This window comes from Semicossyphus pulcher, unplaced genomic scaffold (genome assembly GCF_022749685.1).
Source record: "Semicossyphus pulcher isolate SPU_LCO1_2020_fin unplaced genomic scaffold, fSemPul1.0.p SCAF_20, whole genome shotgun sequence".
NCBI lineage: Eukaryota > Metazoa > Chordata > Actinopteri > Labriformes > Labridae > Semicossyphus > Semicossyphus pulcher.
In genome coordinates, this window is record NW_027211694.1 from 10,886,304 (window position 1) to 10,957,458 (window position 71,155).

The following is a 71,155-nucleotide window of genomic DNA, read 5'->3' on the forward strand; positions in this document are numbered from 1 at the left end:
TAGAAGGGACTTGATCAGTTCAGGGTAGCGGCTTTTAATTGTTCCTGACACATTTTTAGAACCTTTTTACTTACCTGTGTAAGATAAATGCAGTGATGTAAGAGATATTATATTTGCAGCTAAAATGTACCTTGTTGCTTAAACCTTACCTTCTTGTGTTTTTATTTGTATTTTTATGAGAATGTCAAATTGTGGTTCTACAGTATCTTTAAAAATATAATAAAACAAACACAACCACTCACAGAAATAAATCCTCCATGAAACATTTGAAGTTGCTTTTAATGGCGGAGACAAAACCTCTGCACGTTTGTAGAAAGAATGTGTTTAAATTAAGTTTCATGTAAAGTGTAACATAATAATAATTTAAATAAATTAAATTAAATTGTGGACAAGATCAACTCATACAGAGCATAAAATAACAAGTCAGAACATGTGACCTTTTACCTCTCACATTTCAAACATGATAAACAAGTGCAAAGACAGAAGAATCAACAAGTGAGGCATAAATTAAGACAAAAAATGTACGCTGTGGTTACAGGAATAGAGACCTTGCGTGTTTCTTTTTGCTTGTGCTTAAAATCACTTGTTTAAGTTCAAGTATAAAATAATAATTACAAGTACAAACATTGTTTTCTGGAGGAGCAGAGCTTTTCACATGACTCATTTTTGAGATTCCTTGACGTCCCTCGAGCCCTGAGCTTCCTGGTTTAAGAGTCATGGCTCTGTCGCTGATAATCACAAAGACACTCTGGTGGAGGGATGAAAACACACTCTCATCAACACACACACACACACACACACACACACACACACAGTACTATCCTGCGTCTATGAAGAAAGTAAAAGTTTTTGAACAGGCTCTCTGCTGTAATCTGTAATCGACTGCTCACCACAGCCGTTAATTTAACACAATTGTGCCTGTTTCTTCTCTCCTGGATGTTCCTCTGGTAATCTGCAGCTGCTGGGTCCTCTGGATTTCACTCTATGATAATGGACAGTTTCAGGTCTCTAGATAACACAAAGTAAATCAAAGCATGTTAGCGGTCTCACTCATTCCATAAATGATTTCTACATGAATTACAGTTGAGACGCTCACCCTGTTAATAGATATTACTTTGACATTACAAGAGATACTCTAAGAAAGTTACATGAAATACCTCTCACAAGCTAGTATGCTAACAATCTGGTTAAATCCAGCAGCAGGTTAGCTTAGCCTAGCATAAAAACGAGGAAAAAGCCCAGAAAAAGTGTAGCACTATGACACCACAAACAAACCCACCAATCAGCGTCTCCACAGCTCACTGATAAACATTATAGATCTTGTTTCCAGCTTTTTTTTTCTACTGAACTTTTCTCTTAAATTTCAAGGGAATGAAAACTTCTAATCAGACCAATAGGGTAAGTAAATCTTCCTCGCTAACTGGTTAGCACAAGCATTATTATCCAGTTGATTCATTTCTTACCTATTACATCGGCTGTGTCGTCAGCAAGGGGGTCATTGTTTGTTACATATTTGCTACCGAATATCTGCACCAGCTGGTCAAAGAACTTGCACTCCTGTTTCTCTCCTCTGAAACAGAACGATCAGCGCTTGTTATAAGACAGGAAGTTATGTCACAACAGGAGTGAATCAAATGTCATGAGGCGGGCTTACTTTCTGCCTTCCAGGAAGTGTCTGAAGTTGGCCCTCAGCCTCTTGATCCTGGTCTGACACTGTTCAGGAGTGCGTATGTAGCCCTGGCTGGCCATGACCTCAGAGATCTGGATGAAGATGTGTTTGTTTTTGGTGCAGCCCTTCAAGTTCTCCTGGATCTCCCCGCTCCCCCATATGTCCAGGAGGGCCTCGGTCTCCCCGTCACTCCAGGGAAGCTTTGAGCTTTCAGCCATCCACGGGTTACCTGAGGGGACTAACAGGTAGATCTTTATTAGTGTTACTGACAGTTTGAAAAAAATATGAGTTATCTGGACGACACTGTAATGTTCAGAGAAAAGCAAAAAAAGGAGGTAGAAAATAAACCATGACAATCAAAGTTTTTTTAAATTTAAGGATCTATTTTTTTTGACATCTTTTTGGTCTGAAACTTATTTTTAAACTAACAAAACTAAATAAATGAAGTAAAGCTGGACTCTTTTGCTGCAATGGCACTCAAATAAGAGAATTAATTACTCATTATTAGGGGTGTAACGGTATGTTTATTCGTACTGCATGCAGTCATACAAAGAATACGAGTGGGGAAAAACTGCATCCATGGCAGTATCCACACGCAAATCAAGGTGCCGGTAAAAACTCTTTGCCAACCACCATTAAACAAAAAAATGCAAAAGAAGAAGAAGACGCAACCAAACACAACTCTTCCAGATTATCACTTTAAATCAGCTGTGTGGGGAAATTCGGGTTCCCAGTGGACTACAACAGCGATGGAGTGCAAGTGGCAGATCGGTCGAGGACGGTGTGTTAGCTTTGTTCAACAGTTGTGCGGTAATTCAGCGAAAACACGTTGTCGAACATGCTCATGCATATTAGACGGCATCACCCAGATGTGCCAATCACCTGAGCTCAGCAAAAGAAAACTGGTGCCCAACAACTTCTCTCCACTGTTTTTAAAAGCCTCGCGATGTAAAAGCAGACAGGGCCAAAGACGTTACCGAAGCTGTTGGCACAGTATCTTTAAGAGGCTCATAATGACCTCACAGACCCACAAGTTAATCCTATAGCACAGTTTTTATTTAGTCTTTTATTAAAAGTTTCACCTTTCTTCTGACTAGAAACTGGTTCGTAGTCATCCGGCTCATCTTGGACTGAAGTATCTGGGACTGAGCTGTCCACTTTCAGCTCCTTTCTAAAGATTTCATCCATCTCGCTGAAGAATTTAAATTCCTCCCTGAATAAAAAAAAAAGAGACAAAAAGTTACCACCGGCTGTAATAAGCCAGCAACACTTATCCCATCTATATAACTAATACATAACACAGAGAGCTGTTTTAACAAGAAAACCAGACAAGAACTGAATTAAAAATGTGTTGAGAAGGACACAAAATTAATGTTTTGTCATCACTGACTTTTCATGTAGGAAGCCGTGTTTAAGGCGCTTGATGCGGGTGTAGCACTGCTCCGAAGTCCGTATGAATCCTTGCTCACTCATCTTATCTGAGATGTACACAAACACGTGGCGGTTCTTCTGGCAGCCCCTCAGGGTGAGCTGGACCGCGTCCTCACCCCAGATCTCCAGCAGGGTGCGGGTCTCCATGTCCGACCAGGGCGTCTTTCTGCTCAGGTCGCTCAGGAGGTGGCTGGCCGAGGGCTGATCGTCTGAGTGGAGGAGAAGCACATTTATTTGAATGAGTTTCAATCTTAGAATCTGACGTAGTATCTGCATAAGAAGAGTGAGAAGTTGTCTGAACATGTTTAAACCTACACACGTCAGGATCATTGTCCATGAAGGGTTGTAAGGTGGAGTCAGCAGCAGTGCTGTCCACATCAGCGTAAACAGAGTCATCGCCGAGCACCGGAGCAAGGAGGTGGAAATATCGAAACGCAGTCGGCCGCCCGCTTCTGGAAATCATTTGCTTTTAAAACATCTTTATAAGATAAAATTACCTCAAAATATATATCACTTTTTATCATCTCTTTACCTCCGGCTGTTGCAGAAACGCCTGTACGCCTTCTTCAATCGTTTGATCCGGGAGTGGCACTGCTCAGACGTCCTGGGGTATCCCGAGGAGGTCATCTTCTCAGCTATGTCGGCGAATATGTGCCCGTTTCGGACGCATGTTTTCAGGCTGTGCTGCACGTCATCCGCAGCCCACACCTCAACCAGAGCGACCGTCTCCTGCTCCGTCCACGCCGTGTTCAAACCATCTGCACCTATTTCACCTTTCATCAGTTAGAAAGATTGATTAGACTCGTATCTATTCGAGCATTTATCCTACTGCTGTGAGAACATGACTGTACCTGGCTCCTGCTCTGCTTGTTCGTCTCTTTCGTCATACTCATCCATAGAAACCGCCTCCTGTCCGAGTATTTGCTCCAGCTGGTTGTAAAATCTATAATCCACTCTTCTTCCACATCTATGTAAAGACACAAGTATGATCGTTTGTGTTTGCTAACAGATAAAAAAGACAAACTGAGGGAACATTAATCTCACTTCTTCCTGTCGTAGCACTGTCTGAAGTTGTTCCTCAGAGACTTGACCTTCCAGCGGCACTGCTCCGAGGTCTTCAGGTAGCCCAGGTCCTGCATCCTCTCTGAAATCTCGGCGTAAACGTGTCCGTTGTGGACGTAATCCCTCAGCGCCCTCTGTACGTCTTCTACGCCCCAGATCTCCATGAGCGCCAGAGTCTCCTCATCGGACCACGAGCTCGGTGCCGGTTTCTCTGTCGACATGATTTCTCCATCTGACAGGATAAACACAGCACGTTTCTCAACTGGTTTGTGATTCATTTGATGAATTAAGCACGACTATATACTTTAATTCAAGAAGAAAGGACATATTCCCCCTCCTACAAAATAAAAGTTGAATTGATTCAGTCCCACCCCCCCTTGGTTACTGTTACTACGTCTGTCAAGCTTTCGCAATGAAATATTATGCCGTTTTCAACTGTAACAGAGAAATGCTCAAAGGAAAGTAATAGCAAATTTCTAGAAAAATAGTTCCCAAATATCAGAGAGAAGTTGACAGAAAGGACAACATCACACATTTGAAAGCTACATCCAGAATATAATCTGTCAGCGGAGTGTTGAGAACGAAGAGGACATAAAAATCGAGGCAAAAGCTTGCCCCGGTCCCGATGCAAGTTTCTGGCACCCCACGTCTTTCAATTCATGTTAAAGAAAATCATGCCGGACAATGTTCTTGCACAGCAGGTCAATATATTGTTTAATTATGACTCCCTATAACTTTCATTATCTCATATGTTTTAGCCCATTGCTAGCTAAACTTAATGATCCCACTTTTTCACTTTGTTTAAAGCGTATCAGGACTGGATCTGGATTCACTTATACTTAATATTCAACCATCTTTGTTTGCTAACATGCTAACCTAGCCAAGTTAGTTAGCGTCTTAACTTGGAGCATAAACAGAGGAGTTTTTGTTGATCTTTGATGGATTAAACTGCGAGTGTGGTCTTCCACAATTTATAATCCATGTCCGACATCTCTCCTCTTCAGCTTTTGGCTAAGCGAAAAAGTGAAAAATATGACACCCCCCTCTAAACTTTAAAATTTGATTAGATCGTTTCAGCTAGCTTAAATTGCGGTCGTACTGGGAGTTGCTATGGTAACGCTGTAGTTGCCCTGTGTCTCGTCATGTTGCTTGTTGACCTTGTCTGTTGACGTTGATGTAAAAGTTGATAGGTGTATCACCACCTTTAGCCTTTTTAATGGCCTGACAGCATCAGTAAATATGCAGAATCGCACTCTGCTCGCTATTTCATAGGAACCAAAACAAAACACTACAAATGTCTAACACTGAAGTAAAGTAAGTAAAGCTGCCTGATATGTAACGAGCCAATGAGGGGAGGTTTTACCCGCTTCATTCACTGATTCAGCGTTGGAGTCTTCTGATATTTCGATGGAGTCAGTCACCACATGAGAAGACGTCGACGGCTGCTTGTCCAGGATTTGTTCCAGCAGATCGTAGAATTTAAAGTCGACTCTGTCAGTCCCAGAGGAGCTGCAGGCAGTAAAGGCAGCTGCATTAACGCACATGTAGAACCAACAGTAGATGAGGCTAAATTGTTAATATTCATGTGCAGTTTTTACCTCATGTTCTCCCGACACTGCCGATAGTTGGCTTTCAGCCGTTTGATCCTGGTGTGGCACTGATCGGCGCTGCGGGAGAAGCCGTTGGCGTTGAGTTTCTCTGATATGTCAGTGAAAATGTGACCGTTGTGTGGGTAGCGCCTCATGCTCTGCTGGAGCTGAATGTCAGGAAAGAACGTTATTTTAACAATCAGAATGATACGGATGTCATGCACATAAAGCCTTCATTGACATTGGCAACATTTCTCTTTCATTTTGAAAAACAAACAAAAAAAAGCATTCGAAACTTGGATGATGCTTTAACTGTTTAACTTCACTGTCTTCTACCTGTTGGTCTCCCCACAACTCCAGGAGGATGATGGTCTCTTTATCCGACCAGGGGACTTTCTTCCTGTCTTCCTGAACGCCCAAAGCGGACTCTGAGAATGCACAGAAAAAGGAAACTTTATTTCATGACTTTTATTCTGAAAACCCCATGTGGTTGACATAATAAATATTCAAGACATTTAAAATAATAAAGGTACACTGTACATGCCATTATTAAAGAGATAGTTTGGGTTTTTTAGCGCTTACTGTAGATAACAGTCAGCTCGGCCCTTGTTAGGAGAAACCGTACGGAGTTCCTACACGGTAGCTAAGCTCTCCCTTTAAAAGTTACCATTAAAACTGTTTTGTTTCTATAATGTTGGAACCTTTGTGCATCCATCATCTAAAATTTGATTTTTGAATTAAGTTTCTTAGAAGTTAGACAGAACTATACTGTTCTTGTTTATTGAGGTTTATTGGTTGTAACAAATTTCTAATAAATGTTGTATTTGCAAACCCCATCTCTGCTCCCAGTATCATATAATGTATCTGCAAAACATTTAACAAATACAATTGGAGAAACAGTAAGAAAAGAAGGTAATTAAAAAGTTATACTGTAGATGCAGCTTTAAAAACAACAAAAATATGAAACCTACTGTGTTTAAAAGTTTAGAGAAAGAGGCAGAAAAATATGCTTTGACTGCGTTTGACTGGAAAAACTTTCTTGCTCATTAATATCTTCTAAATATTTGGTATAGACGTATTTTACAATAACAACAGTCTTTAACCCACTACATTATGTATATTTTAGTGTTTTATATGCTTTTATTTTATTGTGTTTTTTTTTAATCTTTTACTTTTTTATATATTTATTTTAACATTTGAATTTTACTTACTTACTGTTTTTATCTGTTGTGCAGCACTTTGGTAACCTTGTTGTTTTTAAAATGTGCTATATAAATAAAGTGGATTGGATTGGATTGGACATTACTGTCTAAAGCCAGATTTTCATCAAAGTCTCCAACTGTAGCTTGGGAGTATTTCTGTGCATTTCCACAATTTTTTAATAATATGGCTGAATTATCCAGATATCAGAGACACACAGGTATCATCAATCAGCTATGGTCTGACGACGATATAGCCTCTGGGAATAATGGTGAACATGTCGGGTTTGTCGGGTTTAGCCAGCGTTTAGCGATAAACAACCTCCAGTTCAGACTTCCTTTTCCGTGGGCTGCATTGTTTACAGTCCAGTTAGCAACTTGAGAAGCAACCATGTGTTCAGATCAAAAGTGAAGCCAATTTTGTCCCCCCCAGGATATGTTACTAAAATAAACACCATAATTTCTTGGTTCATTAAATCCCCTAGAGGAGCGCCCGTTCATCTGTTTGTGGTGAGTCTCAGTTTCACTGAAAATACTAAGTTACACAGAGGGGCTGCACTCGAGCTAACTAAGAAGTTATGAACCCGAAAAAGAAATCCTTTTTCTTGTGATTTACTTTAATTCACGGGTGTCGTCTTATAAATTACAACATCATGATGCAGATTAGTAAAAAGTAAAAATGAAGCTTTGTCAGGTCTGTCCACAACAGGAGAAGAAAACTACTTTTAAAATGCTCCTTTGTTGAACGGAGGTCGGATCGATCTCATGCATTTGAGGAAGTCTGGCTTTCGCAACACAGCGTCAAGCGAATTTGTGTCAAGTTGAATTTTAGATCTAGAGCAGATTGTTAGCTGTTAGCATGCAGATGTCTGTTTATAGAGATTAATAAGAAGCTAAATCGTTGATGGGAGCCGGGATGTCGTTACAGCGGATTATGTTCCACCTGCTTTTGCTCCACATGGACTGTTTTCCTGCATACACCTGCTGATAGGTGACTGGTCAATACTACTTGGACTACAAACGTACCACAAATGGAAATCAGAACACTTCCCGTACTAAAATCGTATTGTGTTAAAAAACATCTCTGCTGTTACACTCCTCCCCTCCTACACCTCTCACGGTCAGTACGGAACATTTAAGCTTACCGATATCCTGTTGGGAGAAGGAGGGAAAGTTGCTGTCTTCAGGCTCTCCTGATGGCATTTCTTCCACCTGTGGCACTGAGAGGAAGTCCTTCACTAAAATTCTCCCCAGTTCATTATAAAACTTGCACTCGACCTGCTCCTGTCCTTTCATGCTACATCAAGAAGAGAGCACATAAATATGTTACATCAACAAACAACCTGAACTTTTCCATCACGTCTCCTCGCTGTAAACACACGTACTTGTTTTGGTAGCACTGCCTGAAACTTGATCTCAGCCTTTTCAGCCGTGTTTGGCACTGCTCTGGTGTCCGGGAGAAGCCCAGGGCGGCCATCTTGGTGGATATGACGGAGAAAATGTGTCCGGTTCTTTGAATTCCTTTCAGCTCCTGCTGCATCTTGTCTTCACCCCACGTGTTGATGAGGGTCAGCGTCTCCAAGTCCGTCCATGGAACGCTTCGAGTTCCTTAACAAGAAATATAAAACAGTGTTTCAAATACTGGAAATATTTTTCATTTTATTTCAACAATACAATGTGGCTTAATTCTGATTGTTTGTGCTTTGGAAGTATATACATTACTATATAGTCTAAATAACGGGAATACCTTAACATATGATCGAGTACAGTGGACAAATGTCAACAAATGTGTGGTTTGGCGAAGATTGTTTCAGAGTGAAGTTGAATTAGCAGAATTGGATTCAGACATTTTGCAGCATCGTTATAATGTTCCTCTTTATCCTGTGTAAATAAATATTACACTAAGATTAGGGATCCACAATATTATTGGCATGTCATCGGTATCTGCAGATTATGGCTTGAAAATGACGCATCGTCATTTTTCTGCCGATATTTTCCGCCGATAAATCAACACTAATTCTGCCTAAATGCTCGATGATTACCTAAAACAGAAAAGAAAATGTTACAAATAAATATGGCATTTTGTACATAACCTAAGTTTAAGAAGTTTTCTTATATTGCCCAGTGAATGTGTACATTTTAAAAAGCACTGTATCTTGTTATTTCTGCATCTGCCAGTGGGCCACTACAATAAGAGCAGGCATGATATCAATTCCACGACAGGGGAGACTTAATGTTCTCTGGAATTAGGTGGAAAAAAAAAAGTGCCTAATATATCGGTATCGAAATCTGCAAAAAGGGTTGGAAAATATCGGCACATCAAATATCGGCAAAAAATCCAATATCGTGCATCCCTAACTGTGATGTACGCATGTGTAATAGTCACATCGCAGGATGTGTGCTAGTGGAGCAAAATTGACTGAAACACCTCTATCCGCTGCTCGGTGCAACAAAAACTCGTCAGTTTCTCATTATCCATCACTAATATACAGGAAAAGTCTGTTATCATGGAAGAGCAGCTCTTCACCAGAGCACACAGAGACCTGACGCTGTGCAGCAGAGGCTGTGCGTCACCTGTAGGTCAACATGCACGCGACACTGCAGACGTTCACTTATGCCATGTGGCTTTTTAGTGAGTGAATTCCCGTGATCTGCGGCACCTCGTCCCGGTGACGTTTCACGCTGTGGCTACATAAACGGACAGTTCACGGAGCGTTTCTTTTTAGCGGCTACACTTGCAGCACACACACATCGTGTGGTTGTGTGTGTCTCAACAGGAAGTAGGAGACGGTGAGCTTTTGTTTCTAAGTTACCATCACCGAGCTGATCACGCTAAACATCAAATCAAATCAAACTTTATTTATATAGCACCTTTCATGCAAAAAGAATGCAACACAAAGTGCTTCACAGAAAAATTAAAAACATATCACTAGAATTAAAAACATATCACAATAATACAAATACTGGAAACTTGCCCCTCCCGACCCACCCGCAGAGGCACACATACACTTTATCACACACAGATACAGACAGATACAAATGTACACGTATGCACATACACACTCACAAACATACACCCACCCACACTCAGGATAAAACATGGTAGAGAGACATGGCAGGACACTGAGGAACAGGTGAGGAAATTGCCACCTATGGGAGCCATCCGCACCGGGAGGGGTCACAGTCTACGCCTGCAGGGAGTGCCACCCACAGAGACCACCCCTACCCGGAAAGACCGGGATAGACTCCGCACAAGGAGCAGAGCCCCACGGTCCTCCGGGCCTGAGGGATCTCCGAGACGACGTCCCCGTGGGCAGACCAGACACAACTCCCAGTGTGGAGGGCTCCCATGAGGAAACACTGGAGCTAAATAGTAAAAGGCTAAAAGACAATAAGATAGGCTGAGATAAATGTAAGAAATAAAATGATAAAAATAGAAAAAAATAAAAATAAAATAAAATGTATTAAACTTTGAGATAGAAAGATTTAAGAATAAATAAATAAATACAAATAAAACTGAGGCTTAGAAGATTTAATAATAATAAAGTGCAAAAAGAATTAAGAATAAATCAATAAAAATATTAGATATTAAAAATAGAATAAAATAGTTCAAAGAATAGGATAAATCAGTTAAAAGCCAAGTTGAAAATGTGAGTCTTGAGCTTCTTTTTAAAAATATCAACAGTCTCTGCGGTCCTGATGCTCTCCGGCAGGCTGTTCCACAAGTGTGGGCCACAGTAACTGAATGCTGCCTCACCGTGGGTTTTTGTTCTAACTTTAGGAATGACTAAAAGGCCGGTGCCGGAGGACCTCAGGGTCCGCGAGGGTTGATATGATAAAAGCAGTTCAGATAGATAAGATGGCGCAAGACCATTAAGACATTTAAAAACTAATAAAATAACCTTAAAATCGATCCTGAAACACACGGGGAGCCAATGCAGCGACTTTAAAACTGGTGTAACACTTTTTCATGCGGGTGTCAGAGTGGCTACACCAAGTGTGGAAGAGAATTTTGTCTTGTTAGAAGAAAACAGACTTAAAGTCCCAAATAATATAGAGTATGATTGTTAATTATTTAAATGTATATTAAAGCACACTGCGTTTATCTGGTATAATTTCCTGTATTTTTTCGCAATAAAATGCAATATCAGTTTATTCCAATGTTGTGCAGCCCTAACTAAGATGCATGATGGGTACAGGTACTCTGATTACTTTTCTTTTAAAGGGCATATTGCTATGTAAACTAGTTAAATCATGTAACATTCTTTTAACATCACCGTAAAAAATCTATAATTCCTGCTCTAAATAGAATCTTTAAAGCAAGTTTAACGTGAGCTGCAACAAATTGATTAGTCGAAAATTAGCGGGCAGACATGTTGATCATTGATTTCATTGTTTCAGTGGTTTCTCAAAAAAAAAAGCCAAACACTTCCTGTTGGCAGCTTCCCAACTGTTTCATGTAAGACGAGTACAAAAACAAACACTGTACCGATTTCCAGGCGGCTCGTTTGTCCGATAAACTGCAGTTCATCGTCGCCGTCTTGGGGCTCTTCTTCCTCGATGACCTCCTCTACATCATAGGTGACCTCTGGAACAGCTGAGGGACCCGAGGAGCCGAGCACCCGCTGGAGCTGCTCGTTAAACTTGTACTCCAGCCTGGAGTTCCCTCTGGTGTGAGATCAGGACACAGAAATAACAGGTCAGTTGGAAACACAGTCGCAATGATTGAAAAGAAAGATGAGCAGTAATGTAACTCTCACCTGTTGTTCTGGCGGAAACACTTCTTCAGGCGTTTGATCCTGGTCTGACACTGCTCCACTGATCTCATGTAGCCTCTCTCTGCCATCCTCTGTGCTATCTGCGTGAATATGTGACGGTTCTTCAAGCAGCCTTTTAAAGCTCGCTGCACCGAGTCCTTCCCCCAGATGTCGAGCAGGTTGAGGGTCTCCTCGTCCGACCAGGGAACTTTTGTGTCCGTCACTAGTGGGAGAGATCCTTCCTGAGAGTCTACAATGAAATAGGAAGAGTCATTCACAGGCGTAATCGTAAGCCCCTTTCACACATGCTCTCCTGAGAATATCCAGAAACATTTTGTCCGTTAAATTTTCCAAAGGTGCCCTGGACACTGGATAAGGACGGGGAGTAGCGACGTTATTCTTCTTGGCCTTCATACACTCATAACACTGTACCTTATGCTGTTTTTAAGGTGATAGAACAAGTTAGCTGTGTTGCTTTGCGGCGCAGACACAAGTTTCATGCACTTCACCCTAAACCCGAAATACGAGCGACTTGCTCTCTTCCTGTTTTGGTGCAACAACAAGCAGCATTCAAAACACGAGTGATCGCTAGTAGCCTACGTGACACGTTTGCACCAAAGACTGTATAAAAAGATGGACGACGTGACAGCTCCCTAAAAGTGAAACCAAACCCTCTCTATCGCCCCCCTGCTGACTGGCTGCAGTATAGGTCATAAAGCCCGCCTCCTCCATGTTAACAGATGGGACATGAATCAAACCAAAAAATCAAAATACACGACAAATAAATGTTTCTCAAACATGGTTTCTGTCATTATAGTTAGTTCTTATCATGCTGATTTACATCCAAGTGTTCATTTTTGACAAGTTTATTTTTAATTAGTTGATGCTGTAAAAAGGATGATTGACAGCTCTGTTGACAAATCTGGCTCCTGCAGCCGATCTGTTCCCCATTAGCAGAGTAGAGGAGGAACGGCGAGGGGAGATGTAACTACAGCAATAACCACAGTCATTGAACGTTGCATATCTGTGAGCGTCTGCTTCAGACCAACACAAGAAGCTGCTCTGCTGTTAAACACGCCAGCGTGTGGGACCTTTGCTGTCTTTTTCCGTAAGTTAAGTGTGTGTTTTGTTTAGCGCAAGTGACTACAGCGGCTCCCTCCACCGATCTCTACTGTGCCCGTCACAGGGGGGATTTTGGCTTAAATTTTCATACAATGAGAGCAGATGGAGATGCTTCATCCATCTTTATATACAGTCACTGGTTTGCACAAACAACACTTCAAAAACGTAACAGAACTCAAGGACAGCTATGTTTTCTCTTCTCGTTTTCAACAGCTGCTGTAACTACGACAACCACAGCCGCATTAGGATGAAGTCGCCTCTCGATTGCCCCCTGGGGGAGTGGCTGTTAGTGTAGGAGGCGCTTTATTTGATATGCAGCGGAGTTTTCTATGGGCGCATTTTAAACGTCGTGTCAATCAATTATCTAAACGTGGGGAAGCCAAAATCGTGATCGGATTTGATATTCGATTAATTGTGCAGCCCTACCTCACAGTAGGAGAATTTCCTTGTGGAGGGGAGGGGGGTCTCATGACATTAAAAGTACGCTACAGTCCCCGCAACCGGCAAACAATTCCAGCATCGGCCCTCACAGCCAGAAGCTCCCTGATTCTTCTTCTTTCACCTCGGATGTCTTTAATCATCCTGTTATGTCTCGCTCCAATGGTTTGGCACCAGTCGCATGATATAACCCTGCCCTCTCGCTCGCTGCGACTGTTCCTGACTATTACCTGTAATGTTCACACATTGTCTCACCCCGATTTCTTGCGAACATTTTACCAGGAGGCTGGCAGTAAAAAGTCGGGGTGAAAAATTGCAGCCCCCTCGGACGATGTCTGGAAATTTTCAGGAGTGCAATGCATGTGTGAAAGGGGCTTGAAGACAGATATATATAACCAAGTATCCACAGATTCAGATAAGAACAGTACAAACCTGTATATTCTCCCCATATGGAGATGAGAGGAGATTCACCTGAATTCTCATCATTCACTGACGAATCTCTGTATCGGGGGAAAAACAGACATTTAATAAAACATTTTCTTCTGATCCCATCAAAGAGATTTTTGGTGCTTTGTTATTCCTAGAGGACTTTTAGTGAGAAGATTTAATTCAGCTTTAAAGCACAAGAAAACAGTAAAAAACAAGGAGTGTTCAACTTAAGCGTTTAGTCATTTATAACAAAAGTTGTGGTAAACTTACAAGAAAGCTGCCGCCTCCGTCGGCTGTTTGGCAGGAAAGTCCACACATCCACTCAGCTTCCTCTTCCTGAGAACCCGCCCTCCTCTCAAGCTTTGGCTGTTCTCACTGGCTGCTGAATCTGAGTCAGCAGGCTCATTAGACGCAGTGAGGTCTATGGTTTCATCACACGTCAGTGCACTAACTGAGCTTTGTGCTTTCCTCTCCTGAGAACTGAGGGCTCTCGTCTCCTTCAGTCTTTGTCTGGCCGTCTCAGAGCTCCTCCTGCTCGCCCTCTCCTGGCTGGGAGCGCTGAGGCGACCCTGGTGCTCTGGAGGGTTTGACTCTTTGAGGGCGGGGGAGCAGGAGGTGGTGTTTATGGCAGGTTTGGTCCCCGGAGGCAGAGAGAGGGAGGAGAGGATGCAGTCGTCCATCGGTAATAATCTGGGATCTACAGGTGAGTAAAGGAGGTTAATTAGACAGTAGTGCTGCACAATGTTGGATAAAACATGTCCACACGTACACAGGTATTTTTCAAAACGTAGATTTTTCTCTGCATTTTGTCCGCACACAAACACTGTTTTAGGTCACTGAAAACGGATCTTTTGTAAAACTCCGGCCATGGTGAAGACTTTTAGAAACTCAGTTTCCGAGGAGACGTGTAGACGGGGTAAACAGCGTTTTTGGCTCGTGATGTCAGGCTGTGCGCCGTTATCTCCATGGTGACGCGTCACTAATGAGGTGACATTCCTTGACGTGACAAAAACAGTGATTTTTGAGAAGGTACTGCAGAGGGCAACTTCTTACCCTTCCCTCTATTTAAAGAGTTTTTCCCAACTGGACCTGAACACATCTCTCCTCTCGTTTTCAGTTGTGTCATGAAGAGCGCATTGAGTGGTCGAGCAAGCACGAAAGAGAGAGAGCGATGGAGGGGAGGTACAGAAAATACAGTACATTTATTTACACATCGTATCGGGACTTCATGCAAAAGGCTAAAGCCAGCGCTCTCCAGAACTTGGCACTCTAGGAGACCGCCAGCAATGAGCGACAAGATCACGCACATAACTTTCCTGTGCTCCAGCCCTGTTGTTTTTTGGGATGCATCGACGCACGTTGTACAAATGGACTTATCTCCATAACCAATGACGTCCATTACGTCAACGAGTCGCCCCAGCCCCATCTGTTTACAGTTTACAGGCAGGTGACACACAGACTCTGCAGCTCAGCGGTCAGTTCACTCTGTGCTCTGGTGAAGAGCTGCACTAATGTGATAACAGAGGCATTTTGTTGTAGATTAGTGATGGAGAAACGAGTTTTGTATCGAGCAACAATAAAGCAGCAGCTTGATGTGTTTCAGTTAATTTGCCACGCGATCGCACTTCCTGCGATGTGACTATCGCACATGCAACGATATACTGTGCAGCCCAAAACCAAAGTACCAGAAAGCTGTCAAGTTCCGATTTTTTTTAAGTAATTATTTTTTTGTTTCTTTGGCAGTATAAACCTTTATTTTTATTTAAAGATTTTTTACAGGACAGCTGAAAAGAGAGCGGGGGATGACATACACCAAATGATCGTTGAGGACTGTGGCCTCTGTACATCGGGCATCTGCACTACCAACTGAGCTAAACCAGCACCCCTAGAAATAACCTTTAATACAAACTAGTTGCTCAAAAGTTGGAAATTAATTAATTCATCAAAACAAAAACGTTCACCTTAAACATTTTTTAGAGTTTAGCAGGCAACAAACAGACAAATTGTTCTTCTAAACAGCAGCTTTATCACTTTCTTTCTTTATTTCAGCGTTGACTAACTGTAACAATCTAACAGTGTACAATTCGAGTACCTTTCTCTTCAAAATGGCCGAGGTTTCTGTGGTGCTCGAGCACAGCCTTCATGTCCTCCGGTGGGAAAAAGGATTGTAAACAGTCGTCGAGGAATGACGGAGCGTCTCGCAGAAAAGCTCCCAACTGAGAGGAGAGATCGAGTTACTGACCGAGCAGATGCTGCATTTGTTTATTCTTACACAGTCAAATGGACCACAGGGAGTCCACACAAACAAGGTAATCCCCACAAGGAATAATGTGTGAAACTAGAGCTGCTTGGAGAAACTTTGTAGTTTTTATTTCATAGTAAGTATGAGATAATCTGTTATTCTGTTGCTTTCCTGCCACTGCTTTAAACAGAGGGGAGGAGGGAGCAGTCTGCTGGGGCTCTGTGCTGCACCTGCGCCCAGTTAACCCTCCTCTATAACTGTCTCTGGGTCACTTGTGCAGACAGATGAGCCCCCGCATTTAGCCTGAAAACAGGGATTCAGTTTGGAATAATGCCATGGCTATTTCTGGTTAGACACTTATCTGTGTTGCATTTGGTTTATTTTGAAAGGGAAATAAAAGCAAAGGGATAAACAAGTTTTGCATGCACCCCCCTAAAGGGCGCGGTGCCCTCCCCAGGTAGCTTTCCATGACCTGTTACATAAGCATGACACGCATACGAATGAGCAGACCATGTTTTGGCTGGTTGCCTTCAGCAGGGTCATGAAGTGGGACGCTTTTTTCCCTTCTTCTTGCACCTTACAAGCAGGTGAAGTTATGCCAGAGATCTCTTCTCTGCCAAGCTCTAAATATTTCAAAGGAATGTGGCACCTGTGTGAAGTCTGGAACAGGCAGCAGCTCCTCCAGTCTTGATATGAACTCCCACACCAGCATCTCGAGCGCGGCGTCGTACTTGGAGCCAAAATATACAGGGAAGATTTCCTGCAACGAAAGCGAGACTCAGATTAATACAGAGAGAGAGAGAGATGAGGATGGATTGTTTTTGTGACTTTCCTCACTGCTTTAAAATATCATGTTTGGCGAAAAGTCTTTAAAACCTTGAACTTTTAAAATGCTGCAACTGCCAGACACTTTTGTCACTGTGGCCTAGTTCTGTCACACCTGCATTTACCGATTAGATTAACCCACTCTCTCTTCTGAATAAGACACCACTTACGCTTGAAGTGCCTGTTTGGTTCCTGGTAGAATCTTAACTAGTACAATTACTTGTATCGAAACTGTAACATTTGTTTTTTTTACTTAAGATAGTACCCGGAAAAAAATTACATGCATATATGATCAGTTTTCAGCCCAAATCTGCTGCTGCGAGAGAAAGAGAGCGGTGGTCAAGTGCCATAGTCAGGACGGAGAGAGCGACCTCCGTTAAAGTGGAAAGTAAGATGTCATTTCTGATTGTTTGTGTACAGCAGATGTTCTCATTAACAGAAATTAAAACATTTTGTGAAGTCACTTTCATGTCTCATAAAGATGCAAAAGTTGCATAAGCGTCTGTTACAGACAGACAGAGAGCAGCTCCTGGTCTTTTTCATTTCGTCCCGACCTGCAGACTGTTGGCTGCGAGCTTAACAGCACAGCACAATTATACCTCTTTCCCACTGAAATTAGCGCGTTGACGCAGGTCAGACCCAGGTAGACCCGCTAATAAATGCCAATCGTCTCTTTTCCCATCACCAGTGGAGTATACTCCTATCGGTCTCTTTTCTGCTGCGTCAGCATCTGACGTCACAAACGCGCCTGAAGCAGGATCAGTAAACAGTGAAGATGTTACGGTGGTTATGTCTTTATTGTGTCTTTATCAAACTCTCTTTATCAAACTCGGTGCCAAAAAATTTGGAACGATGTTCGAGCGCTGCTGGGACGGAGACAGGGGGAATTTGTTGCTGAGATGACGAAGAGTCTAGCATAGCATCGCGCCGGAGAGGCGTCCGGGTTTTGTGTTCCCATCATTGCCGATCGGAGCCGAGGCGATAATTACCCGGGTCTACTGCAGAGTCATGTGACCTGGGCCTGAATGCCGATTGTAACCTTTCCCACGAAGCAAAAAAGCCGGGTGTTGGATGAAAATGAGAAAACAAGGATAAAGGGCAGACCCTCTGCAGCTACAGACAGACTTCTTATGTCAATATCAAATAATAATAAACATGAAAATCCTGCTCATTAAGCCTTTCATTACTGTAAACAGTTTGTCAAATGAGCTGGTATGTGTTCAGTGACTTTTTCTGTACCAGCTCTGTGTGCAGGACAAATTTAGGATACTGTTTGAGCAGAGCACCGTTCACGCTTCATACAGTCGGTCTGCATGTCTCCCGTGCTGCAACCACAGGAGGTTAAACTGCTTCTCTGAAGACACAGAGATCAAAGACGCTGAGACCAGATAGCAGACAAAGACTGGTATTAATCTGGGACCATCAAAGCGTCCTTGCAGTGTAGGAGAAGATGGGACGTTTTCACAAAGGACTGTAAATGGATCTGGAGATCTTGCCTTAAGATTCCCACAGGATGTGTAACAACAGGAGGGCGACATGTTCACACCTCACCCTGGACAAGTTCCCTCTGCTGCTGAGCAGTCCTGTCTATTTCCTTCTGTAATGCAGCCTCACAGCCAAAGAACAGAAATCCGAAAATGCTGCTTATATGATCTGATTTTCTTTCTAATTATTTGAGTTAAAAAGTTTGGAATCTTGCTGGTTTAGCTCATTTGGTAGAGCAGGCACCCCATGTACAGAGGCTACAGTCCTCGACGCAGGTCATCCCTCACTCCTCCCCACATTTCCTGTCTCTTCAGTTGTCCTATAAAAAAAGGCAAAATCCTGCAATCCTGACTAGTTTAAAAGTTTTGCTACCATTTGCTTCTGTCATCCATCCAACCCAGCAGCAACCTATCATGAACACACAAGCACACTGTAGCTCCTTACGCACTGCCAGTTCAAGGCAGGATTACTCCGCTGGTTACATCTCATCTTCTATGTAAAAGGCGCAGAGGTGGAACGGTGGGGCGAAGCTGCCTCTGAGCCGTTACTGGAGGTAGTAACAGAGCGAAACGGAGGAGCCGGCAAGGCAGAACAGTATGTGTGCATGTGAAGCATGCTTTTTTTTTTGTTTACAACTCATCCACATTCTGCTTCCACAACGTCCAGCGTTGGCCACTGTGACTATTTAGCATAATTCTTGTTAGCATTTTGTCATTCTATGTTAATAATATAGAAATAAATGCTTTAATATAAAGTCTGGTTTTCTATAACTTATTTTTTGTCACTTTCTGTATCCAATTAGGCAAATTACTCTCTCTGATCACCTGAGAAATTAATGCTTTCCTCAAATAAAGGTGATTTTTACAACAGTTGCATGATGAAATAATATGTCGGATGTGCAAAAGAAAAGGAAAACCAAGCCTAAAAGAGAGAGAGTGCTTTCTCACCTGGAAAAAATAGTTCCTTTCAGAGGGATCCTCCAGTAATGAATGCACCAGCTCCACAAAGTTCACCTCAGATTCCTCCACCTGGTTGATGGTAACCTGTTACACACACACACAGAGAATGAATTGAATGAATTTTATTGGACATAAAAGCAACAAATTAGACTTTAAAACTGAATGTTAAAAAAGAAATAGTTTGCTTACATGGTGATCTTTGGCAGTGCTGACGGGAGCTTTAATTCTGTCCAGATGCGGCTGAATGGACTGCATGTCTGCTGGGTGCTCGCCCCGACACATCTCCAGAACCAGCTGTAAGAACACACACAGAAGGACTCTAACGCATCGCACTGACACAGCAGATCACAGCTCAGTAAAACAAGACAGTCGAAGAACTATCAGGTAAGTTGTAGCTAAATCAAGACAAGGCGAACCGCACCATGAGAAGGTCACTAAAGCCAGCTTATTCCTTTACAGAAGGAGAAACAGCAAGTAAAGAATGCCAGACTCTAATCTTTGAAAATACAGATAAAAGAGGCTTTCTCGTGATGTTCACAGAGGAGGAATGGCAATTTGAAAACCACATCGCCGGAGGGGAAACAAGGCCAAACACTCTGTGTGGGCTCGGGAATACCAGAGTTTCTCAGTGAAAGACGGGGAGGAAGTCCTATTTATTGAAGAATCCAAGTTTGCAGTAACAGTCGGGTGTTTGTAAGGAGAGGAACAGGAGAGAGAACGACGGAGAATTTGCAGAGTAAATGCTGGATTTGTGCCTTTAGAGTTTGAATAACATTAATAGTGTGTTAAAGATTGTGAACGCTTTGATGGAGATTTTGTGTTGTTGAAAAAGTGAGAAAGCAGGTTTAAGGAGTGCCACTGTATGTTTCCCCTAAGGACACATCTGGTCACAGTTGCTCATGGAGTCTGTGAGGCTGCTTGTTAATTTAGCCCACAGTGAGTTGTGTGCGTCTGTTTTTACGCGGCTGCTCCTGGCCTGATTTTTGTTTTTGTTTTGATGAGTGTATTTTGTATGTGAAGTGAAAATTCTGGAAGGAAGGGCAAATTGAAGACAAGATTTTAATAAAATCTCGACCTGTAACCCCAACTCTTTCTGAATATACCGACATGTTTATGTAACATCTAAGAAGTACGTAAAAATGCATCAAACTTAAAGTGTGATTGTGTGGAAAGTGTGATGTGTGATATGCAGCCTTTGTCATTTTACACTGAACCAAGCACTGCCGGCGTTAAGCCATCCCAGTGTGTGTTTTTTTACATCGCGAAGCAAAAGATGTGCGAGGTGTAAAACAGTGCAAGCTTCACATATAGCCTTTAAGAAATTAGCGTGTTGACGCAGGTTTATCAGACCCGGGAAGACCCGCTTAAATATGCCGATTGTCTCTTTTCCCATTGCCAGTGAAGTATACTCTTTTCTGCTGCGTCACAAACACGCCTGAAACAGGGTTAGAAAACAGTGAAGATGTTACAGTTTAGTCTTTATTGTATCTATTACTCATTCAGTCTGTGTATCAAACTCAGTGCAGACGAATTTGGAACAATGTTCGAGCGCTGCTCCTACGGAGGCGGGAGGAATTTGTAGCTGAGATGACAAGGAGTCGCAGAAGTTACCGACGGAGCATAGCATCATGCTGGAAAGGGGGTAGAGTTTAGCATGTTGACACAGGTTTTGTGTTCCCATCAATGCTGATCAGAGCCGAGGCGATAATTACCCGGGTCTACTGCAGAGTCATTTGACCCACTAAAGGGTTTTTTGACCAGTGTTTTTTTTTTTTTTTTTACATAACAGACGAGACGTAATAGAGGGGTAAGTAATCCTGCCTTGAACTGGCAGTGTAAAAGGGGCTTCTAAATAACTAGGTAGAGGTTTAAAAAGAGGGGGTTTTAAGATTATAACTGTAATTCTAACATAATTTAATATCTCAACTACTGAAACTCAAGTTTCAGTGGGATTTGAGAAGATAAACAGACTCGTCCTAAATTAAGTTTCAGTGCGTAAGAATGTAGAAGGAATGACTGCAATGTATCACACTGACAGTGAAACATGGGACTGAGACTACACTGACAACACCCTGACCAAGAACAGAAACCACTCTATTCTTGCTCTATCCTCTAATTTGCATCCTTGTGGAGAAGCATTCATACTGCAGCAGGATTATGACCCAAAACACCTCGCACCACTAGTGTCAGAAATAAGGAGTCATGGACTCTCCTTCACCTCTGACCTGAATGCTATAAAACATTCACAAGGGCTCAAAAACAAGCGCTAAATAGAGGTATGTTGACTAGCAGTCTCAGATCTACTGTTGTTAGTTACTAGATTTATTATTAATTTGAAATGTAGCTCTCTAATGTTGGGTTAAAAAGAGGAAAGCACATTAAATAATAACGCCACATCAATATGATTCAACAGTGAATAATACAAACCCTGGCCCTGAGTCCCAGGATGAGCTGAGCTCTCTGACTGTAGCTCATCAGCTCTGGGACCAGCTCCGTCACCATGGTAACAAACTCCTCCAGCATCCCATAGTGGTCTACGAGTCCCTGCTGCACTACCTGCCACACTGCAGCTGACAAGAGCTGCAAGGGCGGGGCCAGGAGGCGCAGATAGTGGACTGGAAGATCATTACCTGAGGAGAGGAAGAGAAGATAAAGCTTATTATCCAGAGGTTTACTGAGCGGCGACAGGCTACAGGGAGTGTAATGACCCACAAGCTAATAGATAACAAGAGCAGGAGTAAACAACTAAAGACAGGTTAACCAATAAACACCTGCACAAATCTTCTCTACCTAATGTATTGTGTACTGATTTTGCCAGGGTCATGGGCGGCCGAGGCTCATTGATGCGTGTGGGAAGTAAAGGCTGGCCCGTGTGAAGAGCTACTGCAGCTCGAACTGCTGAAAAAGTTACTGCTGGTTCTGATAGAAAGGTGTCAGAACACACAGAGCATCACAGTTTGTTGCATATGTGGCTGCTTAGACCGGTCAGGGCGCCCATGCTGACCCCTATCCATCGCTGAAAGTGCCTGCAATGGGTACATGAGCATCAGAACCAGACCACGGAGCGGGTGCTTGTGCTAACTTATCTGGGGAAGACATGGCACCAGGATGCACTGTGGGAAGAAGGCAAGCCGGCGGAGACAGTGGCCTCTTTCAGCAGGATAACGCGCCTTACCACACTGCAACAATGTTTCAGGAATGGTTTGAGGAACACGACGAGTTCGAGGTGTTGACTTGGCTGCTAAAGATCTCAATCCAATCGAGCGCCTGTGGGATGTGTTGGACAAACAAGTCCGATCCATGGAGGCCCCACCTCGTAAATTACAGGACTTAAAGGATCTGCTGCTAACGTCTTGGTGACAGATACCTCGGGACACCTTCAGAGGTCTAGTGGAGTCCATGCCTCGACGGGTCAGTTTTGCAGTAAAAGGGGACCTACTGTACGTAATATTAGGCAGGTGGTCATAATGTTATGGCTGATCGGTGTATATAAAATAAACTGCAACAGAGACTTTTTATCCAGCTTGTATACCTCTTATTGTATCTTATCTTGTTGGATTTCCTCAAGAAGAGCTCCCCTGTCTGGGCTGTCCGGCTGCTGTACTTTTCACCCCTGAGCTGGATTTTGTTTAGACAAGGAAAAATGGCCCCAAGCTCACCTCAGTGACAGTTACCTTAAACCACAATCTGAGTCAACAGCATCAACCTGACACTCGACATGCTGTCCAGGAGCACAGCATGAATTAGTGAACTTAAATTATAGTGGCAAAGCGCCGGCTGAAATAATGACATGACAGTGCAGCTCTCAGGTGCCCTGACAACAACAGCATCCATCAAACTCGAGACAAACTCGCATCTTGTTGAACGCTGCACAAGCGAGCAGCCTATTAAATGTGACAGACTCACAGTATAGAAAGCTGCAGGAAAAAACAACTATAATAATGTTTTGATTGATTGAAAAATGAAACTATAGCCTATTAGCAATGAAATGATCCCTGATGGACCACTCCAGTTGATCCTTGCCGGAATGTTATGCAGAATAAAAGCATGAATTTCCGTTAAGGTCAGTGTTAACTCAAAGATCAGGGATCATTATTAAACTAATGTGGTTTTTCATCAGGGTTCACGCACCTCGACTGCTTCCACTTTCAGTCCCGTGTTGTATTTCCATTTAGCAGCTGACAGGAGAAAAAACACGTCCAGATGTCGCCCTCGGTTTGTAGCGATTAATGACGGAAAAAAAGATGAAGTCTAATACATGAATTCTGCTAATTTCTGATTAATAAAACATCCGTAAACAACCGCAAACGCGCAAAACGTGAGCGCAGTTTGCTCGGATGCATTAATGGGCTGTGGTTTTTATTCTCGCACTGAGAGGAGACACAGAACAAAGGTTTCTGGTCTCATCCGCCTCAGTCCAGATCACGGCAAGCCCTCTTTCCTGGTTGGCTGACGAAGACCGGATCAGGCAGCCAATTCAGGTTTCACAACACTAGATGGCGCCATTTGATTTCCATATTACCTACATCTGACCAGTTTAAGGGTAGTTTTGAGTGTTTTTGAGAGGTGTGTTTCAAGTTTCTATGCTGTGGTGAAAAGATATTCCAATATCCTACTTGAGCAAAAGCTGTAAATCTACAATTCAATGACAAGTAAATATCTTGCATTGACAAAACAGCAAAAGTGCGTAAGGAAAATGGCAAATTATGCACAGGGTATCAAAAGTACCTTAAGTGGTTACACAGAATGGCAATTTTCTTCATCGTGGTAAGCGATTAATATAAATGTTTTTAAATTTCTATTTTAGGTCATAAAAAACCCCCAAACATATAAATAGATACTGATTTTTTTTTACTTTAAGTTGTGATAAATTTGTGTTTTTATATACGTAATTATGAACATCTATATGTGACAAAGATGGATATAAAGACTTACCACACAGACCGTCGCTCTTCATTCTCTTGAGCAAAACGAGATGTGTGATGAGGTCATTGAGTTGGCCTCTTATTTTGAAAGAAGGGAACCGGAAGTGCTAGCTAGCGCCTTGTAATTACCATTTTTTCTTCTTTTTGCATAAAATTTTTGCTTCGTTATTCATAAAGCAATTGGGAGGAGAGGGGTGTATAAGTATCGTTGGTCTCCAATCAATTTAACTGAAGTTAAGTTGACTGACAAGCTCTCCACTCTGCTAGTAAACAACTGCATACGTCTGCTAGCAAAGCCACGCTAGCTAACCCACTTTTCCTTGTAACTACGTATTTGAGATATATTTTGTTTTACTTCTAGTTGAGTTAAATGGTTCTTGGCAATTCTACTTGGCTGCTGTGGAGAAGAGCAACATTTGTTAGGAAAGCACCGCTGAGTTCAGACAAGAGTTGGGGTTATTGTACTTCAGGGCCACCGTCAAACAAATTGCAGCACTTCCTCTTGGTTTAGAAAATACAGTGAACAGCCAGCGTGTTAGGCTCATCAGCGCCACCTGCTGCCTGGGCGTGTGGACCACAAACTACAAATGTTACTAGTTTGGAAGTTCTTGTATGTCGACTAAAAAATAATATTTTACTACGGTTTACTGATTATTTAAAGAAACTAAAACGTTTTCTTTATCCAGTTTTCTCATGTTTGTGTCAAAAAGGCAAACTGAAGTCTTAAAAAATGGAATTTTTAATATTTACTGACATTTTTCACTTTTTACTGACATTTAATAGACCAAATAATCAATCTATGAATTGAGAAAATGAAAGACTAATTTAGAATATAATCTTTAACTGCAGCTCTACAGAAAATACCAACTGAACTTATTGGATGTTCCAGAGCAGGGTGCAGTCGAATGTGTCCAAAGATGAAACCCAGCTGTCTAAGATGCAGCTGTGTGACTAATCGAATATTTTCTGACATCTATAGACTTATAGTTTTGAAACTGTACAAGTTATTAATGTGGTTGTTTTCTGTTTGATCATTATCATCCACGCTTTTGGGGGAAAGGAGGATAAATCAGAGCATTTTTCAATATTTCCAGCATTCTGTATTTAAATTCTTCTTCTCTTAAATTAATGTTATATTTGTTTTTCAGGTGATGTTAGAAACTATCCTATCTAAGCTAGCATCTAAACAGACCTTGGCGGCACCTGAAGATCATACTAATCTAAAGATTAACTGGAGAGGTTTAGACGAGAAACCGGACATCGATAAACCACAGGATGGAAATCAAGACAAGTTAGAACAGAGGACAGTGAAGCAAAAAGATAGACATAGCACAGAAGACATTTCTGAGGAGGATAAAGAGAGCGTTTACATTGATTGAAAAAATAATGGTCTTGTTTCCTGATGGCAGAAACAGATGGGGAAGCTGCCTCCAAGCCACCTGGATGATCAGTGGAAGGAGTGAAGGAACATCTGGATCTGAGCAGAAAAAAGGAAACGTACATACTTTTTTATCTTATTTAGAAACCTTTCAACTGACTGTGCATCATACTTACCACCTGCATTCCTATAGCAACCGCCAGTCTTCTGTTTTGCGTCTCATGCCTTCAGAGAAGGAAAACATGGACTGGATTGTACTTGCTTCTGTTGTTTCTTTTATGTTTCTTTTTTTCTCCTCAGATCCAGATGTTCCTTCACTCCTTCCACTGATCATCCAGGTGGCTAGGAGGCGGCTTCCCCATCTGTTTCTGCCAACAGGAATCAAGACCATTACTTCTTTATCCATAAAATAACAGTATGATCAATGTAAACGCTCCCTTTATGCTCCTCAGAAATGTCCTCTGTGTTATGTTAGTGAAGGGGATGAAACTGAGGCACAAAAATACCACTCAAATTTTGGAACGGATGATTTTATTTAAGGAAAAAATAATTTACTTGCAATCATATTAAAAAAAAGGAAATAAGAGCAGAAATGATCAGTGCAGAGTACTACTTTCAAGCAACTGTATACAATGTTATAAACATCCTGATGACGTAAGTTGATAGGACTGTTAGAGCAATGTAAACAATCTGAAGGTTCAGGCTTTAACAAACTTTTGTTACTCAATACTCGACAGACACAAACCTCTTCAACCTTTAAACATCTGACATATCAGACCTTTAAAAAATCACTCAGTGGATGCTTTAGCCTTTTTTGTTGTTTTGTGACTTCGCATGTGTATTTTTAGGTTGCTCGATGAGTTAAATCTTTTGTCACACACGGTACACTGAAAAGGTTTTTCTCCTGTGTGAATTATTAAATGTCGATTCAGTCCAGAACGGCCGCTGAAACACTTGCCACACTGGGAGCAGGAGAATGGACGCTCACCTGTGTGCACTCTCTGATGGTCTTTCAGGATTTGCAACGTTCTGTAACTTTTTCCACATGCCTTGCAGTTGTATGGTCTCTCACCTGTGTGTAACCGCGAATGGATCCGCAAATTACCCTTGAGTCTAAACGTTTTGCCGCACTCGCTACACAGGAATGGCCTCTCCCCTTTATGCAAGCGGATGTGCTGCGTCAGCGTGTACTTCTGGTCAAATTTCTTATCGCAAAAATTACAGGCGTATGGCCGCTCCCCGGTGTGAAGTCGCATGTGAGTTTTCAGCATTTTCGGACATGGAAGACCCTTTCCACAGTGGGAACAAACGTACGGCTTCACTGTAACGTGAGCCATGTGGTGCAGCTCCAGACGACTCTTTGTCTGGAAGGTCATGTCGCATTTGTCACAGCGGTACAGCTGCTTTGGCGTCGGGTGTACGGCTTTTACATGATCTTTTAAAGTTCTTTGTTTCCGAAAAACCTTGTAACACACAGGACAGGTGAGGTCTTCAATGTCCTTTAAACTGGAAGCCATGGTCCCTCCAGCGCTAGAACTTCCCTGGATTCCCTGGTTTACTTCAGGATCCTCTGAGTTTGGCTCCAAGAGCGTCACTTCTGTCTCGTAAACAACTGGTAAGGAACTGCTGGCATTATCTGCAGGAAAAAACACAAAAAATATGTCAAATTTAGTCTTTTTAGCTTGTTTGTAAGCAGCTGGTAATATACATAAATAGCTCTCTGTAGCAGCTAGCATGAACGTCCTTTTTTACAATAGCCATAGAGAGTTCTCGAAATGTTTAACAGGACATATACCGTTTGAAATGGGTCAGAATTAAAAGTTGGGAGAGGGAAGATTTACATTAGCAACATTTCGATCAAGGAATCTCTTCAACTTCCAGATTCATTTGAACATTTGTCGTAATTAGTTTTCTCCTAAATGCTCACCATCATCCTCTACCACCTCAGCTTCTTCAGAACATGGCGAGGTAGTGAGCGGTGACAGCCCTCTCTCCTGAAACTGCGATTTAGACGGCTCAAGTTCAAATGAACTGTCATCCGTCTCTTCATCAGTGCTTTCTCCCCCTATTCCATCACTTACACCATCAGTGGGACCTTCTGTGGCCACTGACGCATGTTTACATGCAAGTGTGGACAGAATGGTGTCGGACATGAAGGAGAATTCACCTAAAGCAGAAAACATTTAGGTTAAACAAAGGTTTAGAGTCACTGTTTGTGTGAAACTCTGAGTCGATATTCATCAGAAATTAGCAAAGCGGCTACATTAGATCACATGTATAAGCCAAAGATTTTTTGGATGACCTGATGAGTTCTTGTAAACTTTTTTTTCAAAATGCAAACAGGTCTTTACTTTTCGTCAACTTTTGTCGCTGCTTTTGATGCGTCAGAATCTTTTCCAGATCGTCTTGATCGCAGACAAACTGCTCAAACTGGATGTCAAAGAAGGACGGGTCAATTAAAGAGGATACCTGAAAAAAGTGGAAAGGAAAATTGTTCAATGAATACAAAGTTTTATGTGATATTATGTATTATATGTCACAGTATAGTAATATTTATGACCCATGTGGGCATTAGAATACTGGCTGAAACATTTCTTAATATATAATTAATATTTTTGGACCTGTAAACAATTGCTGTTCGTTATGAGACATAACTTGATGCGGCTTACATTTGAGAAACTTGGCACTGGGATAAACTCTTCCAGTCGGTAGAAGAACTCCCACACAAGTATCTGTAACACTGTGTCAAAGCGGGCTCCATACAGCTCAGGAAAAACCTCCTTGGAGAGGAAAATAGCATAAATAAAATGTATTCAAGTATATCAGTAGATTAACTAAATTAAAGTTTTAATACATTTTAGTTGAAGAACTCACTTTAATAAATTTATCCTTTTCGTATTTGTCATTGAGTAACGTTTGAACCTGCTTCACAAACGCAGACTTTGATATCTCCACCTCTCGATCTTCATCCTGCCAGGAAGCACAGAAGAGGCATAGTTTAATATCTATAGAGTTAGTATTCCATTAATTTTGCACATCTACCTCATATTTAAACTTATTTTCAAATATGCTGTACCTCCTGTTGACTGCAGCTTGTTTGACTTTTTTGGAAAATGTTGAGGTGTTCCTGGACAGATTCACAGTCAACGGGATCCATCTTTGTTAGATATTCCACAATGATCTGAAAAACACAACGTTTGCATTATTGTTGAATGTATTTTCTTCTTCTTTTTCTTCATAAATAGTCTTATCTACATTTCCTCACTCGAGCTCTCAGTCCCAGGATGAGCTGAGTCCTCTGCTTGTAGCTCAGAAGATCTGGGACCATCTCTGTCACCAAAGTGATGAAGTCAGCCAGTTTGGGATACTGCTCTACATTTCGGTCCAGGGCTACCTGCCACAAACAGGCTGATGTCAACCTCAGTGGAGGAACCAGGAGGCGCAAAGATGACAGAGGGAGATGCGGATCTAACAGAGGAAGCAGGCAGAGAGACGTAAATAATGGAGTTGTGCGCAAACTCAGTGGCAGCTTTGCCATTTCAATACCTTCACAAAAGACATGCATAAATACATGCTAATTTTCTATTAGATAATAATCATTGCTACTGCAACAAGTTAGCTTGAATCCGGGATTCGTTTACATACAAATCTTTTTCACAATAGCTTTTTTCCTCCCTGTATGTATGTAGCATTTAATTGAAAGAAATTACCGAACAGAACCAGTGGCAGGATGAAAATACCAGTTATTTACTTGTGATATAGCTCACGTGTAAGCGTTGTTAGTATACGCATGTAAGATTTAATACAGACCTCGAAATCTGGCCATTTTAGGAACGCTTCAGATAGTTAGCTTAAATTTGCTAGCTATGTGTGGCTCTATGGAGCAGACGTCAAGTTAAGCCAACCTGTTATCGTTCGTTTTATTTTGGAAGACTACGCATCAACAACACTAGAACTTCCGGTCTTCTCCTTCTTCTTCTTTCTCTTTAATAGAGGATGGCTAACTAATTTTAAAGGTGCATACACCCGCATCTCACCATCTATCTGTCAGTTATTAACTTATCGATGAAAATACCGTGGTTTGGCTGTCTTGAAATGGGTACAGTTCGTTCCGACATTGTTAATAAAATAATAATTGTCCGTTGACGATGACAGCAAGCAGGTTTTGGTGACAGGTTTTTACCATGTGTCTGATTTATTATATATATATTTATATTTATTTATAGATTTTAAGGTTTACGTAATCCTTTAGATAGAGGACGTAATTCAATATAACATGCTGACAAAATCTATCATATTTATGTGGGATTGAGAAAAATGTGATCCTTTTTACTGCAAGGATTTGTATGAGTGAATGTGTTCAAACCTGGATGTTAACTTTACCCTCATAGTATCAAATCGCTAAAAATTAACAACTGACAGCATATGATTGTCATTTTCCTACTGCAATGTCTCGATATGTATTGGCTCACAAGCACACTAATTATTTTATCTTATTTTGAAAACTTTCAATTGACTGAGCACCACCTGCGTTCCCATAGCAACCGTCAGTCTTCCGTTTTGCTCATGCCTTCAGAGAAAGAAAACGGACTATTATTATTTTACTAACAATGTCGCAACGTACTTATATTTGGCATGTGCCAATTTAAAGAAAGCAAAACCTAGGTGTTTTCCGGGATACGGTAATGACTGACGGAGGTTTGGATGGATGCTGAGATGCTGGGTGTATGCGCCTTTAAAATTTGTTAGCCAACCTCTAATAAACAGAGAAGAAGAAGAAGACCGGAAGTTTAAGTGTTGTTGATGCTGGTCGAATCCAAAACGTTAGCTTACTAGTCTACACTTCACTCAAATAGTGTTATGTGTTGCAAAATAATTAAATTGATCGATGCTATAGTAGTCTGGCAGGTTGGCTTAACTTCAAGTCTGCTCCAGATAGCTACACATAGCTAGCAAATATAAGCTAACTTTCTGAAGCGCTCCTAAAATGGCCAGATTTCGAGGTGTGTATTTAATTTGACATGAGTGAGCTATTTAGGAAGGGAATAGCTGGTAGTTCCATCCCGTCACGGGCTCTGTTTGGTTATTTGTTTTAATTAAATGCTAAATACATACATTTATTTTACATTTACTTTTTATGTGAAAAAGATTTGTATGTAAACGAATCCCGGGTTCAAGCTAACTTGTTGCAGTAGGAATGTTTATTATATAATAGAAAAGTAGCGCAACATTTCTTGCGCTAGTTTCCACTGAGTCTGTGCACAACTCCATTATTTACGTATCTCTGCCTGCTTCCTCTTTTAGATCCGCATCTCCCTCTGTCATCCTTGCGCCTCCTGGTTCCTCCACTGAGGTTGACATCAGCCTGTTTGTGGCAGGTAGCCCTGGACCGAAATGTAGAGCAGTATCCCAAACTGGCCGACTTCATCACTTTGGTGACAGAGATGGTCCCAGATCTTCTGAGCTACAAGCAGAGGATTCAGCTCATCCTGGGACTGAGAGCTCGAGTGAGGAAATGTAGATAATAAGGCTATTTATGAAGAAAAAGAAAATACATTCAACATTAATGCAAACGTTGTTTTTCAGATCATTGTGGAATTACTAACAAAGACAGATACCGTTGACTGTAAAGCTGTCCAGGAACACCTCAAACTTTTCAGAAAGAGTAAACCAAGCTGCAATCAACAGGAGGTAGAGCCTGTTTGAAAAATAGATGTGCAAAATGAATTGAATACTAATGACATTAAAATAAGTCTCTAAACTCTTCTGTGCTTCCTGGCAGGATCAAGACCGAGAGGTGGAGATATCAAAGTCTGCGTTTGTGAAGCAGGTTCAAACATTACTCAATGACAAATACGAAAAGGATAAATTTGTTAAAGTGAGTTCTTCAACTATTGAAACTTTAATTTTATTAATCTACTGATATGCTTGAGAACATTTTATTTATGCTATTTTCCTCTTCAAGGAGATTTTTCCTGAGCTGTATGGAGCCCGCTTTGACACAGTGTTGCAGATCCTTGTGTGGGAGTTCTTCTACCGACTGGAAGAGTTTATCCCAGTGCCAAGTTTCTCAAATGTAAGCCGCATAAAGAAAAGTAAATGTTTACAGATCTTTACTGATAAAAATTATTTTACTTTTTTTAATTATGATTTTTTTTTACTGTAAAGTGGTAAAACTGCTTATGGAGAAATAAGTCTTTACACAAAAGTGCAGGGGCAAGAAAAGCCTTGCATTATATTTTAAAAGCAGGAATTTGTGAACATTACCAAATATTTCAAAAGTAATGTTCAAGGTCATTTCATTGGTTTTAGTTAAGAAGTTTCAGCCAGTATTCTAACGCCACATGGGTCATAAATATTAAAACTTTAAATTCATTTATCGATATATTTCCCCCCTTTTTTCAGGTATCCTCTTTAATTGACCCGTCCTCCTTTGACGTCCACTTTGAGCAGTTTGTCTGCGATCAAGACGATCTGAAGAAAATTCTCAAGCATCAAAAGCAGCGACAAAAGCTGACAAAAAGTAAGGACCGGTTTACATTTTGCATTCAGTTAAAAACTTTACAAGAAAACTCATCAGGTCACCTTAAAATCTTTGGCTAATTCCTACATGTGATCTAATGTAGCTGCTGTGCTAACTACTGATGTATATAGACAAACAGTGACTCTAAACCTTTGTTTAACCTAAATGTTTTCTGCTTTAGGTGAATTCTCCTTCATGTCCGACACTATTCTGTCCACACTTGCATGTAAACATGCGTCAGTGGCCACAGATGGTCCCACTGATGGTGCAAGTGATGGAATAGGGGGAGAAAGCACTGATGAAGAGACGGATGACAGTTCATTTGAACTTGAGCCGTCTAACTCGCAGTTTCAGGAGAGAGGGTTCTCACCGCTCACTAACTCGCCATGTTCTGAAGAAGCTGAGGTGGATGAGGACGATGGTGAGTATCTTTCATTTTGGAGAAAAGTGAAAAAAGTCATGCTTGCTACAGAGAGCTATTTATTTGCTATTTACCAGCTGCTTACAAACAAGCTAAAAAGACTAAATTTGACATATTTTGTGTTTTTCCCTGCAGATAATGCCAGCAGTTCCTTACCTGTTGTTTACGAGACAGAAGTGACGCTCTTGGAGCCAAACTCAGAGGATCTTGCAGCAAACAGTACAGGAGTCCAGGGAAGTTCCAGCGCTGTAAGGAACATAGCTTCCAGTTTAAAGGACATTGAAGACCTCACCTGTCCTGTGTGTTACAAGGTTTTCTGGAGACGAAGAACTTTAAAAAATCATGTAAAAGCCGTACACCCGACGCTAAAGCAGCTGTTCCGCTGTGACAAATGCGACATGACCTTCCAGACAAAGAGTCGCCTGGAGCGGCACCATATGGCTCACGTTACAGTGAAGCCGTACGTTTGCTCCCACTGCGGAAAGGGTCTTCCATGTCCAAAAACGCTGAAAACTCATATGCGACTTCACACCGGGGAGCGGCCATACGCCTGTAATTTTTGCGATAAGAAATTTGACCAGAAGTACACGCTGACGCAGCACATCCGCTTGCACAAAGGGGAGAGGCCGTTCCTGTGTAGTGAATGTGGAAAAACTTTTGCATTCAAGGGTGCTTTGCTGATCCATTCACGGTTACACACAGGTGAGAGACCATACAACTGCAAGGAATGTGGAAAAAGTTACAGAACATTGCAAATCCTTAAATACCACCAAAGAGTGCACACAGGTGAGCGTCCATTCTCCTGCTCCCATTGTGGCAAGTGTTTCCGTTGCCAAACTGGGCTGAATAGACATGTTATAATTCACACAGGAGAAAAACCTTTTCAGTGTACTGTGTGTGACAAAAGATTTAACTCATCAAGTAACCGGAGAATACACATGCGAAGTCACAAAACAACAAAAAAAGCTAAACCAACCGCAGAGTGATTTTTTTGTCTTCTGTGTGAGCCTTTTTCTTTGCTCTCTGATATTTGAGATGTTTAAGGAGGTTTGAGTTTTAATAAAGTTTGTTAAGGGCTGTACCTTAAAATTGTCTACAGTCCTATCAACTAAAGTCTGATAATTTCTGCTGTTATTTCCCTTTTTTTTTTTAAAAATATGAATACTTTTGTATACCTTAAGAAGTTTACTCTCCAAACTTTACAAGTGAATTTTGTTTTTCTTAAATTAAAGTTCCAAAATTTGATGGCTTGTTTGAGTGGTATTTTTGTGCTTAATTTTCACTATCATAACACTTCATTTAAATATTGACTGCACACTCGACTTGAGGAGGCCAGTTCTATGCATACACTTAAGGTATATTAACATAACTGCATATAATAAAGATTTAGACCAAAAGGCAGCATTGTACTGACTTGCTATATTTTATTTAAAATAACAAACCCATCAACAATTAATCACGAACGAGAATTCCTGTGTAAGTTAAATTTGAAAGAAAGGCTCTTACTTTGAAACTGTGTCCCGGAAGTATCTTGACGGTCTACAAAACAAAATTTAATTTAATTTTTTTTATTTTTTTCAATTATATTAATATAGTCGAATATTATATAATTAATAATATAATTTTTAGTTAGTACTTAAATGTATATGTTTGTCTTAAGACATAAATGGGTAAAATAAAATGCTAACTTGAGAACTTTACCGAGCAGTGGTAACCCAAGCTTACATGGTAGCTAATTAGCATTAGCTTCGTCGCAGCTTTGCCAGTACTAATTGTTACTAAACGGTCAACTGCAGTGATATTCTATGATTGTACACTGAAAATAATAGTGTTTTTAAATTGACAGTTCTCTTCAGGTATCCTCTCATCCCCATTGCCCCAAAAACTAGAGCCCACTTGAAAAACAACATCTTGTAAGTTTACCTCGGGTTAGATATCTTTCATGTCCTGATCTGATTCCTAAGTGTAAGGACAATTCTTCATGTCAGACATCTTTCTGTCCACACGCACGTCACCAAACCTCACCAGCATGGGAAGTTCAAGCTGATCGTATGATGGATGAGAACAAATGTAGAACTGTGAAGAGACAGAGAGCAGAGGAGGCTGTAGAAGACAGCTGTGAGGATGATGGAGCGGCTGACGACAGCTCCAATATAACTGCACCATCACTTTCTCTGTCACCGGAGAGCAGGAAATATGAAATTCAAAATATGACATGTCACAGTGCCAGTGCCACAGCTTAACATGATTTGGACAACAGCCTCGCAACACATTTATGTGACGCACTGACTGAGCCTCTTCCAATGCATTCTGGGTAATATAACACACCAGGTCCCTGTGTTACTTTCAGGACAGTTGTACCTCTAAGAGCAGAAGGTCGCAGCCTGTCTCTCTCACAGAAATAGATCACTTCTGTTTCCCAAGGCGGACTGAAGCCTTAACTGTCCTGATAGCGCTGATCTGGCTCCGTCTCCAAGGAGACCAAGGTCATAGACAGACGTGTCGAAGTTCACCCCACAGTCAGTACGAATACAACTGTCTACTCTCACGTGCATTTGTGCCTGTCTTAGGTCAACTTAGGGAAGCATAGTTTCTTCTTTTAGAGTCCAACACAATCTTCTCACATCTTTAGTCTGGTAGAGAATAACATGATATGGACTTTGTCTATGTATAACACAATGTTTGTGCCTGTCTTCCAGTTAGTTGAGACTATAGTTTGGTCAGCTGCACATTCTGTACATACTCAGCTGGAGCATCGTACAATCTACTCCCTACCAAGGCCTCTAATGTTGTGTTCAGGGACGGGCAATTTCCTGATTGAATTTACGACACATCCACCACATGCAGGGAAAAATCTACACCGGGCATATACGTACAGTACAGTCTGCAGAGCGAGTTCATCCCTGACTCTCCTTTTTCCTGTCAGCAGAAACAGCTGGTGAAGCCGCCTTCAAACCATCCAGATGCTCGGAAAGCGCAGCAGCACGAGCGAAGGAACATCTGGATCTGAAAAGAAACAAGGAGTCATCGAAATAGGATGTGATCTGTTGTTTCCATCTCACTCAAAGAGAAACCAAAGCACCTCTCTTCAAGTAGTGAGCACAGATGAACACACTGGCAGGGAAAGTTGGAAGACGTTGTAATCTCTGGACCTCTTGAAAGGACGGCAACGTGTTCAGCCTTTGAAGCAGCCAACAATTGAGACAACAACGTGACAAACACGCAAGGACACACAGCTGAGTAACAGCAAGTTTCCCTATTATCACAAGACAAAAAAGATTAAAGCCTGGTCAATTTTTAAAGGACAAGCTGCTAATGTGAGTGTTTACATCACAAAATCACTTATAATTGAATGTTGCTACTCAAGAAATATGGAAATAAAGCTCCTGTTAGACATTTAAATATGCTAATAAGCTATAAAAAAAGCTGTTGGCATAAAAAACAGGCTACAAATCAATCAGAAAACCAGTCACTTTTAACTGCATCCTTCCAGTCGCCACCCCTAAAGTGCAATTTCTCCTCCTCACCACCGGAGGGAGACACACACCTTGTCATAATCCATCCAAACGTGGTCAAACGCACCTATAAAATGGGGCCTGTAAGAAATCCACTTGCTTTAACTCCCCCAATAGCATCCCTCCCAGGAAACAGAGCTCAATAATTCATAGCAGGCACTCATAAATTTCAATGAGTTCCTAATTAGGAGGAGCCCAGAGTAATTGTCTCTGAGGCGGTTCTAACAGGAGGAGGATCACGTTGACAGATTGACAGAGTCCTTGTGGCAGATTGCTGCAAATCACCTAATTATAAGTGGAAGTTAAACTTTGGGCTTTTAATGATGAGTGTTTTGGCTTTATTGGGTAAATTTACGATGAATGGAGATCGTAGGCATAGAGTGCGTTAGAGAGGATTATGAGTGACAAATGTGCCAGACATGAATATGTCGCTTTTATCGACCTTTTTGCTTACATTTTTACCACTTTGTATTTGTACTGTAAAATGTTGATATTTGGACTATTTTAAGAATTCCCTCATAAAAACACCTGTAAGCGCAAATATTACAGCTAGACTGAAAAGCAGTGTAACATGAAGAGATACCTGTATGCTCCTCTCTGCAGCATACAGTACTTAAGCCATTGTCTGCTTCTGGGACTATAGGCCTTTTTCACAGCGGACATTTTTACATCCAACAGGAGGAAAAGCACAGGTGTTTATAGCAGCATTAATGATGGCTGTATTCCATTTAGCTGCTTCAATTTCATGGTCCTGGTTGAGTGCATGCTGACTCCCTGTCATGGCTTTCTCAGACACCTGAATAGAACAGAACCATTGTTAAAGTTAATATTAACACCTGTGCTGTTCCTCCTGTTGGATGTAAAAATGTCCGCTGTGAAAGAAGCCCATTGGGGTTTTAAGCTTTAACACATTTTGGGGTATATTGAAATTTAAATCACATGTAGGCCCCCTTAAGATATACAATTCCTTATCTTGCAGGCTCCTGATGTCCTGACAAGTGATTTAAAGTGATAATCTCGAAGATTTCAGTTTCGTTCTCTTTGGCGGCACCGGTGGCGATAAACGGTAATTGCGGGAGCACACTTCCCAGATATCCAGACAGTGTTGCGTGTGTGACGTCCACGGTTGGCTCCGGTTGTAACTCTTGATTTTCCTCGCTGACGGTCGCTTTCCTTTTTAGACTGTTTGCCTTCATCTGAGCGTCAAATTTATTTATTTTTCTTTGGATTTTCACTTATTGTTGAAGTTGTATCTGTAGTCATCGATCTTTTCTTTGTTTGTTCAGCCATAGTAGATTACTGTTTACTTGCAACACTTGCAGAGACCAGAACAGCAATCGCTTAGCTCCGCCTACCCTCTCTGGCAGACCAACCACTGCTGGGTGATGGAAAACGCGTCACTAACTGGGCGCTGCTTGTGATTTTTTCCGCCAAAGTCACCACAGACACCCAGTCTGTAATAAAGACATAAAAGGCCCCCAATAAAAGAAAAAAGAAGTTTGAAATATTTGGAAATAAGCTCATTTGCTTCCTTCACGCAAGTTAGATAAGAAGACTGTCACCACTTTCATATCTGTCGGTTCAATGTGAAGCTGGGCGCCAGTTAGCTTAGCCTAGGATAAAATATAGACAGAGTGCGGCGACAGCCAGCGTAAAATAGTGAATACAGGTTTACACACAGCTACAGTTCCTCAAAGATTAAACAAAGTGTAGGTAACTCGGGGGTTTTATAGGTGCTGGTCGGCTAGCTCTTTCCAGTGTTTTTCCTGGCTAGCTAACCTGCTCCTGGTTCCAGAGTCGTATTCAGCGCAAAAATACAGAAGTGGTGTTTATCAAATTGTTTAACCATTCCATTAAAAACAAGTTGGTGTTAAGTGTTAAAAGCGACATAAAATGTGTTTATAACTTAGCTTTAGAGATGCTGGAAGGCTAGCTTCTGTCAGTCTCTTTGCTAAGCTAAGCTAACTGGCATTTTTTTCAGCGTCACATTCAACACAGAAATACGAGATGGGTACGTATCTTCTCATAAAAAAACAAGTAAGCATATTTTTCTTAATTGTCACACTATTCTTTGAAAAATAAAAAATGTATTGACACCTTAATCTTCTGCTGACATCTCAGAAATATTGTTATTAGCCAGACGAGCACAGCTAGAAGATAAATAGTCAGTGTAATAACTGTAAGCTCTTCGTGGAGTTCATTAACGGCCGTAAAACAAAGGTCACTGACACCCCCGGTTTGGGACGTCTCATGGATATTAGGCACAATTTACTGATGGAGGATAATTTAGTGAGATAACCCTGAAGGACGCTGGATGGTGGCTGTGGAGGGACATCCAGAGGTATTTTGTATGTGTGCGAGCGCATGAGCTTTGACTTGGCAGGAGACACCGGACAGGTGGATGCTCAGCCAGCCAAAGTCCCATTACTTGCTCAGGGGGCAGCAAGTGTGTGTGTGTGTTTGTGTGTGCATGTGGTAATTACTTTTTCTTTCTGTGTGTGTGTGTGTGTGTGTGTGTGTGTATGTGTGTGCGTGCTCACAGGGTGATTAGAGATGGGTGGCGGGTGGAGGGCTTGTCAGAAGTTATCTCCCCATCTCATCTCATCATAGGCAGTCTGGCGGATTCCCTCGATGGCTCAACAGCCCGACGCCGCGCTGCTTGCTGTCAATCGGGCCGTCAACGCCTGCAGAAATCGATGCCAATCTCCCTCAGTTTCTATTTTTAACCCAGGCTCAGCACCCGGGCCTTTGATAAGGATGCTGCCTCCTTTTGGCTCTCCTCTCCGCCTCGGATGAGCAGCCCCCCCTTTTTTCCCCGCTGGTCCCCCCCCCCCGCTGATGAGAGGTGATAACAGACAGGCGAGATGGAGCTAAAAGCAAAGACCTGCCTGACACTGTGAAAGAGGCTTTCATGGTGGAGAAAATGATGATTGTTAGCACTATTACGAGAAGTAAGAGGCATACGGGCTGTAAAATTATTAGTCAAAGACATGATTGCATTTAAAGTGTTACTTTTATCAGGGCCAGTACTATTACCTTTGGTACTTCTGCATGGTACAACTACCAATATGTTGCTAGGACTACCTTTACTTAAACCTTTCATTTGGAGATTACAGCAATGGACAATGAATGTGGGTGCCAGGTCTTTCAGGATGTGAAGATATTGGCGAATTCACTGGTACAGCAAAGTACATCTGCTTATAAAGATCACTTAATATGATTGAAAGCTCCAGAACAGCTTCCGAATAGAAGATTTAAAGTTCTGCTCCAACTGCTCCAAAGTTCCACTGTGACTTTGAGTCGATAGTTGATTTTGTCCCAATCAAATCCAACCGCAACCCATTAATGTCCTTGTGAAGATATGTCTCTAGCATGTAAGTTACTTTAAAGTTAAACCTTCTTATTCACCTTTACATCACGACTTGCTCAATCTTGGAACCCATCAGTCATAGCCTGATGACGATATTGCCTCTGGGAGCAACGGTGAACATGTCGGGCACGTCCGGTTTTGCCATCGGTAAGCGACAAAGGACTTCCAGTCAAGACTTCCTTTTCCGTGTGCTCCACTGTTTACAGTCCAGTTGGCAACTTGAAAAGTTACAGTTCAGATCAGGGTCCAAAATTACTCACCAAATGCGGGTAACAATCTAATTTGGCGACTAAAATAAATGAGGTCGGGCGGCAGGGGCGGGTGCTCCTATCACTACAAAACATACTTTTGTTTCGCAACGACTCCGCGCGTCGCTGCCATGTGTCCGTGAATAATTGTATCGCAACCCTTTAACTGACCCTCGCTGACCACCACCACTGCATGTAAACTACAGTACAAACGTGTACCACTACACCTGAGACACCTCGCAGGAGGCAGCAGAGGCTATCGCTAACAGCTGAGCTACAGTACGGTCACAAGCAGAACTGAGGGGGCTTATAAATGACTGTCGGATGAGCTATGAGTGCTTGATCAGAGCTACTGCAAGTGTCACTGTGCAGATTAATGAGCTGCACTAATGAAACGTTTATTTTGTTGCAGTGATGAAGAAGTAATATCAGAGCGTCAAACATTATTTATATAGCACATTTCATACACAGGGCAACACAGTGTGCTTCATATGAAGTGAAAGGCAAACACAACATTATCACCAAAATTCAGAGCACAGAGTACAAAATGAAGTAAATAAAAAGTCAATTTTCAATATCACAACACTCTCTCACTCTCCCTCTCCCAAGCGCACACACACACACACGCTAAAAGTTTAAGCCATAAACTGATGAAAAAAGTCTAGTTTTTAATCTGCTGTTCAGTGTTGGGGACCCTCTGAGGTCCTCAGGCAGGGCGCTCCATTGTCTTGGGGCATAGTTACTGAAAGCAGCCTCCCTTGCTTTTGAATGTGAATGTGGGACGGTCAAAAGGCCGCTGCCTGCGGACCTATGAATTCTAGCTGGATTATAGCTGATTAGCATGTCTGTTATATACCGAGGAGCAAGGCCATTTAAAGCTTTGTACAGGTAAGTAAGAGAATTTTAAAATCAATTCTGGTTTTGACGGGGAGCCAGTGAAGGGATCTAAGAACAGGTGTGATGTGTTCAAACTTTTTAGTTCTGGTGAGAATTCGTGCAGCTGCATTTTGAATTAATTGTAGCTGCTGGACAGCTGATTTTGGAAGGCAGGTGAATCGACCATTGCAGTAGTCTAGTCTACTTCTTATGAGTGCATGTATTAATTTCTCAGTGTCAGATTTTGACAGAGAGTTTTGAGATGTTTTTTAGATGGTAAAAGGGTGATCTTGTGATTTGATTGATATGGCTTTTGAAGTGTAGACCGCTGTCCATGATTACACCCAGACTTTTAGCTTAATTTTTAAGACAGAGAGCTGAGATGAGCTGCAATTCTGTCTCTCTTAGTCCTTGCACCAAAATGAGAATTTCTGTTTTGTCTTTGTTTAATTGTAGAACAGACATCCATAGGTTGATATCATCAAGACACTGAGTAAGGGAATGTATAGGATCTAGGTCATCTGGAGATAATGATACCATTTATTTGTAAATACTCAGTTACAAGCAAAAGCCCTGCATTAAAACCTTTAACAAGAGTTAAAATGACTATATTCTTACAGTACCATAACTTACTTATATATACTTACTCATTGTGCAGCATGGCCTATTATTAATAAAGCAATACTGCATACACCTCTTGTTACAGTTTTTAAATGTGGAGCTGATTTTAAGTATAAATAAATACTCAAGCAAAGTACATTACCTCAATATTACACTGCTATTATGAGTTCAGTAAAGTAAATGTGTTAGTTTCTTTCTACCACTGTGTATTACTGACATTATGTCTAACAACGTTTTTAAGGCCTGTTAAAAATATTTGGCCCGCTAAAAGTTTTAGGTTTACCAGCCAAAGGCAGGTAGACTAAAAAGTTAATTTTGGACCCTGGGTCAGAGCAAAAATAAGCAAATTTCGCCCCTTCAGATATGTCAGCAAGATAAGCAGCCTTTTTTTGATGCATTGCATCCCCAGGAGGAGCGCCCGTTCATCTGTTTCTGGTAAGTCTTAGTTTCACTGTCAAAAGTAAGTTACAGGAGGCCGATTTTCTTGTTATTTACTTGTAATTAACGGGTCTTAAGTTTGCTGAAATCACAGCATCATGATGCAGATTAGTAACAAGTAAATATGAAGCTTTGTCGGGTCTGTCCTCAACAGGAGGAAAAAAACTACTTTTAAAATGCTCGTTTGTTGAACGGAGGTCGTTTCTGATGCATTCGTGGAAGTCTGGAAATGTAAACACTTGACAGCTTTCGTGACAGTGCCTCAAGTTGAATTGTTGATAGAGCAGATTTTTAGCTGAACTTACATGCAGATGTCTGTTTATAGAGATACATAAGAAGCGAAACTGCGTCAGATTGCTGCCGATGGTAGCCGGGATGTCATTACAGCGCATTACGTTCAGCCTGCTTTTGCTTTCCACACGGACGCCTGCTGATATGCAATTGGTCAACACTGGAATACAAACGTACCACAAACGGAAACCAGAACGCTTCCCGTACTCAAATTTTCGCACATGCCTACATAAAAATGTAGAATCTGTAAACAGAGATTACCCCTAGTTCAGCTAGAAGACTCTTTTTCCAAGCAGACATTTTCACTCGTTGCAGCAGGAAACGCACAGGTGAAACCAATCTCGTTAACGATGGCTCAGTTCCATTACGAGACAATGACAGTCAGCCAGCATGTGCCACCATGACCCTTGAATTAGCTCACCTAAATGGATTGAGCTCGTTAACAATGTTATTTTAAACACCTGTGCTTAATCTGCTATTACACCTGCTGTGAATACGGTGGTTTTATGAGTCAAATGGAGATCACCTGTGCAGGCTAAAAATGACAGTAGTGTGGAGTCAGTATTGTGTCAAACAGTGCACCATGAAGACAAAAATAAGCACTGTAATCCAGCTCAGTGTGATTCATGGCCTTTGCAGATCTCAAACGTACACATAAGGGAGATTACGCATCTATGATGTTCCCCCAAACACCAAAATAAGGAGAAAATCTTTCAAACTAGATGTTTTATTCCTACAAAAACAATGATAGAGTTGTAGAATCTCTACCAAAGCGCACTGAAGCTGTTATGGAGAAACTTTCGCTTGAATTTGTCGCCCATCTGTTTATACGGGAGCATTAATTACCTTAGTAGTGCACCCAAGTGTTCGCAACAGGACTCTAAGCACAGGAGGAAATGTACTTATCTCAACCTGACTGTTGTTTCTCCTCCTCTTCCTACACGGTTTGTACTCCAGTTCCTTGTGTGTTTGCTATAAGGAATGGGATCTCCTCTCCTCTACGGACTCGACGGACTACTTTGTCAACACTCAACGCGTCTCCTGGAAAATGAATTCGCCCCTTGTGGTAGCTTGACTTCAGATGTTGCACATTAATAATCGCCGCGGCCCCATGAGTTCTGCGACGACGGCAGTCGTGTGCCGACGAGAGTGATGTTGTGCTGGGAGTTGTTGGAAATGTGTCACCTATTAATCGTGTTTGACACAATGGTAATGGTGAGGGGTGAAAAATGTTTTTAGGATGAACACAGATCATTAGTTGTGGACGATGTTGTTGCTTTGTCAGACTTTTTGCTTATTTAACTCAAAATTTTGTTGAGATTCTTTGAAGTTTTTTACAGTTAGAACAAAAGAGATAAGTGCAATTAATTGGTGCATGTTTTTGCAGCCTCTCCGACTCTTGACTTTGATGCAGACAGTGCGGCAGCGAGTAGGCCGAGCAGCCTGCTGGTTAGACAGAGTGTTATGTAACTGAGGGGTCACAGGTCTGACCCTCCTGACACCCAGTGTTAATCAACAGCTGTGTGATTTGGCAGCATGCCCTTGAGTAACTTATCTGAAGTTGTGCTGCACCAGAGCGCAAGCTTCCTTTAAGATATCGTCATTTATTTTCAGTGCAAAAGATAAATATATTGATCCACTGGCTTCATCTCTTCCTGTATTTGTTAGTGTGATAAAATGTGGCGTTTCTTGTGCTGCTTGTCTGTTCTGCTCTTAATCTGTTGGCAGAAGTTGCTTCAAACATTTTCCCTCTAATTGGGTGTTTTTGTGGATGCTGGATTAATCAGCCGCAGGGTATTTAATGTTGTTTGGGCAGCTGAGAGGTAATACAGCCAAGCCATTAACATATCATTAAAGAGTCCTAAGCACTGTAATTGCAGCCAGAACGCTGACGCTACACTCTCATTAAGTGGACTCTGAGAGGGGAGACGTCTCGTTGTGATGGTTTTTAGTGAGATGTTGAGAAAAATTCTGTGGAAGTCAGCACACTGGTGTCACAATGGGACGTCTACGGGTCATGGTGTGAGTGGAGATTGTTTCTGGAAATGCCGTGCAGGATTCTGTCGAGGCATCTGCACTTGCAAGATAAAGGGGTTTGCAAAAACAAGGATTTTAGATTGTTAGCGTAGCAGGTTTTTTCGCCATGCTAGCAACATTGCTCTTTGGATGGTAATGTTGGTCAGGTTTGAGAAGAACGGAGCACCAAGATGTTTTTATGCATACTTTCATGGTCCCAAGAGGATGAAGCGTGCAGACTTTGATGAGTCAAAGGCTTTTGGTCAATAACATTCAAGCCTCAGCTGCACTTTGTGTTAAGTGCTTATTATTATCAGTTTTGAACATCACTGTGCCAAATAGTGGTGTGAATCGTGATACATGGCCCAAGATAATATCACAATACAGTGATTCTGCGATAATTTATATATTGCAAGACAATCAGATATTGTGATGCATCTTCTCTGATTAACTTCTTCTTCGGCAGTTATTTCTGTTCACGTTCCCCTCGTTGACGTCATAAGCATCACCGTGAAGACTCATGAACTAGTGACGTGGTGTCAAAATCACAGAGAATCTGTGCAGAGCGCCAAATATTTGTAAATTTAAATATCGATATTTGGCGCCAGCCCAATCTCGGATCCCATCAGCTACAGTCTGGCGACGATATAGCCTCTGGGGACAATGGTGAACATGCCTGGCGGGTAGCCAGCGGTTAGCGATAAACGAATTCCAGTCATTTTTCTGATGCATTCGAGGAAGTCGAGAAATTTCTCAAGTTGAATTTTCTGTCTAGAATAGATTGTTAGCTGTTTGCATGCAGATGCCTGTTTATAGAGATTAATAAGAAGCTAAATCATCGTCAGACAGCCGCTGATGGGAGCAGGGATGTCATTACGGCGCCTTGCATTCTGCCTGCTTTTGCTCTCCACACGGACTGTTCTTCCTGCATACGCCGAAACCTGCTGATACGTGATATTACTCGGACTACAAGCGTACTACAAAACGTCCCTGCCTACAGATTCTACATTTCTATGTATGAATCTGTAAATAGAGATTAGCGCCAGCCTAACGAAAATTGTATTGCACGAGTCAGGACAACGATATATTGCCATATCGATATTTTGTCCCACCCCGAGTGCCAGAAGCAGCCTTATGGAGCCACTAGCATGTCTGTAGATTCGTTTGCATGTCTCAGTTTCAGATAAGCCTTTGTATCCTGCCATGCAGTAGAACATATACAATATATTCTAACTTGTGTGGTGTATGAATTTTGGGCGGGTAGTCTTGTAGCGACTTTTTTAATGTTGTCAGACCATCGATATAACTTGACTTCTCTAGTAATAAGTAATAAACATGAATGTGGTTTATTTTAAATTGTCGTATCTCGTTTGGCTGAAATTAAGCGGCCATCTTTGCTGATGTGTCCCCTTCTTCTGCTGCTTAGCTAAGTCTTGTTAGATTAGTTTCTACGAGGCTAAGATTTTATTTCTCCGAACAGCTGCCACTTTTGTCCATTTCATCCTCGCCTTCAATAACTTTAGAAACGCGCCAACCTGGTGAATCCGTCTGAGAGTTAAGCCGCCCTCACCGAGCTCACCTGGTAAATCCTTTGTGCTTATGAAGGGAGACGTAAACGAACATGAGCAGACAAGTTAAAGGTGGATTTAAAGCTCATTAAACAAAGGATTACACAAGAACTTCCAGATTAATATTCAGATGGATTTGCCTTATCCTGTATGTTATTAGTGAAGCTGAAAATGTAAAAAAAAATTGCCCTTGTGGTTAAAACTTTGGGGCATTTTTAAACCACATTGTTTTGTTGACTCATCCTCTATATCTATACTTTGCAGGGCTCATCTGTGTCAATATTTGACAGACTTTCTGGTTTAATTACAGATTCCCTTTTGTGCACTCGCCCAAATTTCAGGGATTATCCAATTACCGCTTGCGTGCCGACAAACAAGAGGGCCTCTTTGCCTTTCACTAATTGGAATGAGGAGTGGTGCCAGTGCTCAAAGGAGAGGCCCATCACTGAGAATTATTGAATAGAGTAGGAGTAAAAAAAAAAAAGAAAAAAAAAAAAAAGAATATGTGGTCTGCCTTCGGCTGCTTGTGGATTTCCTCTGATTTCATCAGAAAAAAAAAAAGATGGCTGAGGCGATTCCCCCAGACAACAGCCAGCTGGTGTGTGTAGGCGAGCGAGCGCTGCTGCCCGAAATCTGGGAGAAAAGAAAGTGAAAGAATCACGCTGTGCCTCTGCATTTCATCCTCTGCGTCAGAGTTAGCCCTAAACAATCCTTCAGATCGCCTGCTGGTTGACAAATTTTGGGGGGATAGCATGGCGCTGCAAGTATGCAACTGTGGTGTTAGGTATGGCAACATCATGGCTTATAGGAGGTTTAACATGAGCAATTATTGTCTCATATTGAATTACAATTAAAGCTGATTTAGAGTTGCTTTTACTATTAATTTAACATGTTAAAACCCTCATTCCTGCTGCTATTCTTCTATTTTAATGCTTCTTATTTAGCAACATGTTGCGCTTGTCAGCCTTTTGTGTCGACTTTTCCCCGAGTTGTTATCAAATCTAGCGAGAGATTTCGGTTTAACAGCCCGATTTACAAGAAAAGACCTGCAAATCAGAGACCTTGTGTTTGTGTATGCGTGTGGCATTCAAAGCACCAAAAAAAAAATAGAGTCCCTGACAGACAAATGAAACAAGAGACATGCGGCAGGTTTCACAGGCGAGATTCATCATTTATTGAGCAGCACAGACGTTACAACAGGGGAGCAAATGAAGCGGAGGACACAAAAGAGCATTATTTATTACAGGAGGAAAAAAAAGTGTAGCCTGAGGGGGCGTCGGATACAGTAGCGCAACATTAAAGCTACTGTACACAAACGCACCACATTATTGCAGCTGTCAGAGGAAAATCCCATTACTTTCAATCTGCTGATTTTACCTGAACTTGAGGATTATGTGACCTTGTAAGGCTCGATGAAGTTTCATAACCTGCGGATACACGAAAACCAGTGCATGATTTAAAAATATGTACAGCTGTCAAAGTGGAAATGAGACTTTTTTTTTGACATTTTGGAAATGCAACACAGATCATAATCGAGGAAAAGAACGCGCACACACCCTCGGGCGAAACCCGGGACGCCAGCGATCTATTCAAACACAGCTTCCCCTTCATGTGCCAGTGCCGCGTTAAATTATTCAAACCTCTTGTTAGTTTATTCCCACCTTTAGATTCCCATGGACCCCCGCTGGTCCAGGATCGAATCCTTTCTCAGCCTCCTCTAATGTGTCTCCGCTGCTCTGCTATTCCCTCAGACCTCCTCGTGCTTCTATGAAGACGCAGGGAAAAAAATAAAACCCTAACGTGGGAGTGGGAACCTGAAAAATAAATTGAACCGATAATGCAAGCTAAAGAAACTTCCCATCCCGCCCACTGAATATTAGATCACAACAACTTACAGCCTTGAATTAATCATTAAACCTCGGCAGACCGTATCTATTGCAATTTCATCTTGAATAATTATCCACCGCAGAAGTAATGTCACACAATTGCAAGCATGTGTCAAATTTGTGTAATATCCAGGGATTAATAATTCAGGTATTGGTTTCGAACAACAGCACATTTAGGCTTTATTAGGATTCAGTTTGGGAGCAGAGAGCCAGCAGCTTATTTTACAGCATATACAAACACAAGGTTGACATTTAAAACCCGAAACCCCAGAGCGCCCGAGTGGACCCAACAGGAGCAGGATAATTTGAATGTCCTGCTTAATTGGTTGACACCGAGTTCACTTCAGGCAGAGAGTTACCATTATTAGACATTTTGAGACGGCCAAAATGTCCCGGACCTAATTTGTGAGTGAACGGGAATTTATGAGGCTTGAACAGAGCCGGGTTACAGTTATCAGGCTGGGTGCTAAAAGCCTTAAAGGGACAGTGTTTGTCTCGCCAGTCCAACGAACACAGCACATCTACAATTAATGAGCAGAAGATATACAAACATTTAGTCGTTTGGAAGTAAAGTGTCTCTTCATGGGCGGAGAAAATCGTCAACTTTATTTAAGCTGCGATCATCAACATCTTTACATATAATCATTGAAAGTTAACTAAACGTTTCTGCTTCTGCTCTTACTTTTAGTAACTTTTTGTTTTGGTCTTTTTGCCCCTCTACATTTCGGCTCACTCTCGCTTCTCTCAGTTGCAGTATTTTCCCCAAACAGGCTCTTAAAACTCACCAGACACGACCAATTAGTAACAATCTGGTGAGCATAGAGAAGCATTTAGTCGCTAAAGAGCCAGATATTTCCCTGAGGAGGTGGAGGAGACCAAAACAGAGCTGAAAGTACAACTTCAAATGAAAACTTCAGGTTGTTTTTCTGAAATGTTTATGGTTAAATTATGTCAGCTTTTTTTTGTTGCAAAAAACAGAAAATGAGCTCATGCAGGTTTAAGCTACCGTAAAAGTCGATGTATAAGATGCAATTTTAATATATTTGTTTACCTAAAATGTGGGCTGCGTCCTATATACCGCTGCGACCAATATACAAGTATAAAATGCAGAGAGTTATTTTATTGAGTTACAGTACTTTATTTTATTTATTGCCACTTCTATACTGCGCCTTATATTGTACTATATCGTCTACCTTAAACCTCATAGCATACTGTCTTATCTCATCCTGCTAAAATTTTGCTATCACCCATACCATGTCACTTTATCTCGTAACTGTCACTTTAACTTGTCACTTACTCCTACTTGTATAACAGCTGAACATAACTGTTTATTTATTGTAATCTATTCTTTTTTTAATACTGTATTTACTTACTTATAATCAATAAAGCATTATCTTATCTTCACTTATAATCAGGCTAAAGCTTCGTCCCGGGCATGCACCGTCCTGACCGCCAGTGCAACCGCCGCCCTCACGACAATCAACGTTACCGTAGGCTGAGCTCAACTACTGCACCGCGAGCTAGCAGGACTGCAAACTCGAAATGGCAAAAAAAGATGGTTGGCTGTAATTTGTGTGTTTTAAATGTTTCATACATTGAAATAGTGTTGAAATAACTTGTATACATACACAATACATAGCTACAGAAAACCTTATACCCTCTGGAATACCCCCCAAAAACAGACTGCGACTTATATTCCAGATATTACGGTAATTAAGGCATAAAAAGCCGACTGCATTTTCCTCAAAGCTTCACTCTTGCATCGCTGCAAATGGGCAGTTTTTCTTCTCATGTTGGAAAAACATGGTTTTGAACGGTCACAATGACAATGACAATAGACCCTAGTTGTATTTCCAGACGTCTTTTTGACATCTGTATCCTGTGACTGTCATTGTTACTTTCTCACTTTTGATTTTTAGTATTTTTTGCACAAATTCTGCACATATTTAAACATTGATGACCTACCTCTGCATGTTCTTTCAAATCCTCTTAATCTCTATTTTGAGAACCTTCCAGCTCTAGTTCTGTGCTATGACCCCGGGCCAGAGGAGTGCAGGAAGAAGTGTGAAATTCAGGGCACGTGCAGCCGGCATGCAGGTGGGAAACCTTTGAGAAAAACAGGTCCTTTCATAACTCAAGATCTGCCAGGCAAAAACATGTATATTCTGCGCTTTTGTCCAAAAACCAATTGGTCAATTAAGGATAATAAGCGTTTAATTAAGCCTTTTAAAAAGCCTTTTCACATTCCAAGTCTGGTCTAAAAGGGAAACAGAAGCCAGTCTCTGCAGTGATCACCCTGTGCTGTTTCTATTGTGGGCACATTCCCGATTAACAGGCAGGACACTGATGTGAACATGGCAGCTGTCATATCCACGGGAGCTGGCCAGCGCGTTGAGCACTCGCCGCGTGTTTAGTGGCTTCTACTCCTACATGAACCCATCTACCAATCACGTAGGAATAAAAAGCCATAAGACACAACAGCAATCTCACAGGAGGGAGGAAAAGAAGAAGACGGGAGGAGGGAACAGAGGAGTCCGTGCTGCGTGGAAATAAAGGAGGGGGGGGGGTTGTGCTCTCAGCGGGGAAGGCAAAGTGTTGGAAGTGATCTCTGAAAGGGCAAGAGGCATGATTGAGGAGAAAGAGCGGGTTTGAGGAAGAAGGAAACGAGGGGAGGAGAGGGAGAAGGAGCTGATTTCACAGTCATTCAGAAGGCAGAGGTAGCCCACAGGTGATACAAGTATTTATAAGACCATGCTCTCTGTTTGTCTTCCCCTCTGTTTGATTATGTGCTGCTGTGTGCACCAGATGAATATGTATTGCAGACATTGGCAGACTCCGAAAATTCCTCTGTGTGCAGAATATATTTGATATGCTGGAAGCAAACTGCTCTGATGAACCTAACCAAACTCCATCTGCTCCGTCTCCAAACACACACATATTTTAGTCTTACAGGCAGCCGCACATGTTTCCACATGTAGTTTAAAGTAAATACAAGCTGTTTCATCCTTCAGATGTTGCCCAAATTAGTATATATCCATTAAAAATCGTAAAATCTACTTCATAGTGTCTCCTTGCGATAGAAAGCCGGTCACGCCCGTGTGTAAAGGGTTTACAGTACGAGTGTACGCACGCACAAGCCAGGCAGATAAATATGTATGACTCCACCGCGGTAGGTTTCCTGCTTTGTATGCTAATGATCTTATACAAGTTTAATAATGCAACTGCGCTGCGCTGAGGGTGGGGAGGTGGAGGAGGAAGGCGGTGGGCCGACACAGACCCGCAGAGCCTGCACAGATCCTCCGTCAGGGCCTCCTGAGAGGAGGCGGGAGCAGTGAGGTAACAGATCACATTTAATCTTATACTGATTAGACAGGAAAAAGGTTGGGAATCCACGCTCTCTGTTTCACCAGTGGAAAGGTTGCTGTTATTCCTAATCAAATAGGCCATTTTTGTTGTGCTGAAAATCTGCAAAGAATGCACAATTTTAATGGCTATTTTGGTCCTTTTAAAAAACTTTGCTAAAAATAAGAATTCAAAGCTACGAAGGGATTTCTATTCTGTGTTAATTTGCTCGTTTGCAGCAGGAAAAGGATGTGATTAAAATAGTGCCGAGCATCAGGGATGGAAAGTAGAATCATTTAGCCACTGTGCATGAATACAATGAGATTAAGATTTCATATAAAAAACTATAAATATCTTGATGCTGGACCTATCCCATAGTACATTAAGCAGTTCAATCCTACTTGGTCAGAGGTACTCAGGGCACCCACAGGCTCTCTGCACTCTGTGCACTTTAGCAGAGAGACGCAGTCAACTGTGTGTTGTCCAAATTCAGTGGCCGACTTCCCCCTCCCCTCATGGAGGAGCTCACAGCTCGTCAGACAAGAAATTTAACACGATATAGGAGATCACCATTACCTCTATTGTACAGGCTTGTTATAAAGCAATTCTATGTTGGGTGCTTATCTTGTTCAGGGTCGCAGGGGGGCTGGAGCCTATCCCAGCCGTCATTGGGCGAGAGGCGGGGTTACACCCTGGACTGATCGCCAGTCAGCCGCAGGACTGACATAAGAGACAGACAACCTTTCACGCTTACATTTTCATCTAGAATTTAGAGTCACCAATGAACCTGACGAGCATGTCTTTGGACTGTGGGACGAAGCTGGAGGGAACCCACGCATGCACGTGAAATTAATATAATAAACAGAAAGTACGAGAATTTGGTACTTTTGATATGTTAAGTATATAGTGTGTACTTATAGTATGTACCTTTACTTGAGAAACATTTTCAAGTGATGGACCTGAAAAGTCCACTCCCTACTTTCATATAAGAAATTAGGATGTGTCATTATATCCTGAAATACCCAGCACTTAAAGTTAATATGAACCGTGACCAGCTATAAAACGTTAAAATGTTGCTTCATGTTAATAAATGGAGTGATTCGGGATAGTTAAACCACGTTAAGGATGCTTCTGTTCTTTGACTTAAAGCTACTGTGAGAAACTTTCTGTTTGTGTTGATTTTGGCGCCCCCTGTGGACAAAGCCGTACCTCTTATCTCTTTGCTCATTTTGTCCTGCACATGCTTAAGAGGTGTTTTTTTTTTAACAAACAAAATATCTCATCCTGCTTTCTTTAACAGTCATATGTATCACTCACTTTAATTTGGCTCTGTAAAATGTAAACAAAGGCAGCGTGCAGTTATTCGCTTCATCTGACACCTACCCCCCACCAGCAGTTTCAGGCATTAAAAATAGCTATATAGAAATAATCAGTCTTGTCGCTGATGGTCTGGTTTGCTTTTGTAGGTCATATAGAGTCATCAGAATTAATTTCAGTCTGTTTCATAACCAGCGAAAAACTCCTCACAGGAGCTTTAATAAACAGTCTGATTGCGTAATGAGTATTTATATACCAAATATTTGAAGTCTCCTTCCACTACTATGTACTTCAATTACACGCCACTTTACTCTCAGCCTTCACTACATTTCAGAGAATATATTGTTCTTGTTATTCCCCTTCCAACTACGTTCCTTTCAAAATAAGATTTTAGAATAAAACACATGATAATCTCATTATATGAGGCATAAATGGAGATTAAACAAGCTAACGGGATATAAAGTAGCTTAAAACAGCTCCAACTCGACCAGGTTGTATATTTAGATGCAACTAATATCTTAATTCAGGTCCAATGATGGGGAAAACTACTAAATTAACCTTGACTTAAACTTATATATAGGATTGTCCTGTTACTACAGTTTTATTTAGTATCTAAGGTGCTTATGATTCGACTCAGCAGTAACTATTTTCTCTCTTCCTAGTGATACTGTGACTAAGCGCTAAGCAGGAGCTCGTCAAAGAGAAAAGTGATGGAGGATGTATTTTAAAGGAAGTTTGATGAGCAAGCGAGCATGTTAGCGTGTGTGGGATCAAAAAGCCATTCCCTGAATCTTTCCTCTGCACTTTGAAAACACTTCCTTGTGTCAGCCCAGGTACCGCTTGCGCTCCCGGTGCCGCAGACCCTGAACTCCTGGAGGATCCTGCGACAAACACAGAAGAGAAAGAAAGAGAAAGAGTGAGACGTGAGTTGAGTTCAAAGACAAATAATAAAGATTCAAATGACTGTTTGGGCTGTTTGGTTAATTAATGAGTCAATGCGTTATTGAATTAAGGATGATTATCTTTTGTTTGCCTGGTGGAAAATTCGTGCAAACTTTCAGCTGTCAATCTTAAACAGCTGTCAATCTTTTAAAAGTTTTCCAAGAGCTAATGCTGCAATTTTACACTCTTCTAACAGCCATTAGCCCCCTCCAATTATGTCCGTGTGAGCAGGAGCTACTTGTGATGACTAGCGCGGTTTAAAGTGGCTAATCTAAAATTAATAGCACGTTCCTGCACCTGCTAGCGTCTCCGCTGAGGTGAAAATCCTAAATGAAGCATGTAAGTAAACGAGAGAAAGACCGTCCTCATGAACAAAAAATAAAACTTCAGCTTTTAATTTGTCATCGAAAAAGTGTTTGGGATAACGCGCCACACAATGAGCTGTGACATCTTCATTGAAAAGTGATTGATGGGGGCTGCCAGGGCGAGAGGCTGTTTGAGAGACGGATCGCTCAAACAGTCAAGCTGTAAAAAGCCCAATAATATGATGAATGGTCTATTTACCCAACAGATGAGGAGAGACTTGCATAAAGATTAAACGTGCGGGGGTTTCTGGGACGTGTAGTGGTCATGGAAGAGATTGGATATTTGAATAATACGTCTGTGTTTCTCTGTCGGGGTGCAAGTTGGGGGGACGATGGAATAATGCGGCTCGGGTCGTTTATCAGCTCGCTTTGTCTCGCAGGAGGAAAAAGATTGGTTTATCGATTATGAGGCATGACACCTGTGTGGTTTCCACCTACAAAAACCCATAAATATCATGAAAAGTCTGGATATTTGTGAGTTAGTCGCTCAACTTTTCAGTCAAGTGAAATTGATTTGTTTAGCACATTTATGCACAAAGAAAGTCGGAGCCACATTATCATAATTAAGGGAAAATGAGGCATTATTCTTCCCAACTTAAAGCCCCTGTGTCTTTATTCCCATGCATCATAAATGGACCATTTAACACGTATAACACGAACTAAACTCAAGCCACTAATCACTTCACCAAACAATGTCTCCGAGGATCCAGAGCTCTGTTGATATAGTGACCCAATTTTTAACACGTAGCATCTATAATTGATGCGCGATAGATTAGGCCGCCTCAGATCCGATAAGGGCCGGGGCTCTGATGGATCTCCAGATAGGCTTACGTGGAGGGAGGGAAGGGGGGGGGAACAGATGTAGAGGCGTGCATCAGAGAGGGATGGGGTTGCCTGTGATCGTTTCCACCCCGCAGCGAACAAAATAGCCCTCATATATCCCTGTAATCTGCATTAGCGCCGGAGCACAAGCCAGGAGACAGCGCAGAGGGGGATGAGTAATGGGGCTACCGCTGATTTGGCAGGCCCATATTACACCTCAGATCTGAGCCGCACCCAACTGGTGAGAATATGAAATGAGGATGTCACAAATGAACATCATCCCCCCGGAACGCAGTATTTATCAGGCGGTGTTACACCCAAAAATGTTTTTAACAAGCTTCGGGCCATTCTTACTCTTTTGTGACCTTCTAGTGGCTTAAGTCACTGAAAAAGTAATCCTTCTTTTAATGGTGGAAGGATAAAAATGACAGTGACTTCAGTACAAATTTGAGGAACTTACATTTTACTTGAATATCTCCATTTTGACCTGAACAACAACTTGGCTCAGTTTGGGAGAAGTTCTTGGTTAGGGGAGCGTTATTGCCATGGTTACACTCACAAACACTACATTAAGGTTATAGAACGATCGTTGTGGTCTCCTGTGTTTCGGTCTGATGTTTTGATGACAGAGCCACACACAATAACCTCCTCCAGACATTATCGATCTATAACACAATAATCTGACTTCCTACCTGGCTGCAGGCAGTTCTTACAGTTACTTTGTACTTTTGACCTGAGAACGAACATAGATTTAGTTTTTAGATTATTTGCTGAAACAACTGAGTTCTCAAGGTAAACCAGTGAGTATACAAGCACCTGAGGTCCAAAGAGGTCACACTCAACTAAAATTCCTCCAAATAGCAAAGACTAGAGAAAAGCCCAAGATTCTGTAGCAAAACATACTTTTTTCCTCTCATATTAATCACGTTATGACCCCTTAGATTTATCTTGTAACCAGGGTTTATGTCAGAATGTATGTACCGACTTTTCACCGGTATCACGTGCAGATAAAGATGTCAACGGCCGGTCAATGTGCGGTGGGAAAATATGCCAAATAAGTAATTTAAAAAATAATAATGGCATATCAAAAAGATGTGTTGCCAAAGACAAAATAAATATAAAGTTATACTAAACAACAGCCTGGTTTTGCCTCCACTGTTAAAACATCGAGAGATGGACAGACGTGACTGACGACGGAGCAGTGCGACCCGTCATTTGAATCTCAGCACTCGGCGAGATGCAGCGCCGATATTGACAGCGCTGTGTGGCTACGGCGGGTTGAAATCTACCCCGGGAAAGCTGGCACAATTTTCTGAGTGTGGCTGCAGAGCGTGGATTCTCCCTCCGGAACCGGATAAAAAACAGCCCTGAGGAGCCGCCTCACTGAGGAAAAAGGTCGATAACTTGCAAGTTGTCCCACTGGGTTGGATGATTCAACTTAGCAAAAGCAGCGGGGCAGTTTTATTCACTGAAGCCGTACCGCAAACTGACCTAAACGGCAGTTTGACAAACGTGAATTCGGGCTGATAAGGCTACATTTTTTTTTTCTTTTTTAGACGTATGTTGGCTTCTTTATGTAGCTTATTTGATTAAACGTTAATGAAATGCAAAGACACACATTCAGGATGGTGTCTAATGAATTCATTCATGTCTCATTAATTAACTAGGCATATATGACTTTCCAATTTCCAAGCATATTGGACATAAGCTTGGAAATTGTTCTATATGGCGGGAATTCTGGCATATTAACGGCCAGTCTAGCGTAAACTCACTCGAACCAGAAGATGGGAACCCCTGGTGGATGTAACATTTTTTTATTATTAATATAAGTTACTGATAAAAGTAAGAATCTTACTATTTTGGTTCCTTATTAAACTAAAAGGTCTGAGTTCTCCCTCCACCTCTGGCGTCTCCTGACTGGCACATCTCAGCTCGCTTCCCTTTTCCTTCCAGCTCTCCGTAGGCTGTGGGAGATGAGTAATGACCTCACATCAGTTTGGCACCTTCTGTCTGTATTACAACCAGAAAACCTCGAGCCGCGAGCTGCTCTCCCGACTGGCAAGAGAGACAGAGAGAGCGTGCGCGAGCCCAGAGCCATGCAGGGGCAGGAAACAAATGTATCTGTCCGGCAGCCACGGTGGTTTGCGAGAAAAAAACACACATCCCAAAAATAGAGCCTCACACTCCAACCAATTAGTTCCATCTACTTTACGTCTCTGGAACTTTCTTCCCCCTACTTCTGAATCATTGAATAAGCAGCGGGGTTATTTTTATCTGATTATTTTTAATTATGTGAGTAAATTTTGCGAGACAAGAAACTCGGGCCGTAACCCAAATCGCAGAGATCTTTTCATCTCCTCTCAAACAGAGCTAAATCCTGAGAAGCGAGGGTATGAAATGAGAGCATAACAAACACAGCGCCTGGCATTAAACTCTTGTAATGGCTTGTAACAGGATATGCTTACTTGCCATCTGAAATTAAAGCGTTGATATTACATCCCTGGAGGCCAATCAAGTAGTTATGTGTATATTCTGCGGGGACGTTAATGTACTCAAAGGAGCGGTGCGTTTGTGTGCTCATGTGTGTTAAAGTAGTTTAATTTCCTCCGTTTCCCACATTAATAGATTGAGTTTCTATTAACAATTAAAATATCTCATAAAGAAAACACACAGCTCAGGGAAAATAACACTAAATCTACACTGTGCTAATGTTGTTTTTGCTCCCTTTTGAATAGAAACTCGATTATGAGGACGGCGGAGAGAGCGCGCCGCGAGATAACAAATGGTGCAAAACTTTTACTTCTTCATCAGACACAACGGAGTCGCTTAATCAACGCCAGAGCCTGAACGCGTCGGCATATGGCGGCTTTAAATTTACATCCACGGATTGATGCGCAGCAGGAGCGCGTCTACTTCAAACCATCAGGTTTCTCTTCAGCGTTTACGGCTGATGTATGTGTGCACGCTGCCGCTGGAGTTTTTCATTATCTGAGTGACAAATCAGCAGAAGGGGAATGCTGAGAATAAGACTGGAGCCGACAATAAGAGCAGGAGGAGGGATCAAAGTCCATTTCATCCAGCATTATGCTTTTGATGTTCTGATTTTTCAGAGCTTTATTTGTGCAACACGATCCAGCATCACTTTTAAACAACAATACCTTCATGAAGTTATTGTTAGAGTGTGCATGTGTGAAATTCCCTCCTCAGGAAGCTTTATACTCGCTCTTTCAGTTTCTGCTTCTCCTCTTCCTTCCAATGCAGGAGTGTGAGAAGATTGCTTTTTCCATTTCACGCGTCCCCACGATAAAAAGTGCTTGTAGCAGCGTTTTCTGAGTAGAAGATTAACTCCAGGCGCGCTGTTCAGGTGCAACATCGGACTGATCTGAAGAAGGTGAAAGGTGCTGCAACAACACGAGACATGATTTTTTCTCTCTTACGTTTCTTTCTTATTATGTTATTATATAAATAAAGTTATATCTTAAACTACAATAACTTTGGTTCATTATTTCTAATATATCATTACCCCTAAAATACAAATTTAAGTTGATGGATTTGCATGTGTCTTAATAAACGTTTATTTATGGAGTGCCAAATCATAACCAGTTATCTCAAGACACTTTCCAAAAAGAGCAGGTCCAGACCGTACTCTTTTACGTACTCGGGGTGGGAATCTCAGGGTAACTCACGATACGTGGCCCACAATGACGATGATATCACGGAAGGGTAATTCTGCGATAATTGATATATTGCAAAGCCAATCATGTAATGATACATCACGATATCTGATTAACTTAAAATGCCTCTAAAAAGGTGAAGTGCAGGATTTACGTTTTTATTCACTGCAATTTGACACAAAGAGATGAAACAATGTTTGTTTTCAGTCTGTAGATCAAAATTAAAGAATTGTAAAAACTGTAAAAACAAATTAGGACTTTGGATTTGAAAGTGGCTGCCGCATCTCCTAAAGGGGTTTCACATGTTTGGGTGTTTATTGTTCACAGTGAAAAAGTGAAAACTGCATAATTCTGTGTTTTTCCAGAATCACATTTTTAAAAAGGTCGCCTCTGAAATGGCCCGTTCAGAACAGCTGCAGGTTTCTATGTAGAACCTTGCTTCTGGTGAAATCGACCAATTGTGATTCACCGTCGTTCACCTCAGGCTGCCTTCTTGCACTCGCTTGTAGTCAGATACCTCCTGCCGATTCTGGCACGTACATATAAGGCCAAATAACCGATCCTAGTGCAGCCATGTTTTCTACAACTTTGGAGTGACAGTGCAGAACCTTTGAATGGCAAAACGGCTTGTTCGTTTCAGGAGGAAGGAGAGGCTCCAATCTGTCTACTTCTTTGGGCAATTCCTTTCCGTCTACGTTATCCTCATTCATGTCATAAGCACCACCGCATGGTGCCATGACGTGGCGATCTGTTCAGAGCACTGTATATTTGTAAATTGGAATATCGATATTTGGCGTCAGCCTATCAATAATTGTATTGCGTCAGGATGACAATATATTGCCATATCGATATTTTGTCCCACCCCTATTATTTACAGAGACCCAACATTAATCCACCATTAGCAAGTGTATGGTAACATTTGGCAACAGCGTGAGGAAAAACGTCCTTATTAATATTAATATTATTATTATTATTATTATTATTATTATTATTAATATAATATCTGTTCCAAAATGTCCAAGCAGAAATGTATATAAATGTTTTCTATTGGGATTGCATTGTAAAATGAGCGTCTTGCTAATAAATACAAAGCCCTTTATTGGGAAAGAATGTGCCGTATTGAGCTGCTGAAAACGAGCTTTTCTTGCTATGTGTTAAAATTGGTAGTAACTTAAAGTTAGCCTCTGCTATGATGTCAATTACTGAGCTAAAAGTGTTGTGACTCAGGAGCTAACATGCTGCTGTTGACATTGAACATCTTTCTCAGAGCTGCAGATAATAAAGATTATATAATCTCATTTTCAGGTCACTGAACAAGACAAAGCCGCATGTGTTTCCTTGCTTGTGTACGAACTCGACTGTAAAGAAAGCATGTTTGTGTCGGGCTGCTAAGGAACGAGATTATGAATCGTCTAAGTATCGAAACCGTCCTCCCAAGTGTGCAACAAATCACCCTTATCTCCTCCGTCCTTCCTCTTCCCTCCCCGCCCGCTTTCATTACTCATTGAAGGGCTTCTCTCTCCCGTCGACTCCGAAGTGAGAACATTTTCATGAAGGCAATAAAACGCTCATCAGCAAAGGCCCTGAAATTATTTTTTAATATGACGACATTTTAATGAGGACTGAAGGAGATGGCTGCTTCAGCTGATGGCGGAGCCTCTTTATCAATGAGTGGCAGGGAGGAACTAATGGCACTAAAACAGACAGTCTCTCTCTCTCTCTCTCTCTCTCTCTCTCTCTCTCTCTCTCTCTCTCTCTCTCTCTCTCTGTGTGCGCTTCTCTCACACACAATACACACTTTCTATTCTTTATTGGAAGGGACTAAATTAAGTTTAGCCAGGATTCAGGTAATAGAAAGACACAAAAGCGTTATTTCCTGCGACAGGCCACCGATCACCATTACTGTCCTCGGCTGTTTTTGACCTTTTCTTAGAGGGCCTTTTTGTCCTTCTCTCTCCCCATCCAAGTGTTTACGTGTCATGTCATTGACTGGAATTTATTCTGCGGGTACTTTTTCAGTTTAGTTTAGCTGTCAGATGTGAGTGGAGAGGTTATGATGGAATTACAGATAAAGCCAGACGGGGTTCAGCGTCAAGAGAAGAGTAGCTGAAGAAAAACTCTTTGCGTTGATATTTATGAAGCAGCTTTTTATGTCAGAATGTTTTGAATGTGACTTTTTCTTGAAGCCTTGAACCTAATGAGTTGTCAAGCAAAAGAACAAGCTGGGAAATTGTAGTAAAGTTATGATAAGCATCAAATTAACGTCACTCACTGAGATGCTTTACACATTACAGCCTGTTATATAACTCTGCTTTGCTTATATGATCTTAATGATCTTCCTCCATGATTGGTCAGACTTTCCCGCCCCAAGGTCGAGACTTAAGCGGTTAGTGGACGCGAGCCCCCTGCCCGCCAGACGCTGAACACAACCACTTCCCTGCCTCCCTGCCTCTTTTTTTCCCCCTCTCCATACAAGGTCGTCTCATGCCGGTTACGCCTCCGCAATTAGCATGCAGCCTGTGGCGTGGCCTGTCTGGCGGCGAGCGCACGAGCACGGCGCCCTGCTCTCCTAATGAGATGCCAGTCAACGCGGGTGCCTGCGGGACTGTGAAAGAAGGGAAAAAAAAAAGAAGCCTCCTGGGGGGTTCACGCACCACCTCATGGGTGGTAGAGGAGACGATTGAAGTGCACGCAGACGGTCCGAGCAGGATGGCCGGGTAATTTACTAACATACACTATTTGCTGGCAGTTTCAAACCTATCATGAATGCATGTTTAGCATGGGCAGCCCCAGAAGGTGTTGTGTGTGTGGCCATGCTTTGGTAGAGATTTAGCTACACAGGACGTCACTGGAGGGGGAGACACAGATATTCACTGAATGGTTAAAATGGTCAGTGAACGCAGCATCTGGAAGCACAGAAAGCAGCCAATAGAATTTCAAAGTTGGACGAGCTGCTGGTTTTTCCTCCTATCTGAAGTCTCTTTTTCTACTTTGTTAATGTGTTGTAGCTCTAAATACTACACCACCCATGAGCCTCCACTGCTGTTAGGCTATATTCTATAAGCTTATTGTCAGTCCCAACTCTTCAACTATGGCAGCTTGGTGTTTGGCCCTTATTTTAAACTATATGATCGAGGTACCACGTTAAGTTTCGTCTAAAATAAAATAAAGCAGTTACGTACGCAGCAAAAGGTAAGTGAAATCCAAGTAGATTTACAAAATAAAATAAAACATTTTACATTAAACACGTAAAGCGATGTGAAATGGTCCTAGTTTGCTCATTTTTAGGTAACTAACGTACTTGATTAAACTTAAAGGTGTCAACTTTTCATATAAGTTAAACACTTGTTTCACACAGGTTGAGCCTGGTGAGTGAAGCTCTGTGGTTGGATTTGTGTGCTGCGGTGTAAGGGCCTGTGTCCACTAACAGCGTTTTTTGTGCTGGCAGCGCCTATGACCTCAATTTCAGAGCGCTCCTCACCGGTGCTTACTTTTGCTAGGTTACGAAAGTTGTCTGGCAGCATTTCGTGGTAGTGAGCAATAAGTCTGTTCGAAATTCCTCTGTATGCTTAATATTTGCTTTAACTCAAGATCATTTTATAAAGACAACAGAAGCAGCTCTACACATGGAAATTGTACCCTTGAAAAAACTACAGGATTAGCTTCTCCGCTATTGTTGTTGACAAAGTTGATATCGTAAGTGTTCTTATTTTGATTGGTTGGCGAGGGAGAAGTGACATTGATCAGCACAAAAGTTGAACTGTTTTCAACTGAGAGTGCAGCTGAGGGCGTTTTTGCGTTGAGGAAGCTGAGCGGGTAAACTTTGAACTGCATTGGTTTTGTATAGAAAAAAGGTGCAGCCAGCGCAAAAAACACATTGAGTGGACACAGGCCCTTAATGCCCCAAATTTACCCAGAATGCTACAACTACAGAGATGTTATCTGCAGACAGGAAAATACCTTTGAAGTTTAAGCCCACGTTTGGATACACAGTAAGACAATCTCAATGTCTGTGACTGGTTGTTTTTCGCAAAAAAAAAAAAAAAAAAATTGAAGAACAGTTAACGCAGTTGTATATCTTTTGAACTGGTAGCTCAAATAAAAAGTTTCATTCTGAGTGGAGTCTCAGAATTGTTCAAACAGTGCATCATCTTGATATAAGGAAAATAGATGGGACTATTACTTCCTGTCGTCTTTGATCATTGTTTGAGATTTTCGTGGGGGCTAAAGTACAAGCTTAGGTGATTTGTTGGGTTTCTGTGGTGTCTATTTTTGTCCTCCAGTGTGAGTACATTGTGTATAACGCTCTATATAATTTCAGATGAAATCAGCAAGGCAGGGTGTTAGCGCGTATCTGCTGTGGCAAAAAGCTTTGGAGATCCTTTTCAAGTGCTCAGATGTTCACTTGTTTTCCACCAGCTATGAGCTCAGCATGTAAAACCCAGCGTGTCAGATGTGTGCAGATACAAACTGGAGCTGAGGATTTTTCCCTCCTTTCATTTTGACGGTGCGGCGAAGCGCAAACCGATCAGAGCCGAGCAGCAGAAAAGAAATGTGTTTCAATATTCCTCTTTTTTTTTTTTTTTTAGCTTATTTGAATTTACAATCAGATCCTGGTTATGCAGCAAACTGTATTCAACGCTAATATTCCAGGTGTGTGCTCCGACTTTAGTGGCTTGCTAACGGTCTGATTAGTAATTTCATTCACACCTGAGATATCTGTGAAAAGCAGCTTATCATTTCAATTATCAAGAACGAGTTGTTCATTCATAAAATTGCAGTAAAAGAAGGAGAATATCAAATTAGCACCAACAGGCGTCTCTGAAAGCTATGCCCTGAACTGTGACTGCAGGCGTTTTGTGTTGATTTGAGAAACAAAATTAGAACATCTAGATTGTATTTGACAGCATTTTCCCTCCGCAATGAGAAGAAATAGAGAGAGAGACACGCCGGCACCCTCTGCTGATAAAATATTCATCCCAACGCTGGTTAAGTTAGTGTTTTACTGCATATTAATAGCGCCTCTGTGCAGATCCAGCAAACTTACATACAGAGCTCCTTTTCTACAGTGAGGGAGTCATTATAATGCAGCTCCAGTTTTCAGTGCTGCCTACAGGAAAAGGACAGTTTTAGGTGTGTGTGCATCTGCTTAAAAAACTGCTGCATTAGATGCTAATAAACCAAACAGAGAACAATATATTTATATGAAATTCTCAGGCAAACATAAAGGTGTGTTCTGACTCAGATCTGGGTCTCATCCTCTGAGTGTTGTATGTTTCGCCCTAAATTGCCTCTTTCTGTAATGGGGTTTGGTGTAGCAAGGCCTTTAGAGGGATCTCCACTACATGTTTTACCTTGTTACAAGAATTTTCTTTAAGATTTTGTTGGATGAAAAGCGCATGTTTCCCAAATGCCAACACTCGGGATGAGCAGCACACAGCTGATCATACACATCTTAAAAGCAGCCCGGGGGGTTGCAGCCGTGCAGCAGTGACATGCCTCACAGAGCCTCGCTTGCCTGCTAATGGCCCCCTGTTTGTAATGGCATCCGTATAGCAGCGCTTGACGAGCTGCCAAAGGGGGTGTTCTGTTATTGCGGAGCCAATCACCCACTAAGTATTTGCTGGCTCCTATTTCCTCTCTGCTAATGTGCGAGCCTCCCCGATGCCGCAGCTAAATCGACTCTTTACGCCTGACTTGTCGCCCTGCAGCGACGCGCAGAGAATCCCAAAGATGCATCGACGGAGGGCGGCCCTGACGTCCCTGTTGCCATGGATACGTTTATGGGCAGGGATGTGGTTGGGCGGGTTGTGATGCTTATACTGCAACCCTAAATCATGGGAAGCGATGGTGTTCGATGATTAGGATGATGAAGCTGACGTGACCTTTGCAAGGGTGTTGTTAGGCGGCGATTGCTCAATTTAATGTGTCTTTGAATCGACTGTGTCAGAGGGCGTGCGGGAGGTGGGGGTGTGTTTGTCAACTGCACCAGGGAAAGCAAGAGACAGTTGAGCTTGAGAAATCCAGAGGTGGAAATTGGAAGTATAACAAACTGAAAGAAATGCACTTGTGGATGTACGGATAACACGCAGTCTCACTCTCACTGTGTGCCTTTATGTACATATTAGTATATTATATATATATATATTACTTTTTCATTCAAGATTCCCGCAGCTATCAAACCTTAAAACATCTACAGTCTTTTTCATGGTTTCAAAAAGGTAAACGTTTGCTTGGGGATACAACATTAAAAGATTCTCCTATTAAAAGCAGACAAATATATAGCCTGTATATAAGGCCTGTTTCACGCTATATTGAACTTAGCTAATTAAGGCCAATATACATGAATAGGCAGTCTTCTAACAAGCATGATTCTTAAAGAACATAAAGAAACAATAAGGACGCAGCAGACGGGCTAAGCACCAGCTAGCTCAACCAACAAGTAAAAATCGGTTTCCAAAGGATTTCTGGGTTATTATAGATGACCTAGTAGTCATGTTAAAGACACAATCTTGAAGATTTTAATGTAAATAAATGTCTGTTAAGTCACTTTCGCCGACTGAGGTAACACAATTGTGATTGAGCCTATGGCCCATTGATGAAAGCCTTTGCAACAGTGACAGGAGTCACAGGACGTCTGTCAATCAATCACACGTGAAGTCGTGGCAACCAAATAAACAACAGCAGGACCAGTTGACTCCTCACACAGTGTTCTCACAGCAAAAGAGGGTCCGACATCAGAATTACAAAGCCTGTAATTAATGAGATGAATTTTTTTTAATGTCAGGAATTTGACCTTCTGGACATGAGTCTCAGGGAGTTTGTAGACATGAGACTACAAAGAGATCCGGCCAATCTTACATCAGGTGGCCAGAGCTCTGGAAGCTCTGAGGAGCTTGGAGATCTCTCATACTGATTTAAAACTTGAGAACATAACGCTGGTTGACCTTGAAAGGCAGCCATTAAGGGTCAAAGTAATCAACTTTGGCTCTGCCTGCAATGTCTCAAGAAAACCAAAGGGCTCACATCTTCAGAGCAGGTGGTACAGGGCTCCAGGGACCATCCGACGCAAACTCAGGGTCAGCTGCCAGAGTACTTCCTCGATGCCGGACTCAAAACGAGCCACTTTTACCGGAAGACCTGGCCAGATATGTGGAAAATAATGACATCAGTTGAGTATGGATTAATCCCATAGTACAACGGCATGCTCAGCTCCCTGGATGACCTGAAGGAACTCCAGCAGATGCCACAGAGTCATCACTCAAAAGCAGAAGCCATGGCAGATAAGGCTGATCTTGAATACTTCGTGGAGCTGGTCAAGCAGATGCTGCAGCTGGATCCCATTCAGAGAATAACACCCAGCCAGGGGATGCAGCATCCTTTCATGACATTACACCATCTGATGTACCTTTGTGGCCCTCGACCACAGAGGAAGACCAAGAGGAAGAAAGAGGGGAGTGAGACAATCACCTCAACTAAGATCTGGATTATTGGAGACAGTTACATGAAACGAGGGGAGGAAGCAACGTACGAAAAGTTTGGTGAATTTTGGACTCCATGCCGAAGTTAAGTGGCTTGGCAAATGAGGCATGCGCTGGAGCGATGTCCTTCCCCGTTTCCATAAAAAGATGTCCACACAAAGTCCCCTAGACATTTTGGTCGTCCACGCCGGTGACAATGATCTGGGACTGATGCCAGCTAAGGAACTTGCATCCACCGTCTTTGGCGGTGGAGTTATTGAACATCCAATCCTGAGACGCAGGGACAAGAAGATATTTCTTGTAGATGGGAGTGCACTTCACAGAGGAAGGGAATGTAATCTTTGTCACCAGCATCAGCTGTGCCCTGAACAACATCAGAGGTGCGGGATGTGTTTGTTTGTCCGTATGTCAGCAATAAAAAAAAAAATAAACACGCAGCAAAAAGTGATTTTGTCAGTGCTGAATTGTCTGTTTAAAGATTTACAGTTTATTTGACACCTGTCGGGGATTACCTTCTGTCCTTTTCATGTTGGCGTCAATCAGTCCAATTCACTACACAGATACCCTCCTTAAAAAACCTCAGCAGCACTGTGGTTTGTACTGCCTCTGTTATATATCTTTTGGAACTCATTTTTTTGGTAAAAAAAGAAAAAGGTAACATTGTCTAAAAAGACAATGTGTTCTAGTCCAGTAAATTTTTTTAATTAAAAAAAATATTATCTCAATATATTTGCCTTCAGGTCATAAATAATAATCATGTACACACAGACAGTTTATACGTTCAACAAAGATAGATATTAATTACAACATTGAAATTATGTTTGAAATTACCTGCTACCTCATTTTGTTACATATAGTAATAAGATATGAGTTCATTAAGAGGGACATTTTCAAGACTAGCTTGAACCTCTGGCCCACGGATGAAAGCCTTTGCATTTACAGTATATAGTATTATTACAGACTGGGTGTCTGGTGCGACATTCGCAGAAAAAAATCACATGTGGCGCCCAGTAAGTGACGCGTTTTCCATCACCCAGCAGTGGTTGGTCTGCCAGAGAGGGTAGGCGGAGCTAAGCGGCTGCTTTTCTGCTCTCTGCAAGTGTTCCTGTAAACAGTAATCTACTATGGCTGAACAAACAAAGAAAAGATCGATGACTACAGATACAACTTCAAAAATAAGTGAAAATCTAAAGAAAAAGAAACAAATTCGACTCTCAGATGAAGGCAAACAGTCTAAAAAGGAAAGCGACCGTCAGCAAGGAAAATCAAGAGTTACAACCGGAGCCAACCGTGGACGTCACACACGCAACACTGTCTGGATATCTGGGAAGCGTGCTCCTGCAATTACCGTTTATCGCCATAGGTGCCGCCAAAGAGAACGAAACTGAGATTTTTGATCTTCGAACTGCGATCATGGACAAACACATTTATCCATTTAGCTTTGATTTAAATTGTTTTCGAAACATTTTCACTAGTGCTAGCTTAGCATGTTCTCTTTTCTGACAATAGCATCTGTTAACTAGCTCCTTATTCTCTGTTGGCCATTTACTAAGGTGTTGTTTGGTTTTGGAGTTAGGATTTAGTGAGGCACAATGGTGAAGTAAACACATCATTAACTATTTTTTAAAGAGTACAAACACATAGCTCAAAATGATATTATAACATTGTGTTCCTCTCGGTCTCTCTAAAAAGCTATTGTTGTTCATGCAGCGTGAAAAAACAATGCTTATACAGCTTAATGTGAACATTAGAATGACAATATTTCTGCACTGTGAGGGACCCAACAGACGACCAATAAGACAAAGCACTAATGAGGATGGAAAAAGATGTGAAAGCCAATTAAATGAAGTTACACTTCGACATACGGTGTGGCTTTGTTAAAAGTTTTTGGTCCTTCTGGAGAACTTTCTGTGGAAGTCAAGATTTTGTAAGTCGCCTGAAGGCCTCGTGATAGCTACAGTTATTAATATTCTGTGATGATTAATCGTACCGGCAATAATTTTTCAAAGGGGGTATCTCCTGTACTTTCCCAGCCAAGTATCATGTCAAACTTAAAGGTGCACCTGCATGGTAAACAGAAAGGTGTCCTGCAGATAAGAGCGGCAAAAAGCAAAGCTATGAAAGTGAGAGGCAAATAAACTCGCAAAGATTCCAGTCCTTAAGAGGTCTGTGTGGGAATGAGTAATATGCGAGAGCGAGTCCACGGCTAGAAAAGCCCAGACGTACTTTGCCCCCCGTTATCGGCCGGCGCAGATGTGCCTCAGCCTTCTCCGCAGCGCTCCCATTCGCCACATCCATCACAGAAGTGCACCTTGGGAGATTGAGAGGATGGTGCGAGCGCCAAGCCCACCATCTGCCGTCGTTTAGAAATAAATGACAGCCCCCAAACCTGGTGGGAGCCCGTCTCATTCCGCTGCCAGCGTCGGTGCGGTGACGGGTCCGCCCAACCTTCTCTTTTTTTTCTCCCCTCCTACCTGAAATCTCTGTGTGAGACCCCTGCCAGTCATGCTGGAGCGAGCCGCGGAGAGAGACTTGGAGTGGATCTGGTCGGCGAAGCACGGCCCTTTACTCAGGGGAGCGGGCAGGTGGAACAGCGTGGTGAAAGCAGCTGTCTCCCCGCTGATTACAGCAGCCAACATGGAGAGCAGGAGAACTTGTAGACTCCGCTGGAAAGCAGCTCGAGCTCCAGTTTATTTCATTAGAGGCTTATTGATGATCTATAGATAAAGACACTGGCTTGTAACAAGCTGGGGGTTTATGATCTGCCTCCAGGTAGCGCTATTATTCCAACAAACTCCTTCTAATTGATATAACACACCTGCAAAGTGTGCGGAGCAAAAGTGTGCGATTTAGCGTCTTTCCCAAGGTGGAGATTAAGGAAAATTAAGTAGCAACAAACGGACAATCGGGCTACTGTGCGGCTGATAAATGATACCAGAGGAATCATAAAACTAACACACAGACGTAACCCTCATCAGGGTGAGAAACTACACGCCAAATAATTTGCGTATAACACAAAAAAGTCTGTCTTTAATCTCCTCAAGGATGATTTCCGGCCGCTTCCCTTCACCAGCTGTGGGAACAGGCGAAGCAGTACTTCACTGACTGCTCCTACGTGACAGCTAATATAAGTTTGGCCCCAGAACTGAGACGGGGAGGTAGACTTTATTAATTTCATGGATTTGGAAATGAGCCGTGGTGATAAGGCTATCACTCTCTTATCTGAGGATGGCGGGGGCGTAATTAAGCCGATAGCCGGCGATGATGATGAGGAAGTGGTGTGAAGGGAGGGAGAAAAAAAAGCCTTGGGGGATATGAGGGCGGAATCTTCAGGGCTCGTTTACCAGAGGCATGATTAGATTGGCACTTAATTGCCACTTTTTCTATTTTTAGGGTGGGAGGTTTTTCTTACGAGGATCCCTCCCCCGCTTCTTCGATTTTTTTCTTCTTCTTTTGTGGTCAAGGTCAGTTTAAAGAATGCTCGATTGTCACACAGGCTGACGTCGAGTCAAAGGGGTGTGTGGAGGGGTTAGATCGCGAAAGGGGGGAGTGTGTACACCTTCCTCGCCCGTGTGGATGTCTGGGAGATTGGGGTCAAGAGTAGGTGGACTGCAGCGTAATAGCACAAGACAGAATGGTTTCTAGAAATAGCTAACTTTACTCATAGCCTCAAAGTCTGATAATTGTTTTGAAGCAGCCAAACAGGCTTACAAATCAGTTTTTATTGATTCCTCGGCTCACTGTCTCACTGCACCAAAAATCTTAACGCCGTCGTCCTCTGAATCCTCTGAATCCTATTTCATGTCTGATAATGACCCGGTCGACCTGGACCGGAGCATCTGCTGGAGAAAATAGTTCCAGGATTGTCCCCGCAGCGGCTGAAAAAAAAAAATTCAATCTGGATCTGCGGCCAAAAGGTGTTTTAACTGCTCTCGTCTTCACTTATAACTACTGTCAGGTAATCAAGATGGAGGCACAGGCAGGTTAGATATTTGAAAAAGTCTCAAACCACAACTACAAAGTTGAAAGTTTGACCAAGACTGGAAGTAAACTTCAGCCAGAAGTTGCAAAAAATATCCTCAAAAAATATTAAATCCCTGCAAAGTCCAGTGAATCCTGCTCACCTTTAGCATTTACACTTCAGTAATTACACATTACTTGAACTGAATTCAAGGTCTGACCGGTCCAGATTGGCAGAGAGGAAAGGCGTGGAGACTGTGGTGATAGGCTGTGTGGCACCTGAGACAGGTGTCCAGGTCCCATTACAGACCGGCCATTAATGTTGGCATATTCATTAGCGACCTTTCCCCAACGTCAATTATTGTAAAAACCCTCCCGAGGCACCTCCTCCTTCTCCCTCATTAAAAGTTCCCGAATCTTCATAGTCCCCCCCCACTATGCAAATCTCCAAACGCCCCCTCTGTTGCAAAAACAAAACACGTCTCTGCCGTCGTTTAGCGGCAACTTGTTGAAACTTAGCTAGCTTGAAATGTAGTAATTAGTAGTCGTAACGTGAACGTTCGTAGCCAGCAGTGAGTTTGCAAAAATTACGATGACGGTTACAGCTGGAGTGGTTGCCATAGGTTGCACATAATGATATGCATAGCGTCACCCCGTCCATTAACAAGATTGGCTCCTTAGGTTTGTGACATCACAAACCTGCCAATCTGAAAACGTGTTGTTCAGCCGGTCCTGGCGTTGAGATGACTGCTTATGTTGTCCCCGATATGTCTTGTAGCACATGAAGAACACCATATGGAGATGTTGAGGTCAAACACTTGATTTTCACTGGAGGGGGAATTTAAAGAAAAGTTTATTACTAAAAAAAAAGACGGGCAATGCAGTTTTTTAGCAAACATTTCCCTAACTGGAGTAAATAGGGAATTTGTTGGGAACTATTTTCAGCAGCGGATTCATACGTGTTTACAGCAGGATCATGTATTTGACGTTGGATTAAAAGAAACTACATTTCCCATGATTTTTATAATACAGAAACAAGGCTGCCAGTGCAACTGTTTAGCTCACTGATGTTTCTTTATTGTTCTTGGACAACTTTTGTGATAAGAGGAAAAGTTATATCAGGCGAATCAAATATAATCAGCAGTTTTTTCCATGGGATTTGGTGGCGTCAATACAAATGTAGCCTTATCCTGTAAATGTCACAGCTTCTGAGGAAATTCCACTAGAGGTATTGGATTTTCTGGCTGTGCGACATCTTTAAGCTAGGAGACAAAACAAATTATAAGCACAGCCTTTAAGACAGAGGCATGTCTTAAATAATGCAGTAAACTTTGATAAGGTGACTTTAAATTAACTGTCAACAAAGATTGTGCAATGTGAAGCAACGCTTGAAACTAATGAAGACCTTTGTGCGAGACAGATGTGAGAATATCCCCCCGGTGCCCCCTGACACCTTCCAGTGTAAACATCCCAACCCGCAGACAGGGGCCGCAAATCGGCAAAGCCTGTCTGTAAAACCATAATCCCTGCTCCTCCGACAGGTGCAAGGGAGAATAGAGTGTTATCACCCTGCTCGACACACTCCTGTGTTTTCTCCAGGCATCCTCGGGGGTTTATCATTCCAGCATTCATTCCATTATCCTCGAGCACAACGGGGCTGTCCTCGGAGCAGGGGAACGAGACGACTTGTCAGGGTCGCAGAACAAAGAGGGAGCATGTCGAGGAGCGGATTAGACCGGGAGAGCGAGAGAGAGTGGGGCTTCAGGGGAGGGGAAATCAAGGGAGAAGAGGGATGCAGGAGAAGAGGGAACACGAGGGATGTAGTGAACAAGAAGTGGGACAGAGGGACAGCTTGTTTCTCACATTGTTTATCCTTTGTTCTTTTGGAACGTTAAATGTTACATTCAAAACCCCCGTGAGGAAAAGTGGTATTTTTCCTTTAATGCTCTTGTCTGCTGTGGGCGCTGCT

At 42.0% G+C, this 71,155-nt stretch overlaps 4 protein-coding genes across 4 annotated transcripts; 1 reads left to right on the forward strand and 3 right to left on the reverse strand.

Moving 5' to 3' along the window:
* Positions 1–289: 289 nt before the first annotated feature.
* On the reverse strand, positions 290–11,895 carry LOC138599578 (uncharacterized). Its single transcript, XM_069671312.1, has 16 exons — positions 11,711–11,895; positions 11,440–11,618; positions 8,336–8,558; positions 8,096–8,247; positions 6,088–6,179; positions 5,761–5,918; positions 5,526–5,671; positions 4,145–4,394; positions 3,952–4,067; positions 3,633–3,873; positions 3,416–3,552; positions 3,060–3,309; positions 2,752–2,882; positions 1,655–1,907; positions 1,464–1,570; positions 290–1,008 (listed from the first exon to the last, which is right to left on the reverse strand). Exons 1-16 carry the CDS (start codon positions 11,794–11,796, stop codon positions 1,001–1,003), a joined length of 2,529 nt encoding a protein of 842 aa, XP_069527413.1. The 5' UTR covers positions 11,797–11,895; the 3' UTR covers positions 290–1,000.
* Positions 11,896–13,962: 2,067 nt separating this feature from the next.
* On the reverse strand, positions 13,963–22,608 carry LOC138599822 (uncharacterized). The gene is made up of 7 exons (XM_069671578.1): positions 22,575–22,608; positions 21,635–21,837; positions 19,397–19,501; positions 19,196–19,291; positions 16,588–16,698; positions 15,789–15,912; positions 13,963–14,393 (listed from the first exon to the last, which is right to left on the reverse strand). The coding sequence occupies exons 1-7, from the start codon at positions 22,606–22,608 to the stop codon at positions 13,963–13,965; spliced, it is 1,104 nt and encodes a 367-aa protein (XP_069527679.1).
* A 3,431-nt stretch (positions 22,609–26,039) lies between these two features.
* Positions 26,040–29,414, reverse strand: LOC138599823 (zinc finger protein 547-like). The gene is made up of 8 exons (XM_069671579.1): positions 29,321–29,414; positions 28,776–28,978; positions 28,587–28,691; positions 28,385–28,480; positions 28,180–28,290; positions 27,862–27,979; positions 27,438–27,677; positions 26,040–27,146 (listed from the first exon to the last, which is right to left on the reverse strand). Exons 1-8 carry the CDS (start codon positions 29,334–29,336, stop codon positions 26,299–26,301), a joined length of 1,737 nt encoding a protein of 578 aa, XP_069527680.1. The 5' UTR covers positions 29,337–29,414; the 3' UTR covers positions 26,040–26,298.
* A 911-nt stretch (positions 29,415–30,325) lies between these two features.
* LOC138599652 (uncharacterized) lies at positions 30,326–33,643 on the forward strand. Its single transcript, XM_069671403.1, has 8 exons — positions 30,326–30,513; positions 30,815–31,017; positions 31,097–31,201; positions 31,293–31,388; positions 31,476–31,586; positions 31,916–32,033; positions 32,215–32,454; positions 32,590–33,643. The coding sequence occupies exons 1-8, from the start codon at positions 30,498–30,500 to the stop codon at positions 33,438–33,440; spliced, it is 1,740 nt and encodes a 579-aa protein (XP_069527504.1). The 5' UTR covers positions 30,326–30,497; the 3' UTR covers positions 33,441–33,643.
* Positions 33,644–71,155: the final 37,512 nt, after the last annotated feature.

Coding starts and splice junctions, on each gene's coding strand:
- LOC138599578 (XM_069671312.1), bottom strand. CDS start 11,796: ATGGCAGAGAGAGGCTACATGAGATCAGTGGAGCAGTGTCAGACCAGG. Junction 11,619..11,710: donor TGTTTCCGCCAGAACAACAG/GTGAGAGTTACA, acceptor ATCTCACACCAG/AGGGAACTCCAGGCTGGAGT. Junction 5,919..6,087: donor AGTTGTGGGGAGACCAACAG/GTAGAAGACAGT, acceptor CCTGACATTCAG/CTCCAGCAGAGCATGAGGCG.
- LOC138599822 (XM_069671578.1), bottom strand. CDS start 22,608: ATGGACTCCACTAGACCTCTGAAGGTGTCCCGAG. Junction 19,292..19,396: donor GCACTGCCAAAGATCACCAT/GTAAGCAAACTA, acceptor TGTGTGTAACAG/GTTACCATCAACCAGGTGGA. Junction 15,913..16,587: donor CTGTTCCAGACTTCACACAG/GTGCCACATTCC, acceptor CTCTCCTCTCAG/TTGGGAGCTTTTCTGCGAGA.
- LOC138599823 (XM_069671579.1), bottom strand. Junction 27,980..28,179: donor CAGTGCCAAGTTTCTCAAAT/GTAAGCCGCATC, acceptor CACTTTTTTCAG/GTATCCTCTTTAATTGACCC. Junction 27,678..27,861: donor GCGACAAAAGTTGACGAAAA/GTAAAGACCTGT, acceptor TTTCTGCTTTAG/GTGAATTCTCCTTCATGTCC.
- LOC138599652 (XM_069671403.1), top strand. Junction 31,587..31,915: donor CAGTGCCAAGTTTCTCAAAT/GTAAGCCGCATA, acceptor CCCTTTTTTCAG/GTATCCTCTTTAATTGACCC. Junction 32,455..32,589: donor TGAGGTGGATGAGGACGATG/GTGAGTATCTTT, acceptor TTTTCCCTGCAG/ATAATGCCAGCAGTTCCTTA.